Source organism: Anomalospiza imberbis, chromosome 1 (assembly GCF_031753505.1).
Source record: "Anomalospiza imberbis isolate Cuckoo-Finch-1a 21T00152 chromosome 1, ASM3175350v1, whole genome shotgun sequence".
NCBI classification, from domain to species: Eukaryota; Metazoa; Chordata; class Aves; order Passeriformes; family Viduidae; genus Anomalospiza; species Anomalospiza imberbis.
The window spans coordinates 33,304,934-33,377,022 of record NC_089681.1 but is presented as its reverse complement, the minus strand read 5'-3'; the positions used below and the strand labels follow the sequence as shown (position 1 = coordinate 33,377,022).

At 38.0% G+C, this 72,089-nt stretch overlaps 3 protein-coding genes across 4 annotated transcripts; 1 reads left to right on the top strand and 2 right to left on the bottom strand.

Moving 5' to 3' along the window:
• Window positions 1-227: 227 nt before the first annotated feature.
• Window positions 228-14,416, bottom strand: TRAM1 (translocation associated membrane protein 1). The gene is made up of 11 exons (XM_068186952.1): window positions 14,117-14,416; window positions 11,329-11,392; window positions 10,639-10,760; window positions 10,320-10,436; window positions 9,370-9,428; window positions 8,892-8,976; window positions 6,109-6,179; window positions 5,915-6,019; window positions 5,232-5,375; window positions 4,200-4,360; window positions 228-706 (listed from the first exon to the last, which is right to left on the bottom strand). Exons 1-11 carry the CDS (start codon window positions 14,237-14,239, stop codon window positions 633-635), a joined length of 1,125 nt encoding a protein of 374 aa, XP_068043053.1. The 5' UTR covers window positions 14,240-14,416; the 3' UTR covers window positions 228-632.
• A 3,829-nt stretch (window positions 14,417-18,245) lies between these two features.
• On the bottom strand, window positions 18,246-32,428 carry LACTB2 (lactamase beta 2). Of its 2 annotated transcripts, none has more exons than XM_068186931.1 (7): window positions 32,236-32,428; window positions 31,543-31,706; window positions 30,115-30,238; window positions 27,257-27,435; window positions 23,077-23,225; window positions 21,285-21,366; window positions 18,246-18,714 (listed from the first exon to the last, which is right to left on the bottom strand). In XM_068186931.1, the coding sequence occupies exons 1-7, from the start codon at window positions 32,355-32,357 to the stop codon at window positions 18,671-18,673; spliced, it is 864 nt and encodes a 287-aa protein (XP_068043032.1). In that variant the 5' UTR covers window positions 32,358-32,428; the 3' UTR covers window positions 18,246-18,670. The 2 variants fall into 2 exon arrangements, with proteins under 2 accessions (XP_068043032.1, XP_068043040.1); XM_068186939.1 differs by having other exon boundaries at window positions 18,625-18,714; window positions 21,289-21,366.
• Window positions 32,429-37,665: 5,237 nt separating this feature from the next.
• Window positions 37,666-49,683, top strand: XKR9 (XK related 9). Its single transcript, XM_068186916.1, has 3 exons — window positions 37,666-40,539; window positions 47,674-47,897; window positions 49,013-49,683. The coding sequence occupies exons 1-3, from the start codon at window positions 40,265-40,267 to the stop codon at window positions 49,654-49,656; spliced, it is 1,143 nt and encodes a 380-aa protein (XP_068043017.1). The 5' UTR covers window positions 37,666-40,264; the 3' UTR covers window positions 49,657-49,683.
• The last annotated feature ends 22,406 nt before the right edge of the window (window positions 49,684-72,089 follow it).

The following is a 72,089-nucleotide window of genomic DNA, read 5'->3' as shown; positions in this document are numbered from 1 at the left end:
CAAAAAGGTGTTGTGCTCCTTGTAAGAGATTTCTAACCAACAAACAATAAGACTCTGCAACGTTTCCAATTAGTTCATTTTTTTTTTTAATGATATGGGGCAATTCTTAGAGCAGACATTGTGCAGCTACAGTAACTACCAAATAAAGAGGTCTATTGGTGTGGTCTTGGAATCCCAAATTGAAATGTAAATTCGAGTCAAGGTAACTAACCAAAAACTCAAGAGTATCTGAATATGCATACTATGTTTTTACTTCAATTTTGCAATACTTCTTGAGGAACTTGGAAAAAGTGAAGTTGGTAGAACAGTATCACCAAGATTACAAAAACTGGAAGGAAATAATACACTGCAACGGTGATTCTCATTAAGTTATTTCATCACAGTAAATATTTAAAAAAGTGTCAATGTGTTTTAAAAAGTGTTGAATCCTCCCCCCAAATATTTGAAGAGAGATAAACCTTTTTCCTTAGTCAAAATGGTTTTTTAAAAAAAGTTTCTCAAAACAACAGCAATAATCAAAAAACATGAATTGTATTTTCTTTAATCCATAATATCTCTAGTGCTGAAGGGCCATCCATGTAAAAAGCAGATTCTTTGGGGACATTAGTCAATTAACTTAAGAAAACCCAGTTTTACGAGGATTTATCCTTCCTGCTGCGAGGCGAGTCTGCTCCATTTGAGGTCACTGTTCCATTTATTCCATTTTCTAGAAAAAAAGGAAGAAAACACTTTTCAAATACAGCAAGACCTTTATATTTTATTACATTTTTGTGGGTCCTACACAAACAGCTTTTAACTTCTTTTCTGTTGTACCTTCTTTGTTAAACCTCTTAATTATCATTCAGAGCTTAGCAGTATAATGAAGTTTTTTCAAACTGCAATATCTAAACTTTACTACAATAAATTCCAATTTCCTGATGTGGCAAGACACTGAAATCTGTCCATTATATACATCTAGACTGAAAATGAAGACCAGTTATGATATTTTAGAAGACATTCTGTGAAAAAGTAAAGTACAACTTGAAGATGACATGGCTCTGTAAAATTTTGGAGACACAGTATATACAGAGTTCTCTGCTACAAGTCTTAATTATTTATGCCACCTACCTCATAATTCTTGCTAAAATTATTCTCCTTTGCTTATCTTTACAAGCATTCGATAAATAGAGGAAATCCTTTATACACAGATACACTCACATATTTTAAAGCATATACTTTAACATACAAAATCCATTTACTTTATGATGAAGATATTTACATAGATAAGACAGACAGAAGTCAAACACCAGTTCAGATTTGCAACGATTATGTCTATGTGGAAAGAGTTCAAGATCAGGCACCTATCTAAGAACACAAAGGTACTTGAGATTATAGTTTGTGCTTAGATTTAGCTGCTTGTTATTTCTTATTTATACTATAGTCTCATCGGTTTTTTTGGTAGTTTTTTACTAATAAGATATAAAATTGTTAATTTTTGTTATAAAGTTTTTTTAAGGTTAAACTATTTAATTAAGAAATTATACTTAAATTCTTTTCATTTTTAATCTAATAACTAATTAGTCAAAGTGCGCAATGCAGACTTTTTTGTCTAATTACAAAATACCATTTAAACTTAAGAAGAAGAAGGAAGAAGAAGGTAAAGAAGGACTAGCTTATGCTTTGCTTTACAATTCTACCTTGTTCTATATATATATTATTTTATTTTATTTTAAAACGTCAAACTCTAAGTTTTTTACCTTGTGATATTACACTCTTCTAATTAACTACGCACTCATAATCCTAGTGTTATCAATTAATTTTGGAAGCCTTCTCCATAGCTTCAGGTCCAATGTAGTGCTCTCCTGGGAGTTAGAGTGTGTCAGCACAGAAAGTCTAAAATTCTCAGCATCCAGAACTCCAACACTCCCTTTATTCAGTTTCACCACAACCAAGGAAACAGATGTTGCCTGACAGTAACTATATTTATAAAACAGATCTAAAGAGCACAGTGCATAGCCAGCTACAATGCTTACAGCCTAACATCTCTGCTCAGACTCCTATCATGCTGACTTCAAGCAACAGCTGCTGGTTTTTTGGGTGCTTTTAAACAATTATTATATATATATATTTATATATTTTTACAAAGGACTGGGTAAACTTATTTTTTCCATCCACAGAACTGCTGAAGGTCACTAGAGTATGGACAGTCTACAAAAACAGCTGCTGGCCTCCCTCTTTCTCCCATGACACCCAAATGCTCCCATTTATGCAAACAAGCAACAAAAAAATGCAACAATGACAACCACACATGAGCATGAGACCAGACACAGGCCCAAAGAGTCAAAGTCTGTTTGACCACAGATCTGGCTGTAAATGACACCACCATTTTAAGCCTACATAAGGTGGTCTTTGGATATTTCTGAAAATGTTTGAATTATTTTTAAAAAAAGAAACTTACATACAATTAATTAGATCCAAGCCAGCTAACTGAAATAAAATTTTCTTAAACAGTTTAGGTAAAACAACAAAGAACATGAATCAGTACATGGCTGAATATCCCACCTACATCACCAGCAGGATTTTTTACTGTCATTTCTTGCTTTTGGCATAGACTAAAAGTAACACATTCAACCACACACACACAAAAAAAAAGTGTTTTAAAAAGTTCAATTGCATATATTACTCTTTCAAAAACACTGCTTTGCTGCACCCTGTGTAAGTGCTCTGAACAGACAATGTAACAGGAGTATTCAAAACAGAAGAATTTGAATGAACGGAGTTCTTTTATGTTCATTTAAAATAAGGAATAAAATTCTTCAGTGTTCAAGACAGGCATAGTTAAATTATTTTGTGAATTAAACCACAACTCCAATTAACTGACTTTTTCAATATTTGTTTATCACTTGCAAGTCTCCACTGAAGTTGGGTGAAACCCATCAAATTCACTAAATTACATGAATGAAATAGATTAAGAGATTCTAAAAAGCTATTACATTTCTGACTCCATGACCAAGGCAGATATTTTAAAATTATTTGACATAAAATACTTAAATTAAAAAAAAAACCACAACCCATAGTGAGAAGGCCATGAACATGAAGCTCTGATTAAACAGGACACTTATATAGGAAACTACCTTCACTCAATTAAAAAAAAATTCCAACTGAATTTTCAGATGAAAAGAAAAAACCCAACACTACACAAAAGCCAAGCTGTGATAATTTCAAATCATCTAAAGGGAGTGCAGCAGTACTCTAAAACACATAATTTTAATAAAAATAGAAACTTGGGAGAAATAAAAAAAAATTATTGAACTCTCACCACAAATCTCAGCTCTCAGTGCAAATGGTCTTGACACACACTACTTTCAGTATATCAAAAAGTGGAATAGATTGGTAACACATGTTTGGGAGCAAAGAATCATGCTGAAGAAAGCTTTTGAAACAACTTCTGCCATTTCAAAAGGGTGCAGAAGTTATTCAAGGTAGCAGTTAAATACACCGGAGTTGAACTGTTGGTGCAACAGATACACTGAAGTACAGGGAGTTAAATTTTTTTTTTAAAAAGAGTACATAATTTTTTCTCAGAGGAAAGAGCATTCTGTTCGTCTTTCATACCCTTTCCACAAAAAAGGTGTGACATAATTAAAAAGTCAAACCTGGACTCTGCAGTTCATTTCCAAAAGCTTCAACACAGGTTTAGAGTAGTAAGGTGTTATTACCTTTCCTTAAAGAACTACCAATTTCTGGTTTTTGTAAAAACAGTCCAACACAAAACTTTTTATTGGGTGGATCATCAAACTATCTCTTTGCTCTAAACCCTCAGAATTTTGTGGCAATGAAAAAGAAGCTTGAAATCCACAGCAAGAAAATTTAACAAATAAATGTCTAAGAGAAGAGATCTAAAATTGCATCTGTTCCCTTTATATAAGAGAACAAAACATAAGCATGACACATTTCGATCAAGTAATGACATTAAGGATAGTAAAAATATCATGCTGCATGAACTAAAAAAACTGCAGTAATTCCTTAATTTGGGCAGTTAGAAAGCCCAACAATATATAGCGGTTTTTCTTAAAAATCAATTCTTCCCACAGTAATATTCCCCAGTACTGCTTCTCTAGCTGAGTCATCTCACTCCTAAGTTAAACACAAAATGCTTCTTTAGCAACCTGGAGTTGGTTTTGAGAAGTCAAAGGAACAGAAAAACCAAAACTACAAACCTCTTTCTTTTCTGGAGGTTTTTCCTTTAGCTGATACAAACTTCTTTTTCACTGACTGAGGCTGAGAAGAAGAATGCTCTCTCCACCTCCGAAGCTGGAAATTAATGAACTTCCACATCATAAATGCTTGGGTCATGCAGATGGAGGCCAGCACACTGATTCTAGAAACAAATAATAGGTAAAGTTTTATCAATAAGTTTGCCTCATTATTCAAACAGAAAAGAAAAGTACAACACCTCAGGATTTTTTTTTCCACCCACTCCTCCTGGTAACATCCATTTTCTAAGCCAAGAGTTCACTTGCACAGGGCGACACTGGGCTTAAGCACAGATGATCAAAACCAGATAAAGAGTGATAGGGAAATCTCTGCCCATCAAAACTGACAAGTATTAGGTTTCTTTCCTACTATCTTTCTCAGAATTACTCTCATGCTGGTACTGGTAGTACCAGGTGAAAATGGTTTAAGACTGTCTTGCAGCTCAGAGTATCAGTTTTGCAAGGTAATGCTGACATTGTCAAAGTTTCAATAACTTCCTTTTCTGCAGTCATAAGAAGGCCAGGCGGTTGGATCATGCAGCAGCAATAGGAGCCATAATAAAGGCAGAGAAAGAGGCAGTAATCTGCAAATGAGACCAAAGCTGCTCTGGGCACAAATACCTTGACCTCTAAGATAGCAATTGTATTTAGAATTAAATTTACTAACTTTAAAACATTTGAAAGTAGTGTCTGTAATATATTCCTATTAATTCTGTTTGTTTGGTTTTGCCTTTTTTTTTTTTTTGGTTGCTTGGGTTTTTTTTTTAACAAAGAAAAGAAAGGTAACCAGTTACAGATTTCTCAGCTGTAGACTAAATTCAGTCAATTCATTTCACTGTGCCTTAAAAGTTTCTTACATAAGCTATTCCTATTGATCCCATTGGTTGCATGAAAACAATCATTCAGAATTACTGGCATTAGTACCATACCACGTACATTGTGTATTTAACATGGGTTTACAGCACATGCTTAAGAACTGCTCCAGGTTTACTATACCTAACAGCCAGGATATTAAAGTTCCCAGTACTGAAATTCAGCTGCTGATCTTCTGCTCTTGCCAGTCCAAAGCCAAATGTGAGGACTGAGAGAATCAAGGTGAGAAGCCTTCCCAAAACAAAAAGAACTGCCCACAGTGAAAATCTAGAAATAAAAACACCACAAACACTAAATGAACTTCCCATTCGAAACACATGCACTAACAATGCAAATGGTTGCCTTTCACCATGCAAATTTCTTTTAAATGTAAGAACTTACCTAAATACACGATTTTGCACCTATCTTAAATTCATCTTGTATTATGTTATGAAAACTGATTTCAACTCAGAGGAAAGTGCTTTGCAGTACTATTAGAACAAAAGCAAATTTTGAGTTCCTACAGAGCTGGCTATATTAGCAATCTATCCTGTTCCTTTCTCTACAAAATGTAAAAAAACCTCCCACATTAGTATACATTGAGAGATTTTATTTCATTTAATACTGCTATTAGTATTCACTTAAATAGGCTAAAACAAAGTAGAAAGTATACTGATGGTTTAGAAATATAAGTACTAACACTAGTCTGAACAACTGTAGTTGCTTAAGAAACACTGAACTCCCTTGTAATTTTGGTTTCTGGTTAGTTAAATGCAAAAGGCTCTAAGACAGAAATTACAAGAATTTTAAAGATAAAGACTCTTTACCCTTTCTGGTATTTTTCATCACTGAAGTAGAAAAGACGGGATACGTGGAAAAGAAATTCAACGAAGTAATGCAATACCAGAAGAACAAGTCCAAGGTGGGTCAGACTATCAAAACAAATAAAACAAACATTCAGACGTTTTGTTAGATTTTTAAGGCAAAGAATGGAGCCAGCAAAAGTTTACAATTGACTTACTTCAGAAGATAGGCTCCAGCAATATGAAAGAGGTAAAGTCCAATGTAGACAATCTGGCGAAAGATATCTTCCTATTTGGAAGAAAAAAGTGACCATGTGTTATACACAATGTTACACAGTACTGTACTATGTTATCTGTTATTACAAACTATTCCCTAGTCTTGGAAATTCTTCTTGGTGTATCAGCTACCTTAACATGCTCTGGTCTGGCACTGAATCACTCAGCCTGGAACATCTAATTTCACACATAACTTATTGCTCACTTACCAGTCATAGTCAGTATCTTACCTCAAGAAAAGGCATCAAACATGGAAAGATGCTTTAAAAAAGAATCCACTTTTATTTGTTATGACCACTGTGAATATATATAAGTTATTACATTTCTTATTTCGTACGTATTACTGTATCATCAGATCCTACAGTTCCACTTGTTTGCTGCCCATCAAATAGTCTGATTGCTACAGAATAAAATAATAGGCTACAAATCAAAATGAAAGGTTTTCCAAGTGTTGACATCAATTTTAAAAATTCAAGGCCATCCAAAATTCTGGCACACTGTTTCTGGCAGATACAGAGAATATTGTTACTAACCAGTCACGCTAAAGCACATGGTCCCACTTTAAGTCAGGCTTTAGTCAGCCCTATTAAACTGAACACTTCATGGAGATGAAATAATAAAGAGGAAGACACACAGCACATGGAAAGCAGATTGTTCCATCTGTGAACAAAAGAACTCCTGATGTATGCCAGACCACAATAAAAATCTCTTTTGGAGTGGTAGCAGAGTACATTCAGTTGTGCTTAAGAAAACTTCTTTTTGGAAAGATTCTCTAAACTTCAAGCAAGGATCTTTAGCTTTATCTTGTAAAAAGGGCCTAAAATTTTAATCTTACAAGAGCTACACTATATTATTCAATACTCAGTATCACATCCAACAAACCTACAGAATCAAACAATTATGACAACAGCAAACATCACACTCATAATGCACAAAGAGAAAGAAAACAGGTGGAGAAAGACCTACTCTAAATTATCTGAAAGAAAATGGAAAATTGGTTATTTCAGATAAAGACACAGTAAGTACATATGCTCGGTTTCTCCAAGCACAACCAGGACCAGCCTGTAACACTTTAACTTTACAACTGAGATAACATTGAAGCAGCCCATGCTGCCTGCTTAGACAAACTGTCAGAGACTGCAGACCTTGTGGAATAATGCATGAAGTATACATGACTATAGAGGAACCAGAACTGAGAAGTTCTTTTCTTGTTTATGTCAGCAAAACAGATAACTAGGCCTGAGTAAAAGCAGCCAGTTTGTTCAAGAGAAGGAATAAGGCAAGTAAGCCAAGATGGCAGAGATTAAGCTGTGGTTGAAGAAATATCAACTACACTAAAACAAATGAACTATCACTCTTTAAACTTCATGCAGAAGTCAGAGGGCACAATTTCAAGCAGTGACCAAGTAAAACACTACTATTCAACATACAGCACTTAGGCCACTTGTGACAGCTTTCTTGAAGTTATTTTAAGAAAAATCTCCACACTTGGCTATGAAGTCAAATTTGGAAAGTATCATTAGTACAATAAGAGAACATCAGCTGCAGTGCTTCTGCAAAATAGTATTTATACTGCATCTGAGCAGCGAAAAACCAGTGCATTTTGTTACTATTTAACTAAGCCTCTTCTAGGCTCCTGTACAAAGACCTGTGGTTATGCAACACCTATGTTTCATTTTCTTGAATAAAGCAGAACTGGCAACAGAGATGCAACCTAGTCATAGAACAACAACAGTCACAGAAGGCTTTAGGCTCAAAGATACCATTGTAGATCACCTAGTCCAACCTCTGTACCATGGACACCTATCACTTGATCAGGTTGCTCAAAGCCCCATCCAGCCTGACCTTGAACACTTCAAATGAAAATCAATTCACAACTTCTCTGTGTTCCAGTTTCTCACCATCTTCACCATAAAGAATTTCTTCACATCCACTCAACTTTTCAAAACCTTCTAAATCTACTCTAAACTCTTTCAAAAACACTGTTCCTTGTCACTACAGACCCCAATAAAAAGTCTCTCTCCATCTTTCTTATAAGCCCCTTTCAAACAGTGAGAGGCCACAATAAGTTCTCCCTGGAGCCTTCTCTTCTCCAGGTGGAACAACCCCAACTCTCTTAGCCTGCCTTCATGGAAGGGGTGCTCCAGCTCTCTGTTCATCTTCACGTCCCTCCTCTGGACCGCTCAAACCAATCCATACCTTTCTTGTGCTGGGGACCCCAGAGCTGGATGCAGCACTCCAGGGCATTCTCACCAGAGCACAGCAGAGGGGCAGAATCCCTTCCCTCAACCAGCTGGTCACTGCTTGTTACGCAGCCCAGGTGACACCTGTTTTTTTTGGGGTGCAAAGGTACATTGCCAGCTCATGTCCCATTTTCATCCACCCATTTAAATGCTATTTAAATCAAATCCCAGACTTTCATACTCCTTTGATGTATAGAGTTATTCACAGTTTACATTCTACACCTATATCATGATTCATGAAGCAACTGTGATTTCAATTCATACTATCAACTCTGAGAAACAACGAAAAAAAAAAACCCAAGAGTTAAAAAGAAAATCTCACAATCACTTGCTTGAGGGAAAATTCTTTCAGTGGATGAGAAACACTAGTGATTTTTATTTACACAACATATATTTAGCAATTTTACTGCAATTAGAATCTAACTGAAAAGAAAAAAAGCCACCTTGCTCTGGAGTTCCTCCCATTTACGTTTTGAACTTACTTTTTTAGTTTTCTGAAAGTACAGTTCAGGAAAAGCATGAAACCAGTATGCCAACTGTAAGATGTAGAAAAACTTCATTTGAAACCTGTACAATACAGCAAGAATTGAAGAATATTATTTATTATGAACAAACTTAAAACATTTCAAAAGCTTCTAGTGAACTCATTTTATCACTGTCTCTTAAAGAAATAAAAAATACAGATCCTTCCTGCCAGCCAAGTCTAAACTAATATCTTTAATAACAAAATCATTCAGACAAAGCTTGCAAAAATGGAATTCTTAAAGTAATAGTCTACATAAAAAGAATTGTATGCTACAAGTTGTTAAAGAATTGAGCCCACATAAATACACCCAAAACCACATTAGTGACTAATATAGTTTAACAAACTACTTATTCTACACAGATTGTACATGACACACCCTAGGCCTAAAACACTCCCTCCTCTCCCCAAGCAGTCCTCGAAGGAAGAGGCCTTACGGAATCAGAGTGTGCGGATAGTCCCTCCACAGAGAGGTTGGATCTGATATATAGTTCTCCTAAAAAAAAGAAAAGGACAAACCAAAAACCCAAATAAACACTCTAAGATGTTACTTTCTAGTCAGAAATAATGACTGGGTGTACATATATGCATTTATGTATATGCACATGGGTACACACAAAAACATATACATACACAAGTAAAAGCTGCAGATCCATAAATTTTCTTTTTTGAAAACCCCCAAGAAATCACAAATAAACAAAACCAAGCCAAACCAGAAAACAAATCCCCAAAACAAAAGACAGCTGCATGGGCTTAGGAAAATAAAAAGCAACAAAACAAATCAGGCAATTTTTCAAGATAGAACGTCCTTATGAGATGGAAATTATTCCAGGATTACTAGCCACAAGTGTTCTCTTGTAAACTGCTGACAAACTTTGAACTTAACTAAGAGAAATAAAGGTTTTCCAGTTTTTATGTTAAAATAAAGAAAGAAAGAAAAAAAAGGCACAGTCTTCCCTTTCTATGAGCTAAGCTTATATACATCCAGCCACAAAGAGTATGTCACCTAAAAGCACACAGAGACCTGAGGTTGCGGCAATCTGTCATATACCCATTCCCTAGGTTCCAGAATGCTATGTATGGTGTTTTCTAAACATTTATTTTATGTTAACAAAACAACACAAAAAAACCTACAGAGAATTAAATACCACAATAAAGTTAAATGGTTTTATCTTATTCAGTTTGACAGTAAATCTACTCAGGACTGAGCAACAGTAACACTACTTACTTTATACTCAGTTATGATTAAACAGAATCCTTAAACTTGTCCCCACTTTAAAAATAAAGACAGCTAAAACCAGAGAAATAAGCCAAAACCATATTTATCTTCAACATAAGTGAATTTTTTAAAGTCTCACAACAGAAACAGAAGAGAAAGCATACTTACAGAGACAAGAATACTCGTTCCCCAAACACAGGAGAAAAGGTAGAATGCACTAAGTTGCCCAGACTCATTGAACTTGCTATGCTTTGTTTTTGAAAAGTGCATTTTCCTGTTAATTTTCTGAAATGAAAATCCACTGTTATTCATATGCTGCAGTACTTCACATTTATTTGCTAACTGCATTAGAGTACCTAAAAGTTTTAATGTATGTTTTTACAGTTAAAAATTTTAATGCAGAAGTTTACTTCGAAGTTAATAGTCTTAAAGTCTAATTAAAACCCAACAATTATCTTGATGAAAGGGATTAACATTTTGTACTTACATCCAGTACATACTCCTGAATTATAGCATGTATGATTATTGCTACTAGCATGTAAAAGAAAATTGTAGCCAAGTCTTTGATGCCATAGTAATATAGAGAGATTGTTTCTGCAGATTGTTCTTCTGAAAGACAAAGAAAATTAACTGTTAGGCACCAATACAGTTTAATGGTTCATAAGTTTATTTTTCAGAGTGAAACCTTTCAGACAGAAGTAGCTTGTAGTCAGCTGAACAAATAAAAGTCAAATTAAATTGTCACCACGAACTAGGTCACTAGACTGTTTACAGTTACCTTCTCCATCAATTTGACTCTGGAAAGATGCTATAAAACTAAAAACTAAAGTGCACTTAGGAAGCTTACCCAAATACACTAAAAGTGGACAATAAAAATATGTTAAACTATCACCCCACTTTGACAATTAAAAATTATTGCCTGCAAAGCCAGAGTAAGAATTCATGCGAACTATCTACCAGTCAGATGGTGTTTCAGCACTAATGACGAATCCAGCAGAACACTGTCTCTAACTTAATTAGTTAAAAGAGTGTTTTCATAAAAATAAAGTGAAATCCTTGAAAGCTGGTCGTTATCTATTGAAATTGACAAGTTCCCTTCCCATCAGGTCTAGGAAGCATGGAACACTAATAATGTCTGATACACTGTCTTCTAACTAACCTCCTGCAAGATACATACCTGTGGCAGGAATGGTAACATTATACTGAAGTGTAACAAAAATGACGGCTGCTTTTGCTGTAATCTAAAAGAGAAAAAACCAAAAGTGCTGTAAATTCTGATGGAAATAAACTACATTAAACTGAAAACATTTGCCCATAGTTCTGGCACCCTTACCCAGAAAGTTTGTCTCCTCCCAAAAAACTGACCAATTGCCATTATCTCACAACTGCACCTGACTTTCCAAGGGCAGCACACATGGCGTGGTCTCTATAGGTTTGTTTACAGAATACTCAACCTGCCAAATGAAAGATCCTTGAAAATTTTACTTACATACAGCCTTTCCTGCAAATGAAAGCACATGCTACAATTCTGTCTTTAGTCCATACTTATTATTACATTAACACAATGTGTAATATCATGGAGTCCCTAGACTATGATGTATTCAGAGGTGGCTGAGAATAAACTTTATTTAAAAGTACTTTTCTTATTTGACAAAATTTGGAAGTCAGTTATCATATTCATAAATCTGTGGGTGATCCGAAAAATGTGGACAGGGAAGGAAAAAAGGCATAAACAACAGAAAACAATTTCAGGCCAGTGGGATACCAACTCAGTATAATTTCCATTCTTTTGACCCTGGGGATCCTTTGGCAAGAAGCATAAAACAAATTAAATTAAATTTAGCAGTAGTGGTACTACCCCTTCATGATGAGCTTTATGAAAAAACAGAATGAATAAAAACAGTTTGAAGAGAAGATGTTCTCCTAATGGCTTTCTTTGAGGAGTGGGGTGGGGACATTCTAAAATCCCCAGTATATAAGATGGAGTACAAGTTATTATTTGTCAATAAACAGAAGCTTATTTTTTACTATAACACATCTTCACTGAATCCCAACATGAATCAACATGCCCTAAATGAGAGGGAAAAGTAACTGTGTTTCACCATATTCATGATCAGATGGTTTCTCATTGCTGTAAAAAGCCAGCGTCTATGCGGTAATTAATAGGGCTGACAAAAAACCCAAGCTCCCTAAGTAATCCTGGAAGGGTATGTTGAGTGTCTGAAGATAATGACTAGGTTACTACTAGTATTAATTATTCACAGGAAGTGAGATGTTTAAAACCAGTGCTTTGTCAACAAGCTCTAGATTTTCTATGAAATCCTGAATACATGGCAGACTGTTCAGACCATGTAACTTCAGGGAATCCAACTAGTTTGCTCAAATTAGTGAAGTTGCCTTGGGCTCCCTATTCATCAAGGGAGCCCTCAGAGGACAATTCGAAACAGTACTCAATTCTAAACTGCCCTTTGAAGGCTCTGTCAGCTACTCTCAATACTGGAATTGTACAAGTCAGGCAGTGTACACACCTTACCATACCAACATTATCCACAGCAAGTGATTTCCTGTATCTGTATCAAAGCATTAAAGAAATTGCAACATACCACATCTGTACCAACAATGACACATGGCCTTTTTACACTGGGTTAGAAAACACAGTGGATTAAAAAAACCGGAAACAAAAGAATTCAGCACATTCAATCCCTCAAAACCTCTAAACCTACCAGTAACACTGTTAATACAGTAAGCCTGATGTAGGCACAAAAAGAAACAGTTTAGGTTTACCTCTTTGACTTCATTCCCCAGAAAATCACCATGTAACAGTGCTTTGGTGATTTCTGATAGCAAACCCAAAAACAACAGTGTAGCTGGTGTACCCTGTTTTCACTTTCTATCTATCTACTTCCTAACTCCAGTGGCCTTTAGTGCTGAGCTGCACCAACAGCTGGATGAAACCGTCGTGAAAACCAGCCCTATAACAAAAAGGTCCATAAGCCTTAACAAATGCCTGAAATAAATGTCTGAACAAATGCCTAAAATACCAGAAACATTTAGTCAACAGTGTCTTAATTTGATGATCAGCGACCTTAGATCACTGATAACATTTGGCAGTCACACAGGTAAGTTACCTTTCCAGCGCCAAAAGGCACGTTTTAAAGCATCTGCATTCAACATGGGGGCCCAGAGAGCGGAGGTCCTGCAGCAGGGCCGGCCCTCAGGCCGGAGGGAGAGCTCCTCCTCGCCGCATCTCCGAGGCGGGAGGAGGCGGCGGGGGAGCCCAGCCCAGCCGCACGGCGCCAGGAGCCGCCGGCAGCCCCGGGATGCTCCGCGGGCGGGGGCGCGGGCAGGGGGCCCCGAGCGGCGGCCGTAAGGACACGTCACCGCTGCTTTCCTTTCCTTTCCTTTCCCTTCCCTTCCCGCCGCGCCGCCCGCCGGGAGCCGTAGTGCCGGCGGGGCCGCGCACACAAAGACGGGGGGATCGGCTGTCGCGGCCGGGCCTCGCCCCCCGCCCCCTCCCCGCCGTGCCGCGCACTCCTCCCTCCCTCCCCGGCTGCCACGTAACCCCGCCGCCCGCAGGAACTCCCTCCGCCGCGGCGGGCAGCGCGCCGCCTCGCTCCCGGCCCCGCACGGCCTCCCGCCCGCGGCGGCGGGGAAGCGGCGCCCGGCCCTGGCGGTAGCCACGGCTGCGCCTGTCCAAGCCGAGCCGGGGAGAAACGGGGATGCGCTGCGGGGAGGGCGCCCGCAGTGATTCTCGGGCGGGGGGGTGGGCTCCTGTCCCCGCGTACAGCGGGTCGGGCGTGGGCTGGCGGGCAGGTGCGCCGGGAGGCGGCGGCGTTGGCCGGGGGCAGCCCGCACAGCCTCCCGTGCTGCCACGGCACTCCCGCGCCCTGTCTCTCTTCCAGCCTCCGGTGGAGTGGGAGGAAGCGGGAAGAGGACCCCCGGAGGGGGCGTCGGTGCCGCCTCACCTCGAACATGAGCCCCAGCAGGAAGATCATGGCCATGCAGGACACGATGTCCGCATGGTTCTGCACGATGAACTCGTGGCTCAGCACCGGCGGGTTCTTGTTGCTCTTCTTGCGGATCGCCATGGCGGGCCGGGAGCTGGGCGCCGCCGCCGCCGCCTCCCCGCTGCCAGCACAGCTCCTCTGGCCGCGGCCAGGAAGAGGCGGAGGGGAGGAGGCGGCCGCGCAGCCGGGGAATGGCAGCGCCGCCGCTCCGCTTCCCCCGCCCCGCCGCCAGCAGCGCCCCTGCCGGCCGGCGGCGCCTCCGCCCGCGCTCCGCCCGCCGGGGCGGCGAGGCCAGCGCCCGCCAATTCAAACCCACCAACCCGGGACGCGGCGTGGCCGGCGCTCGTCAGCACGGGCGAGCGGAGCGGGGCCGAGCCCTGTCGTGGCACCCGGGCAGCAGTGCTGGCAGTGCCGGCCGGATGCTCGCTGGCGGTAGCCCGAGGCCCGCGCTGTGCATCGGCTCAGCAAAAAACCCCAACTCAGTAACAGAAGGCTCTTGTCAGGTTAAAACGATGAACGAAGAGGTCTGAGAAATGAACGCTGATCCAGGCTGAATTCAGAGGTCCTTAAACCCTGGCAAAAATCGTGCCATCTTTATTTGTTAAAGCTTCTGTTAGGCAGATACTCCCAGTGGATATATGGAAAAGAAATATAAGGAAACTGACTAATTTTTAGCTGAAATTTAGTGTTGTCAGAATGACTTTTGCTGTCGGCAGCTTATGAATGAATACAGGGCAAGAAATTAAGGCGTAACTATTTGGTATTGCTTTGCTTTGCCAGAATTGAGAGTGTGGACCAAATTCATTGTGTGAGCTGTTTTAAAAAGGTTGATTTCTTCCAACTGTATGGAGCAGTGACTCATGGAACAGATTGATCCGTGTAAAACCAGGTTTTCCAACTATGAAACACCTTCATCAGCTGTGTAGATGCTCACATATCTTTTATGAATTTGTAACGAGACAGCTATATTTATTGTCTGGAGATGATCTAGGACACTTAATACAGAAAAAAATCCCTTCACAGATGGATATTTTTTTAAAGTTTAAACAGAAAGAGCATTCATATTTTAATCCCAAGATGTTTTGTATTCTAGAAGTGCCTTAATCCCCTGAGTGTACCAGTATTGTGTAAAAGTAAGCAGGACTTCATTTCAACAATATCAATGTGAAAGTATATTTCTGATTGCATAAGAGTATAGTCATGGATGGAACATACTGTACCTGTGAAATACACTGGGTTGGATTAAAAATTGGACTCCATTTTGCAATATAAGTTTGCATCTATTTCCCATCTCAGACTTAAAAGAAATCAGGTCATCTCATCTTCATAGAACATAACAAACAAGACTTAAGTGGAACAAGACATGCTTTCCTCAAGCTTTAATCAGCAAGTGCCTGGCTAGATACCCTGTCATACAGGCCCTCAGTTTCAGCTCAGCAGTGTGTTTGTCCCCATGTACACTGTAAACTGCTACACTGAAATGGAAAACAAGGCCATCTGTTGCCTCACCTGAAGTTTCCACACCTTCCTTTTATCAGGAGTTTCCTCTTCTGCCACATGAAGTTTCGTATGGCACTTTAGGCAAAGTGGGATGGTCAGCCCTCAGCCTGCTGCTTGCCACGGGGGGCTGGTCTGTTTGCCACATTTCTTTCCAGACATCCATATTTTCCAACACTAGGCTTCAAACTGATCACAATATTTAGGAAGTTCCCTATGATCTGAGTCAGCATCTAGCATCTTATCACAGAAGCCACCACCATGTGTGTGTGTGTGTGTGTGTGTGTGTCCCAAAACCTTCCCAACCAAACCAAATACAGCGTTTCATGTGGCAAGATCATGGAGACTTCGGCAGGAAGCATATTATGACATCTGCAGTAACAAGACACAAACAGCTTTCTATTTGGGAATCTTTCCTGAATTTATGTGTCATCAAGCATGCTTAGAGAGAGAACCAAGAACAGTATTTTAAAACAAATATAAATAAGCAAATCACCAAGGAACAGAATGGAAAACTTCAAAAAAGATGATATCTACCATTGAATATCTAGGTCTTAAATGTAATAAAGGATGTTGCTTTTCAGGACAGGTTCTTGAAAATAGCTAGCAGGAAGGCTGGAAAGATGATTTGTGCTTCCTTCTGTCCCCAGCTGTTTAGAAAGTTTTCCCAGTAACTGGTATTATTAGCCTTTCTAACCTATTAAGACAGAAATAGCCCCCTCCCCTGTTTTTATTTGTAACCTTTAATGCATTCTCAACAGATGAACATATTCATGTGAAAGGGCTAATCCTCCTTTTTGTACATACATGCCATATCTTACATTGTCACCTTTTAAAAATAAACACTGTATTTGACATGATAATCAACAAGCAGCCTTGAGACTTTTTCAAGATGCCACAGCCAAGTATTCTTTATTATATATGCATCTTAGTAACAGTGCAATTTCTGCTCTTAATATTCCAAAGACACCATACACAATCATTTATTACTTGTCTGGTTAAACAGCCTTTTTCCTTGTTTTTTTTTTTTTTTTTTTTTTTTTTTTGAAGATGTCAGGCAGCACAGCACAGAACATGGAGTTTTCTATTTGTATCCTCTTGCTTTCTTCACCACCTGCAAGTTCCAACAATTCTAAAGCCATATCCATGTATTTCAAAATTTATAGTAAAACAGAAGAAAATCATTAAGTGACATTAGATTTCTTCTTTAGCTCAGAAAGGTAATGAGACACCACCTCTTCATATCAGTTTCCTGCTGTCTTAGGTTCTCAGACCACATGACAGCAAACTGTCATTTTACTGATACTTCTGTTTTCTTGAAGCAAAATGACACCATTCAGAGCATATGGATTGTCTTTTTATCTTTTTCAACAAAGCTGTGATAATTATGTTTTTATGCCTAACAGTGGAAAAGGTTAAAAATTAATGGAATTAATAAATTAATGGAATAGCTACAGGAAAACTAATTATTAATGGAAAGAAGTCTAATTGAAAAATGAGTAATTATTCCAAAAGGAATTGAAGAAAAAAAAAAGTTTGTGGGAGGAAGGGATAAAAAGTGTCAGGAAAAATATAAGTAAATAGAAAATACAATAGGAAAGAAACCTAGCAGACCTGAGAAAGGCCTCAAAATGGCACTGTATAAAAAGTTAAAAGTGAGCATGTGTCATGATGTGGCCAAATTTCGGACCAATGAAGCTTGAAAAAGGCATAATTTTTACAGAAAGTAATTATTTCCCTTCTTTGGGAGTCTGCCTACTACTTCAGAACACCATTTCAGTTTTGGGTTGCTGTTCTGGCGAGTATTTTTGTTTTGGATTTTTCTCAGCTGATCAGAACAAATGCCATCAGCTTTGTAAAATAATGTCAATTATTAAGATATGCCTTAAGGACCCAAACATATATGCATGCTTCACAAATGAGGGTACAGGATTGAATGGTCAAAGGTTTTCAAGGTCATGTATTTGTCCTTGATATTTTCAAATATCTCAGATTTGCTTTTGTTTTTTAAGGCTGAGTAATATTATAAGAAATGTATATATCACCAAATGTCTCACACTTTGAATAGTCAAAGTAATGCAAATATTTATGTACTATTCTGCAAGTGGGAGGTTCACAGAGAACTGAACTTGCAGTTTAAATTAATCTCCAAACATAGTTTAATACACTGTACAATATCTTACAAACAAATACAACCTCTTAGTTAAAGTATTTCTACTTTAAGTGGATTAACAGCAAAACTTCATATGGCATGTAACACATATCTCAATTTATACAGTTTTTAATCACATTCTTGCAGAATCTTACAAAGAATTTAAATCTGCTCCAACTCTGTGAATTTTTTGACACTCGTTAGTTAAAATTAATGAATCCTTTTAATGAATTCCAAAGAAATGGTCTTTCCACCAAAAAACCTAAAAGTCTAGAATTACTTTCAGTGTTTGTTAAAACCTATAGCACTGAGCAACCAGAAAGGATGAGCACAGTCAGCTGAATTAGAAAAGGAACATAAACCCCAGTGTTACACCTGTTAGCAAAAATAACTTGGTTTTTTAGAATGAACAGATAACTTATTAGAAAATTACTTTTTGAGAAGCACAAGCAGGTGAAACCAGGTTTAGAGTAACACATTTTCTGGGTTTTTTTACTAGACATTTCTTTTATATATGTGATTTATTAAGTTTATAATATTGCTTTAACATACTATAATATTAAATTTATAAGACCTTGCTATTTGTCTTTTGCCACCAATGATAAAACTCAGCACTTTAGAACAAAGGCAGGATTCAATTCTTCACCCTCATTCCATTTTATTAACTCAATACCCACCAGAGTATTGTAAAATTCCAATACAGTAGAATGTGAAACATCAGTTAACTTACTGTAACATTGCTTTAAGATTGTTACCACCTTTTTTAAAACTGATACAAATTAGATTTTACTTTCCTCATTGTTATGATTTTTCATACAGCAACCATGAAGATTTAAATACATTCCTGAGCAATCTTGCCTAACTTATAAATTGTTTTTCCATCTGAAGTTGGGAGTTTCATCACGTACTGTTAAGAAAAAGACACCAAAATAGTCACAAATCAATATTTCGATTTTGTTTATAAACAATAGATTATCCCAGACTTAACATGTACATGTATATGCATACCTACACATGACATTCATTATTAAATTAATGAAATACTTTCCTTCATGCCAATGTTCAGTTTTAATTGAAAGTGATAAACACCAACTATTTCAAAATGTAACCTAGCCATATAAAGAGTGATTAATAAAAAGGTCTTAATAATCCTCTAATTATTTAAAGTTTGGTATATTAAACTTTATAGATATTAAGAAATCTGAGGTAGCAGAGCGTTTGTTGCATTTTCTGAGATTTATAACCTTTAGATGGAAAAAAGTCTGTGTTCCTAAATTAAGGCTAGCCAAATTATTTTTATCTCTTCATCAACTATGATGTGAAACAATGATGAAATTATTTATATCCAACCATGAGATAAAGCTTACACATGCACACTGTGCCATACTCCTACTTACAAGACATTATTTTTGTTTTAAGTAGCAAAAGCAACATTTTTGTTTGAATTAAGAGGCAGTGTCACTCCCAACTGCAGTCATACAAGTTATGTACTGACAAAATCCGCAACTCCTAGTATTGAGTGGGTAATTAATGATTGCAGCAGGCAACATATGGCCATAATCTGCAGTGAGTAACTCACTTGTAAGGTTGTAATATGCCTGTCACATCCATTATTGATACTGACAAGATGTTCTTTTGGAAAAACATTTTGAGAAAATTAAACAAGACAGTGTTATGTCTACCGCTCAAGTCCTCCATAACGAGAACAAAACTTGAGATGCTGCAAGGTCTCGGAATATGTGGGAAGGGCATCAAAGGATATTAAAATCAAATGAGCAAGTACCATGAGTACACAAGCATTTGTAGGCGATATGCTCAGAATCAACAGAATCAGTCTTCCTCAACAGATGCCCTTAATTTGAACAGAAAAATGGGCAAAGATCACATAATGTTAAGCATTTACCATAGGTCTGGGCCTAAGCTTGTATTTAAAAATTCAGGAACCCCAAGTGTTCCAATAAGATTGCTTCTCACTTTCTCTGTGCCCACAAAATCAAGTTTAAAAAACAAAACAAACTTCAAAGGGCACATCTCATGCTTCCAGGAAAGCAAGATACACATCTGAATCAAGGGCCTCCAACTGGAGTAGGAGATTCCCAAGAATTATTCTGACTAGCATCTCCTCTAGTTATTTAACCTTTCTAATAATTTCAAGTAGTTGATACTTCGTGAACAGATACATGACTGTATCTGCTCTCTCTTCAAAACTAAAATGTGATTTCTGAGAATGAAAAGGGTGGTTTTGAGAAAACAAACCCTTAAGTCAGTAGCTCACTCAACCAAACTATTTCCTGGGCATTCAAGATGCAGACACTCTTGTAGGGAAGACTACCTTTACAGAAAAAGTTAATTTATCTACTATTTGATCTCAACCGAAAATGCTGTTGCTTGAACTACTTTGAGAGTGAAAAGAAGGGATAAAGAGTCAACAGCACCTCATGCCCTTGATGAGTCTCGTGGCACAAAATTGGAGAAATGTATAGATCAAGGATGTATGTTAATAACCAAGAATAGAGATAATATTTAAAAGCAGCTGAAGTAACATGCTGGTAAAGTTTCTATGGTATTCTGTACAAAATAAGCCCAAAGAGAACATTTTCTGAACTTCAGTAATGATTGTATTCTATGTGACTCTAGTCTATTTTCCTTGAATAAAAAGCAGGTTGTTATTACTATTACAAAAATTCAGTCTCAGTTGTTCAGTTAGTATCTAGTACCATTCTATCAGTAAGATAAACAGAGGGTCTGAGTTGAAAAAAATACGCTAATTTCATGTTGTTATTCAGGTTGGTAAATGCTAAAAATCTGCAACAGCTGTAAATTCATGTGATTATTTACTTATAAATAGACAGTCCTGAGTGCAGTTATGTATTGTGCAGGAAGAAATATTTTCCTAAGCTTTGACTGAGTAATGCTTCCATATGCACATGCCATTACAGAAATAGAATACTTCACCTTGTTCATTAAGAGTAAAGGCACAATGTAAAAACAGTAAACTAAATATAGTAGCTCTACTTAGGCACTGTACTAATCAGAAATTATAAAAATTTACACTGCGTGATTTTAACCATCTCTATAACACATACACACAAAATTTAGTAAGGGCACAAACTTAAATGTAAACTCATAAAATGCACATGCATATTTAGGTATGAATTTCTGAAAACACAGGAAGATATAAATGCTGGCATTAGGAATGTATTCTATGGTATGTTTTAAATAAAAATTTAAAGGCATATGCATTGAAGTAATCTGAGCTCTAAGCACCCAAATACTTAGTAAAATATTTTCTAAAAGTTTGTGAATACTGTACAAGCATTCTGTATATTACTCTACTTCAATTTGCATGATGGACAGCTAATGCAAAAAATTGCATTTTTCCCCCCCAGAAAATAATGCACTAAAATAACATGAGAAATAGTGCATAGAATATCAAAATGAAAATGACCCTCCTTCCACCCTTCATCCACAACTTACACACTTTTCCTTCTTTTTCCAGCTTCTTCAAGTGGACTAAGAGGTTATGTTCTGCTGCTGGAAGTAAATTCTCGGGGATTTCCTAAGGGGAGCAAAAAATATGCATTTTATATTTAAATATGCATCAATTATTTTTTCAATATATGGAACTCATGGTTTATTACCACAGATTTTCCTCTTCTGAAACAGTATGGAAACATTCAGTTAGTTATGTAACAACTAACCCTAGGTTAGTAAATCAATTTTACACCAACAACACATTTTTGTTTACTTTGCTCAGTTTTTTGCATTATCCACTTGTATGATGAAAACTTTGGCCAGCACTAAGAAGACTCCTCCTCTGAGCTTGGTCTGCCCTGGGTTGTCAGTGTAGCTGAATATTTTAAAAGACAAATTTATAATGCATTTGTCCACAGATCTCTCACAATCTGTTCTCTTCCATGACAACATTCGCATAAGTTTAAATATCCTGTAGCAATTAGTATCTGTAAATAAGTAAACAATAAAAATATGCAACAGCTTCAGGAGGACAAAATATTTCTTACAATTCTTCAATGCTCATTATGTAAAAAGCAGTAACACCTGTTGCCCAGAAAAGCTGTGGATGCCCCATCCCTAGAAGGGTTCAAGGACAAGGTGGATGGGGCTTTGAGCAACCTGGTCTTGTGGAAGGACATGGCAGGGGGGATAGAAATCGCTGACTTTAAAGTCTCTTCTAAACCATATCATTCTATGATTGTATGATGACTGCTCAAAATCCTCCTCTCCAGCTCTATCATCTAAAGGTAAAGCTCTTTTTTTTCTTTTTGAAAATTAAAAAGTTCTTCAAATAATATGTATGGCAGGAAAAGTCACTAGAAAACTAGTTAAATAAATTGTGAATAAAATTGAGAATACTTTGAAAGCATATACATTTCTTTGTAATAGTACTGGAAAAATTCTTATATAGGCAGGACAAGTGGTTTGTGATTTACAGAAACACGAGAATGGCTCTATACTTAAAACCCAGCTCATCAGGCAGAACTGCAGAAGCTGAATGGCCACAGGTAATGGTACATCAGCAAAATGTTCATGGTGATGTAGGCATTCTTTTGGAAACTGCATATCAGCAGAACCAGGAAAACTGAGCCATGAAACTGTTACAGACCTGTTCACAAGCCACAGCCATTGGCAACTTTGACATCTTCCTCCACAGCAGAGATACTGTATCTCTTATCTCTGCTTGTTAGGTGGGCAAACCCTCACCACAGGGAAAAACTGAAGAGGTTACATGAAGGATGATGAAGTAGCAACAAAGTACTGTTACACCAGTCTAAAGACATATACAAGCCATCCAACATCTGAGCTGCAGTATCTTTCTCTGTCCTGTGGAACTGCAGCCCACCGGTAACCTCCTGCAGACTAATAAATCAAGAACTCAAAGTTTTCAACCATTCTTCAGAAGACTCCAAACACACTTTGGGAAATCCACAATTAACAGTCATGTCATACTTTTCATTTTGAACCAAGCACTACAATTTAATTTTTGCTTAGTCTTATGAAACTGTGCCTAAGACCTGGATAGTTAAATAAGTTTGTCAGAATCACGTGGGCCTCACCTCAATTAAGTGCTTAAACAAGACGATTTAAAGCCACAGTAATAACTGAACCCTGGACAGGTAGAAATATTTTTTATCCCTTTCAAAGAGCCACCATGATTTTCATTCAAAGACCAACACTGTTACATACAAGTTTTATGAACCTAACCTCCATTTTCTTTAGTTTGATCTAAAAACTTTTGATCAACAATTACCTTGTATACCATCTTTACAAGCTCTGAGGATGTATACGATTTCCCAGTATTCTTCTGGAGAACATTTATAATTTGCTGTTCACGTGCAAGTCGGTGAGAAATGTAGTTTTGGATTCTAGTATTTGCATCACGTACTACTGGGCCATGACCTAAAAATCAAAACACATGTACCAGATCACTATTACTTACATTTGTAATTAAGTACACTATTGAATAATTGAAACATTCTTACGTAAACTCTAGTGGACTTAAAACTCATGAGAAAAAGGTTTGAATGTCTGTATTACAGTCTGCATCTGCAAAGCATTAAGATGGAAAGGAAAAACTAGGATATTAAAAGTCTGAACAGGGAAAAGGGCATACTTCAGATGGAATAAGGAAAGCAAGGGAAGACTACTTTAGGCCATTAGAAAAAAGGAAAGGAGTTCATTGCTGAACAGATTTAAAAGATGAGATTCAGATTACTGTATTATCTCCATTTCCCTGTCTTCCTCTCCCCAAAGGATATTGACACTAATGATTTAAACTGATACTGGCCTTTGAACAACAGTGGTTGATGCAAAGGACTCAGGTACTACTGTCCTGTTGGGGCAAACACCAAGGTGACATCTTTAATTGTGACAGGTACTTTTCCAAAACAAATCTTCAAAGCTGATTCACATGCTGTATTTTATGCCTTTAAAAACACTGTTGTGAGTATGATAAGAAAAATGAATAGGAAACAAATAAGAGAGTCAGTCAGAACATGTCAGGGCAGGAAAAATGGAAGGCATAGGGAAAGTTATAGGTGGATCATTTTATGTCTGGCTGGTTAATAAGCAAAACATATTTTTTCCTGGACTGACTGTGGCAGATCAGAAATGTTCAACTTACTTAAAGGTCTTTGAATCACATTATGAAACGCCTTAATTGGTAAAGCACTAACATTTATGAAAAATCAAATACTGTCTCACGGTACATTAAAATTACAGAAAATATTGTTCAGCTATGAGAGCTACATGCATAGAAATTAAACTTATTGTGTTACCTATAGAGGAATTGACTTGCACAAACATTCATCACTTGCTTTTTATAGCAAGGTTTCCTATTTCTTCGCCTGTACAACTCACCTGAAGTAGCAGCAGCAACTTCCAGCTCTGCCCTCTGAGTGCAAACTCTAAGTAATTTATAAAATTAGAAAAGAAACTACTGTAAAAAAACTATAGCTTTCTTTTAGAAGTTATTTGGTATCATCAAAATCAGTTTATTTTGAGGTTCTCTAACTATCAAAAAAATCACCGTATTCTTTACTTGTACTTTTGGGTTTACTGATTAAATGGGTTTTTAATTTTTAAGCTTTTGAAATCAAAGCTTATTTTGCCTGATGACAGGCAGCTTATAGAAAAAGAGTAACTGATTTTTCATGTTTTGAACTAAAGTGTCCAAGGAATCTATCCTTCTGTAAGTCAAAATATTTATACATCTCAGTTTACACACGCCAGCATGTTTGAAATTACTAAGTATACATTGAAACTTACCTTGTTTAAGTAAGTATTATAAATACAAGATATGTAATGTGTAAACATAAAGCAATACTAGCATATACATTTATATTTAATGATTTCAAACATATATAATATGAAGCTATTTTTCCTTACAAAATAAATTAAAAGTATAACAGTATCTCTACTGCTATCATTTATACACCCAAAACCTAAAAAAACTTTTTAGAGAAAACATAGTAAGATATACAAAGCAGAGACTGTAATATCAACTGTCCATTCTCTTACATTCTCTAATGATGGAAGTCTCACTGAAGTAATAAAAATTATGGGTTGCACATGGACTCTCTAGGCATTCTTAAAACCTGTCCCTACTCTTCCAAGTGATTTAATTGACTTAGACTACAAGACCAATGTCAGAACCTGAAATGGAGCCCACATTTTGCAAAGTTAAAGGGACTACATATCCATTACATCATCTGATCCGTAGCTGTTGTGTATCCATATACGTATATTAAAATGATCTCAGAAAGCTTGGAACTAAATCCAGATGTGGAACTTTCCCATCTGTCATTTTTCAGGAACAGCAGTAGAGTTATTTATTTATTAACTATAATAAATGGATTAATATCTGAATAAAGGTAAAATGTTTCTGAGCATATGAAAAGCACTCTCAAAATATGACTGTCTTTCCATGAATTCAGCTTTAATTTCAGACAGATACATATTATTTCCTCATAACACATTATGAAATGTGAGGTTCTCTTTAAATTACAGCACAAAGGACAAAAGTGAGGAAAACAATTGGCTCATGAAATCTTCCACAAATTCCTAATTGCAGTACCATTCTTTTCTCTATTACCAAGGAAAATTGTTTATTATTACAGGATGGGGAGCCCTCTGCTGACTAAAATGCCCTTTTCTTGTCCCAAGGATTCTCATCAAATATTATCTGTAATTAGATATGCTGAGTGTTGTGCCCGAGTCATTCCCAGATTAAATTAAAAAAGAAACATAGAAGGGGAAGGATTGACAAAATTCACCTACTCTCAGGTAGTCAGCAGTCAGTTTGTTTCAAAAATTTGTGCAATTCTGAGGTTACCACATGAGTGCTAAAGCACTGGTGGAGGAAACAGTTCAAGAATTATGAAGACCTAATACTGCAGTACAGAGTGATTGGCTTATATTGGTAAGGCAAACTAATTCTGCTGTAGTTATACCCAACAGTATCACCAATTGTTCTGACTGGGCAATAGCACTTTTTGCACAACTGCATGTACATTCTGTGGTGCATAGATGAATAGTTCCAAACTATCTCAATACGTAGCTATCATCACTGAAAATGCATGATGTCAGACTGGCTTCCTAATTGCAAGTCCAGTAAGACCACAGTTAAAACAGTTGCATTCACTTACAAATAAAAAGCACAGATGTTCAGCCTTGGTGAATGTGTAATCTAGATACAAAACCATTAAGAACAGAGTGAAATACAACAGATAAAATTGATAAACCAAACAGAATTGGACATATATGGGGTTTTGGAAGGCAGAAATTCAGTTAGAGGAACAAACTGCATTTTGCAGGTATTAAGAAAGAAAAAAAGTAAAATATTTGGCTGACATTCTGGAGGCTAAAAAATTATTAGTTTTAACGGTTAGTTAAGTCAGTTAAGTTGGTTTGTTATGTCAGTTAAGTCAATAAATATGACCAAGTCACTATTCTGTCTGCATCAACCTCCACATCTATGGATTATTCAAGAATGTTTTTCTTAAACAGCAATTTTATGCCGAGATCTTAAAGGACACATACTTCAAAAGAAGGCTATTTTAAGAGTGAACACAAGAGAGTAGGCTAAACATAGATGGCTAATGGAAAAAGGCACAACTGAGAATGTAGATACAGTAGCTTGGAATGACAAGTTGAAGATGAAACAGAAAAAGTCAGAAAAAATCCTGAAACGTAGCTCTGAAAAAGCAAATGAGGAGCTTAAACTGTAGTTACATAATGAATTCTTAAAATGTAGTCTTGTCAAACAGACATGTGGTATGTATGAAAAGTAAATGCATTCCCAAGGTTTGAAGGGGAGAGAGAGAGAGAAAAGAACTAAAAGAAATTCATAGACTGAGTGAATAGGCAACTTATTTTTAGAACATTTTTGGCCTCCTAGCTCTTGTTCAAATTAAACCTAAATCATTAACTAAGATTACCATTTTACAGTTCTACAGCTTTCCAAGACAAATTTGTGATTAATCTGTACTGCAAAGGACATGCAACTCTCCCAAAAAACATTACTAGGTTACTCACATTGACAGTGTATTATGTGGGGATGAAAGGGAATGAAAGAACAATTATTATTCTTTTCTTCCAGGATAACATTCAAGGACAGGGATAGAGTAATATAAGAAAATTAAATCTGCTGTACGATTCCAACAGTGAAAGACTTTGGCCCCTGGAGTCTTTGGGCACAGAAAGACAAGACCCACCCTGAAATGGAGAAATTTAAGAAAGGAAAGATACCTATCACTGAAAATGTTCATGTTTTGCAAACCACCATGACAAAGTCAGCTTAGCTTACTGCTTATTAAATTGAATTGTTACATCAGGAATGATGTTTGATTGTAATAATAGTTCTCAAATTCTTAGAGGAGATATTTAAAAATTACACAGTAAAGACAGCAGTTAAAACCAAAACCACTTACCTGGATAAATCAAATCTGGTTTCATTTCTAACAACTTTTTCAATGTTTTCATGTAATCAGACAGGTCTTCTATTACTGTTGTTCCTTCCCCTAAAATACAGTCACCAGAAAATACAGCATTTTCTTCTTCTAGATGTAAAATCATATGATCATCAGTGTGTCCTGGTGTATATAAAACTCTGTTTAAAAAACAAAAAAGCATATGTTTTTCATATATATATATACACTTCATTTTTGAAGCCAGAAAAATTGATGGCAATACACTTGCAAAGCAGCCCATAACAAGAACCAGAAAAAACTGACCAAAAAAGGCTGAAAAGTTGATGTAAACAGGTATCACTTTGCCTAATCCAAATCAATTTTCTTATACCATCCAGAGAACACCAATCATCTCTAGCATGCTTTTACTTACATGACACACTGTAATACAAGTGCATTAAAGGAGCTGACTAGCCATGCAGAATTTCTGTTACAGAGGGCATTATTCTGAAGCTTTAAAAGATAAGATTGACGTGTTATTTCCAGACTGAAACACTTGAAGTTCTTGACATACATGTACTTTGGAAGGAGGGTAAGGATGATAGCTATTCTTTTAAAAATTAACTACAAACTTCTGAACTCGACCCAGATAAAGTTCAGTCTCCAAAAATTTATTTTTCCCTGCAACTCTTTCAGCTGTTCTATGTGCAGGTCATTAAACACCTGCATGGTAAGGATTAAGGACCCACAGGTTGCACAAGCAGTGTATTAGCATGAAGCAAAGGAGCAGTGGGTATGTATACAGTATACGGTAACCTGAGCTGCCAAGGAGCTGCACTGGGGTGTTCTTTCACGATGATTTCTGAAAAGCAGAAGAGTCTTATGCCAAGGCTGATGCAGACTGAAAGTAACACAACTCCAACCAGCACCACTGCTAATATCCATTACAATCTTCTTGTTAATGGCAGATGCATCAAAGCAGTGATCAGGAAGTGACAGAGCTGGTGCCAAGTGTGGTGTACAGAGCAAGACTAAACAGCTCCCAGCCATGCTGAAGCACGGCTGGGAGACCACAAGTGCAGCATCATCTGATGCAATGACTTCCAGCTCCTACTGAATACTGAGCTCAGCAGAAAGCAGCTGAGCCATTGCTTTGTGGAGGCAACATCAAAATCAAGTTGATGGGCTCACCTTTGGGACATGGATCCTTCAGTTCTTGATGAAATTTCACCAGAAAGCCAAACCACTAACATGAAAAAATAGCAGAAAGAGAACGCCACACAGTGTGTGGAGAGGTGCTGCCAGCATGTCTTGCCCCCTCTCTGTGGCACACCTTGAGAACCTGATGGTTGCTAACTAAAATTTAACATGAAGATACTGCTGTTTTGGAACCAGTGGTGGGTCTAGAGTATCCTTGAAGTGGTTACTGAATTAACCCAGGAGAGAATGCCTGCTTTTAACCAACCATAAAGTTTGGCTGCATCACTCCTGTTACAATTCACCCGTAGGGGCTGTGATGTTTGTTATAAATTCTCTTCAGGATCAATAAGGACACCAGACTATGTGTCTGGGAACTCCCATGCTTTCTGGTATAAACTAGCCCACTATTTGGTCTCAGAAGTGTTGGCTAAGAAGCCCTTCACTTTGAGGACACACTTCAACATGCTCCCAATCGTCACAATAAAGTTCTCCCAGGTCTTGGCTACAAGCCCTGTGTTTTTACGACACCCTTCAAGAAGCTCCCAACTCCCACACCAGCACAGCCAGCCTGTTTGAGCCCTCCAGGCACCAGGCTGGGATGGGGGACTAGTGAAGGCACTGTGAATCTGAAGGCGGAAAACGAAGTTGGCTCAGGACCATGCTGTCCCACCTCCAGGGGACTCTCTCTGCCAATCACAACTTCCCTGTCACAAGTCAGAATGTCTGAGACAAAACATGCCTAGGCCTGGTCCTCCACAAACTCCAAAATGTGCTAATCCTTGACTGACTTGGATTGAAATGAAAAAAATTATTTTCCATCTCCAAAGTTTTGTCCAAACACGGGCCACTCAGGGCAGTGAAAGGTCTTCAGTATGCAATATAAGATGCTTTTTACTTCTATTTTTACACTAAAAATAAAATGCTTTTTGACAAAACACATCCCTTTTCTTTTAAAATGTTTTTTTTCCCTTGCAATCAACCAAGTGACATATTCTACAAGTGGGATATAGTTCCCATCTAAAATGAAGAAAACAGGCAAACTTTGTCCTTGTAAGAATAATGCCTTGTTAAAGAAAGGAGTCTGAAAACAGAATGGTCAGACCTTTTTACTGTGTGTGTGCCTCCACGAGGCACAGTAGCTTTCCGTTTCACACTCATTCAGACTGACATTATAGGTAGTATGCATCACGGAAAGAAGTCCTCCAAAACTGGCATCCTACAAGAACCTCATAGGTTCAAGGTCTAAAATGTAACATTTTAAGTATTAAATGTTTTAGAGTCTCCTAGGGAAATATTTTTAAAGGAAAAAGAAAGGCATGCTAATAATCCAGCCAGACTACCATAGACTTCCACAATTTTAATAGTAACTTTTTATGCACGAGTGATAAGAAAGTATGTAAAATCCTATTTGATTTCCCTGGAGAAAGTGTTTTCCTAGGGAAATTGTGTTAATTTCTTTGCTGAGTCTAAAGACTAAATCCAAAGGCTAATATCTGATAATTCTCATTCATAAAAACAATGTCTTTGTATTAACATATCCTGCTGGATCATGATAGGAAGACTACATGCATAAGTGCTGAAAAAGATTAGATGTATGGATTGGCAATCATTAGGAATTAGGATACATGTACAAGTCAGAATTCTGAAGAAAAAAAGAACTTGAAGAAATTCATGGTTACCTGAGTGTAGCTCCCTCTGTCTCTATCACATCTCCATCTTTAAGATAAAAATATTTATGACCTCCTTCTATTGTTTCTTCACAGTGAGGGACACGAGGGAGCTTACATATGCGATATTCTGAGTCTAATATTTAAGGAAAGCAAAGAAAACGATGGTTTGAATTTGTTGCTACTAAAGTAATTCCATAGACAGGTTACTTTTTGAATAAGTACTATTAATTATCACACAGTATGAATACAAAACTAGAAAAAACAAATTCTGTAAATTATTATATTTATATTTGTAGAGCAGCCTTATTCCAGAGTCAAAACCACTAAACAGTGAATACAGCACTCTGTACCAGTGACAAATTTGAAGTTGGAAAAAAAACACAAATGAAATTAATAAAGATCAGTAATATTATATTTTATAAATGTTCCTTCTTGACTCATGAGCCAATTCCCCCAAGTTTTTACAATGCCACTAAGATTTCTGCCCTCACATTTTGCTTTATGATTCACAGAAGCATCACTCAACATTTGTCTAAAATTGGATGAAGACTTTTTGACCTGCTACTTCTCTCAGCTTTTATCTGTCTGAACAGTGGACACAGTGCAAACACCTTGGGTGGAACAGCTATAGATAGCAACTCAGAAAGGCATTCATATCCCTTGCTAGTCTTTACAACCACATTGATAGGCTGGCTAGCCCAAAATCCTCACCAAGACACTGATGTACCCATGTCTCCAAGACACCAATTGTTTTCAGTAGTGCCCAGGCTTCGTTGCAGATAAGCACCTGGCAACTTTACAAAATTAAGCCTGTGACAAAGCTCGTGACAAAGTCCAAAATGTTAAGAATTACCACATTATCCATATCGCTTATTCTCTTCTCAGATACCAACACAGAAATGTCTCTTACTGTTTGTCAACAAGAAACACAGATTTTTAGATCAGACTTTACTTGCACACTGCCCTACTGCTTTTCCCTCATGCTCTGAGGATTATGAATTTGTCAGCAACTACTAATGGGCTCCCGTAAGGAATCCCAAAGTTATGCACATTTCTTTTTCAAAATTCAAGCAATTTGTTTTTACAAAAGTGAAAATAACAATAATTTTTCATTGATGTCCAAGTAAAACAGAAGCAATTTTTCAAGTTTTTCTCACATCTCTTAGTACCATGCTGGTAATAATCTATGTTTTCATTATTTACACATAAGTACAATTCACTACGAAAGTATGCACAGATATCGAAGAAAACCTGTAATATTACAACTATTAAATTCAGATTGTTCATTGCTCTCAATCCATACACTGCAGCAGGATCATAAAATTGCATGTAGTTTATACAGAATAATAATCCAGTTGGTTTGCACAGACGCATTCAGTTAATGTGTTTCTTGCCATGTATTTAACATTTTCAGCAATATCTGAAATCTCTGCCTACCACTTGGAATGCTTTTGCAGATATCAGGTATTCCACCAGTATGATCACGATGCCAGTGTGTCACTAAAATTTCTTGAATGGCGATGTTGAACTCTGACAGTGTCTGCTTTAAACAGCTGATATATTCAGGAATACCTGGCTCTCCAGTGTCAATAAGGACTCTTCTACACACGGACCACAAAAAAGGGAGGGAGAGACACACACCAGAAAATAAAGAGTGTTCATATGACAGCCAAGTAATATTAATAAAACAAGCCAACAGATGGAAATTTAGCAATAATGGATGTCTCCATATCCAGATGCCACCTGACATTCCACTCCTGCAGCATAACAATTTAAAAAGTGGGGTAAGTAATAATGCAGGCCACACGTTTACCACTCTGCGACAAGTGGCAGAAGCCCCCGCTTAGTACCGCGGGGGAGCTGCGCGGCCTGAGGCACACGCCTGCTTCCCTCACTGAATTCCCGGCCTCGGCTCACGGCTCGCCCGGACGAGACTCCGTGTCCCACCCGCCCAAGCCGCCTCCGGGCACTAGCTCCTCAATTTTAACGCTGCTCTTTCCTCTTTTTAGCGCTGACTAAGGGATTTGGGAACTGGCCGGTAGCGGCCTCTCGGGCTGAAGGCAGCACACGGTCCCCAGGCGGGGCCGGGGCAGCGGAGCCTGGTCCCCGTTCTCCGAGCAGGGTGGGTACCTGTGCCCGGAGCCCACCAGGTAGGTGTTGGTGCCCTGCAGGGTCATGGGCCCCGGGTTGCAGCCCAGCACTCGCACCACGCGCGACGAGAGCCGCTCGATGCGCGGCAGCAGCGACACCATCTCTGCAGCGAACGCCCCCGAACACCGGCTCCGCTCCCCTCTCGCCGCCACAGGACGGCAGGCCGGCAGGGCGGAAGCCTCTATGGCCGTGCTCCGCCTCCTGGGGCGCGGCCGCGGCGCCTCCCGCCCGCCTGTGGGGCGGCTCCTTCCGTTCCGCAGCGGGCCGGGCCGGGCCGGGTCTGGTCTGGTCTGGTCTGGTGTGCGGCTGGAAGCCGGCCCTGGCGGTGGGCGGTGTCGTGATCCGGTCAGATAAAATTCTCCTGTGTGGAGGAGGCCAGCTCTCGGTGGAATTCAGTTCTGCGTGCCTCGCTGCTGCCCAGTGAGAGGCATGTCCATGCTCTGCCGGCTTTTTCCAGAGAAATTTGTTGTAAGAGACAAATGCACCTTTTCTGTATCCACAGCGGGTGTAGGAACTGCGTATGCTCCCGCACGGCACATAGGAGCTACCTGGGATTCAGCATTTTAAATAAAATTGGAGAGCTGCTGGACAGTGTCCAGCACAGGGCCACTAAGGTGATGAAGGGACTGGAGCGTCTCTTTTGTGAGGAAAAGCTGAGAGAGCTGGGACTGTCCAGCCTGGGGAAGAACAGGCTCAGGAAAATCTCATCGTGTGTAAAAGCCTGGAAAGAGGATGCCCAGGCTCTGTCACAGGGCAATTGCCTCAGGTCCTGCCATGGTGCCCAGTGCCAGCACCAGAGGCAATGGGCACAAACTGGAACACAGGATGTTCACTCTGAGCATCAGGAAACACTTTTTCACTGTGTGGGTGACTGAGAGCTGGCACAGGGGGCCCGGGGAGGTTGTGGATTTGCATCCTTGGCGATACTCAAAACTCATCTGCACACGGTCCTGGGCATCTAGCTCTAGGTGGCCCTGCTTGAGCTGGGGCTTCAAACATGAACTCCAGTGGTCCCTCCCCAGCTCAGCCATTCTGTGACTTTGTGAAATTGTGTCCCTGTCATCTGAGTAGAAATAATGTGTTTGCAAGCAGCATTCATTGTAGAGCCTGCAAAGTGCTGAGATTTCCCTTTTTGGCTCTGCAGCATCTCTTCTGAAACCCCTGATTAATTGCCTTTCAAGTGACATTATTAAAAAAATAGGGCAGACTTGTTCTCTCCTTAAGCTACATGTAAATGAAGAATAAACATAATTTAACCTGAAATAAAAGCAGGCACTATTACTGTGGGTAACTTTGCTAATATTAGGATTTCAAATATTATCTGATTGTTTTATACTTATATAAAATCTCATATGGTACCTATTATAAGGTGATCATAGCAATACAAAGCCACAGCCAGAAACTGTACCACTGATGCTGATAATCCCTATACTTAGGCCTTCAACCAATTTCCTTGATTTCTCTGAAAAATCTTTACTTATTTGAGATACCCATTTACTTATTTCAGATATAAAACCACTACATTTATTTTTTTTTTATTTTCATGCTCATTAAAGCTTGAACTACAGACAACAGAAGGGATGTTTCAGGTCAAAGGAAAGAAGCTTTTATGTGTGCAGGTATGTTGTTGAAATAATCAAGAAAACCCCATACACAATATTCTCGTCTCTCCCCATATCATTTGCCTGTATGCTCTTTTGTAAGAAACTGTGGCTAGACCTGAATTTACCTAATCCTGAGTTACCCTCTTATGTTATTTTTGTAGCATATTTTTATAGGTATTGGTACATACAACCCATTTTCAGTCTTCAGGTAACGTTTAGTTATTAGAAAAAGCTACTACTTAAATCAAGTTGTATATTTAAATGGTTTTCTATTTTTAAAGAAAATTCTGAATGTTTTGAGAGGGTTTCCAAAATTATATTTTTTTATATGTAATTGATAACTCAGTTAGATGGCATTATTTTTAACATCATAAGACTTTTTTTTTTTTTTTTCACCTCCCAAATTAAGAATTGTTTGGGGAGCTATAGACTTGTTCTCCAGGGAATACTTGTTACTACTCTTGCTGTCCTGTAGTAAAGCATTTCCTAATGTTAGGCAGGAGCTATGAATTTGTTTCATCTGTAGGTGGCAGCAATGATGCCTTTGGAGAACGAAGTACAGGTTCTTTGATCATCTCCATTTCCTGTAAAATCCCAGCTGTTTAAAAAATCTGCTGTTCTTATAATACAGAGGTTAATAGGCATGGAGTGAAAGTCCTGCTATTATGCTCTGATGTGATACAGGAAAAGATTAATGTATACCCTCAAGTTCTTTTGGTTCTCTGTTTTGCATTGTTAAATTTTTGAGGGGAAAAAATGTTCTGAAGCAGGTAAGCTACCAGTAAAAAAACCAAAACCAGCTGAGTTTCCTAAATAATAAATAAATAAAACTAAAATTAGATTGTTGGTGATATACAATGGTTAATTTTGTAACAACTATGAGGTACACAAGATACAGACTGTTACTTCTGAAAATCCAACAAGGTTCTAATTTTTAGCACTCAAGAAATCTTTGAGTAGTGGCACTTGGCTTTTTTTTCACATTTTAAGTGAAAATGTTGACGATGAACACCTCTCCACTGTGGCTGAGTAATGGCTTAATAGAATAGCACAAGCATGTAATTCTGCAATGAATAGTCATAATCAATTGAATAGCAGATAGAAAATGTCTTGAGAGACTTATCTTCATAGCCATTGGCATATGAATATCTTGAGATGATTTCTTACTTGCAGAATTTTCCTTTCTGTTTCATTATATTTTTATTCTTTTTATCTGGTACAGACATAAGTAAAAAGACCTTAAACCAAAAAGAAGTGAAGCAGATTTTGCAGAGAGAAAGGCCATGGGCTGCAAGATTCCTGCATGGAGGGGAAACACTATGTAGAAAATGTAAAAGAGTCAAATCAGCAGGTTTATGGGTGATGATTTGGGGGGATGATGAAGGGCCTGGGACATTTCCATAATAAGGAAAGGCTGAAAGAGCTGGTACTGTCCTGTGGAGAACAGAAGCCTCAGCAATGCCTAGAAATGCTTTAAGGGTCCTTCCTACCACATTTGGAAGCAAATAATATGATATATACCGAGTACCATAGGAGATTTGTCACAATTTACAATTATGCTTGCTTTGATGCCAAGTCTAACCAGAAAACAAATGAATCATCCTGCCAGTAATTTATCTTGTGGGTTGCTTGATTTACACTCCCAGAATCCGGCACACAAATTTTGCCCCTCCCTCTGTGCCATACATTTTGTAATTTTTTTTATTATAATAAAGGTCATAGCAGTGAGTTTGTGATTTGGCTGACTTAATGGTCATTCAAGCACTGCAAGGACTGTTTAGGACTAGGATGTTTCTAAAGTGTAAGGGAGAAGCAGGAAGGCACACAAAAAAAGACAAGGGTTGATATCATGTTCGTTATGAAGACACTGAGGATTATACCGCCTGTCCTAAGAGCTAGAAAAGCTACAGGCTGAGGGTGAGCATCATCCTGTGCAGCACGTCACAGAGGTGGAATCACACCTGTGTTTTCTATCCTGCAGCTGTTTTAAACATGCATAAAAATTTCATGTTGAGTAACAACAGCTCAGCTGGAGCAGACTCTTGCAAACACCCGTAGTTTTACTAGAGGAAAACAATTTTAATCACCTGTCCTTGGCTACGTGCAGTCTCTTCATGCATCATTGCACAGAAGGGATTTTTTTTTTAAGTGCATTGTACTACAGTTTTTAATGATAGCAAAAAATTGTTCTTTTTGTATAAATCTTTGGGATATATACATGGGTGTACAAATAAATGACTGAATATATATATATATATATATATATATATATATATATATAAAATAAGAAAACATATGCATAGAATCCCACACACATACATACACTTGTGTTCCCAGAAGTATCTATTGACTTTTGCACAACAGGTCTAATGAACTAAAGTCTAAATTTGAAAAAGAATACACAGATACAGAAACATACCGGGACAAAGTGGTACTTTTTTTATTTTACTTTGAGAAAGTAAATTGTTAAAATGATTTTATTGAAAAGAAATTTATAATTTGTTAAACTTAGTATTTATTATTAACAGGGACTTCTATACAAAATTTTTAGAATACTATTTTATAATACCATCATTAGAAGGACAGATAGCAAATCATTAACTGTGTCACATGGTTTCCATATGATTTGAGTTTCACTTTGTGCTATATCAGTATGCCCTTTAATTTCCTTGGATTGCAAGTCTTGTAAAGGTGTGGATGGGAAAGCATGAATATGGAAATCTACAGTTTTTGAAGTGAAAAAGACCTCTATCCGTAGCCAGTATTAAGGTAACTGCATCTTAAAATAGAATTTTAAATATGTAGTGAGAACTGAAGCCTTTATAATCCAATTTTATTGTTTCTGTTTTATCACAAAATGATCCTGTATCACAATTGATTCAATATGTTAGTTTTTAGAGGGGGCTTATATTTATGTTGACTGACAGTTTACTCTTCCTGACCCTGTCATGTTAGATATCATGTGTTTAATAAGACTGGGGACAATTTAATTCTGATTGATACAAGACACTATCTCCTGTGGCACTTAATTGAAGCTCACCTGGTACTGAGACCATGGTGATCTTTGGAGTACTATCATGCATAAAATGTAGGGCTGTCAAAGGCTGGGATCTTCAACAGTGATTTCATGTGCATCTGTGAGCAGGTGTTGGTGCTTGGATTTGGAATTAAGACTATGGACATTTGTGATTACAGATTTGTGAGTCTCAGGCAGAATTTTTTTTAGGTTGCCATGAACAAGATATAAACCTAGTGTCTTCTCGTCTGTTCCAAGGCTCTTTCAGGACTGTAATCCTTATTCACAATAATTGTGAGACAGTGAGCAAGCTGTCCTGCTTGATAATGTGTGGCTCTTCATTTATCTCAGCTAACCTGATGGCTTCAAATAGCATCAAGATATTCAGACAGGTCTGCAGACTGTTGACATGACAGTAGTTTGGACAGCAGGCTTGTCAGGAGTAGAAATCCCCTGGCTCAGAATTCTCTTCATGCTGTTATTTCAGAGGAGTCTGCCTGTAAAACTTCCTTTCTCCTATTCCACTTTGTGAAGTGCTCATATACAAAAAGGATAGGGAGGTTGTAAAGAGGGACGAATCCTGTTACCTTTTCTACTCATTTCAGGTGCAAGATCAGAGGCTACTCCTTGCCTCTTGAATGTCTGTTAATGTATTAGTCACTAAATATGAACCTTGGTATCTTGCCTGATATGGCCATAAATTGTCTTCCAAAGGACTTTCTGTTTGAATCTAGTTATTGACTAACCTGTTAATGTTGTGCTTCCTGTAACAGTCAAACAGTGAACTCCCTTGTTTTGTTTTGTGTTTGCTTTTGGTTTTAAATCTGTTCTAAAAACCATAGATACAGCTTGACAAAGTTGGTATTCAAGTTGCAGAATGACATGTTGTTATACGGAGTAAATACTGTTTCCTTTGGAATTTTCTTGAATGAATCCTAGTAATAAACTCTTAAGTTGGTTCATACACAAATTTTCTGACATAAAAAATTCAGAGTCACAAACCATTGGGGTTGGAAGGGACCTCTGAAGACCACCTGATCCAAACCCCCTGCTAAAGCACGCTCTGTAACAGGTTGCAAAGGATTCCATCCGGGCAGGTTTTGAATATCTCCAGAGAAGGAGATTCCACAACGGGGCAGCCTGTTCCAGTGTTTTGTCACCCTCAAAGTAAAGTTTTTTCTCATATTCAGACGGAACTCCCTGTGTTTAAATTTGTGCCCATTGCCCATTGTCCTGTTGCTGGGCATCACTGAAAAGAGTCTGGTCCCATCTTCTTGACACCTGGCATTAAGATATTTGTGTTCATTGATAAAATCCCCTCTCAGTAGTCTCTTCTCCAGCTTGAACAGGACCAGCTCCCTCAGCCTGTCCTCATGAGAGAGATGTTCAAGTCTCCCAAGCATCTTTGTAACCCTCTGCCGGACCCTCTCCGGTAGTTCCTTGTCTTTATTGAACTGGGGATCTCAGAGCTGGACACTGTACCACAGATGCAGCCTCACCAGGGCAGAGTAGAGGGGGAGAATAGCCATCCTTGAACTGCTGGCCACACTGGTCATAGTGCACTCCACAATGCCATTTGCCTTCTTGGCCACACATTGCTGGCTCATGGTTAACTTGTCTTTTTGTGTTTGTAAACACAGAGTTTAATTTATTATGGACTTTGTACTTAAGTCCACTTCCCAGAATCTAACTGTGAATTGGATATAAATTGTGTTAGTGATTTGCAAGAGATTAGTGGTATTTTATTGGAGAGAACAGGAAAGAACAGTGAAAGGATTCCAACTATCTCAGCTGCAAGCTCTCCTGATCTTTCTGACCTCTTCTGGGCCAGGACATGAAACCTAAGTAGGAGATAGAATGAGAGGCTAGAAATAGCTAAGGCCTAGATCCAAAAAAGTAATCCATACACTCATCACCTTTTCAGGCTGTTATGTCCCCCACTTGTCTTCATTAGGAAATTAAGAACTTAAGTTCTCTTTTTTGGGTTTGTACCTAGGTCACAGTGAAGATGAGCCTAGCCAATCCAAGCAAAGAACGGTCACTACCTTTGTTTATGGGTTATTCACCAATTATCTAATTTCATTCCTCTGTGGCAGTGTGCCTGAATGCACAAAATCCAAAGGGACCTGCCTCCACATGCCCTTTCCCTGCTCCAAGTTCCCTGGTGCAGCTGTTCCCCATGTATTGTCTGCAGCTGTTTGGCACTGGCACCAGCCCAGGCTTGGCATGTCCTGCATCCCATCCTTTGCATTTGCTGCCAGCAGCTTTTTTCCTAAGATTTGTAAATGAAGTAAAGGGACTTTGTAATTTTAAGTTTATTGCTTTGCAGAGGTGAATGAGAAAAAGAATGTACTGCCTTATAGCTTTTCTGTTTCACCTGCCAAATACCACAGATCTACAGAGGAAAGACATGTAGGGACTACCCAAGAGGTCACAAGAATCCTTGCAGTGTTGGGCAATGTAAAATGTAGTTCTGACTACAAATTAATTACATTTGCAGTGAGCTATGTGGTTAAATCATCTATGGGTAGCTACATGAAGCTTAGAAAACATTTCTCAAAGAGGTATAGACTGGCCTAGGTCTGGCTCCTTAGAAGCCTCTTTAACAGGAGAGCTGCAATCTTATTCAGCACTTTCCTACTGCACGTGGAAAACCAAGCAGAAATTATAAAAACACTGGACGTATGCACACAAATGCAGTTGGAAACTGCCAAATTATGTTTATTCTGATACCATGGTGTGTGCTCAAGACAAAAGTTTTCTTAACATTTTGTGCTGTGCACAGTAAAGGAGAAGAGTTCAGAAATTAAGAAAGTTCTGGGAAGGAATCAATCTCTTTTCCATAAGCTGCTTTTAAAAACTTGTTTCTTAGTGTTTTGCAACTCTTAGGAATTATCTCAACAGCTGTTTGAGTGGAGAGTCACTGTTTGGGAGAATGGGTGACCTCAGCAGGTTCAGAAATGCAGCTCTCTTGGGCTGATTGTTCACTGGTGTCTTAGCACATTCTGTATTTTATACTTGCCTGTTCAAATGGTCATGAGAATTGCTGTAGGATATTTTAAATGATGAAGGTATTGTTACTACTAATCTTCCTTTTTTCCTTCTTCTTTTTAGGAATCAGTAAAGAAGAACTACTCCATCAATTAAAAAGACAATTTACATTTATCTTTTCCAGAATAGATGTGTATTTTAGAAGTTAATTTAATATTTAAATCAAGAGCACAAAAAATGCAAGTCTTTTTGCCATAATAAAAATGGATAACCCAACTTTCCTTTGTATGAAGCAATATGAGAATATGGAATTGTCAGGAAAAGGATTCCATTGTAGGAAAGCATTTAGATTCCTTTACATTAATGAGGAGAGAATGACAACAGTGGCAGTTTCAACATGATGAAATTTACTAAGCAGAACTTCTTTTTTTTAGTTGGTGGAATGATAATTTATGTAGTTGATATTGGAGTGGACTTCTGGGTAGCTAGTAGATATTTCTGTCAAGGACAATATTCTTGGAGTATATTGATACTGTGTTTTAGAGGTCTTTCATCAATAATAACTCAGATATTTAGTTATGAGTGGTTTAAAAACGACTGGGAAGGTACTGATACTGGGAAGCAGAAATTGGTTTTACTAGTTCATCTCTTTCATTGTGGAATTTTTATAAGGTAAGCACATTTAAACATTTATTTTAAAATGAGAAATGGTGCTTTTGGACAGTTATTAAGAAGTGCTTAGTATCGCTTCAGGGACAAGAGCAATTCTGGCCTTAACAATTGCTGCTCCATGTAAACAAATGGACTTTTGTGGTAAATTTTGTCAGGTTTTGATGGACATGTAGTTCTTCTTCCATATACCTGTAAGTGATGATTTTTATCATTCACAGCCCTGCTCTGTTTGATTAACCAGCCATTAATGAGGCATACCTAATAAAAATGATTGCTTTGAAATGTACTACTGTTATAACTGATAAATATGAGTTTTCAAAGTGATGTTATGCACAGTAAGCATCTGAGACAGCTGAAGAAGTAAAGTTTCAACCTGAGTGTCTAAACATGTGTAGAAAACTCACCAAGATTCAGAAGAGAAATGAATAGCTGAATAGTTAGTAAGGATATTTGCAGGGACTGACTTAATGGTGATAGGAAACTTTGTTTGCTTAGTGGATTACCTTAACTCTAAAGCAATCCACAAAACTCTTGGATTTACCTGAACTCATACCCTTTCCAATGAATATCTCTTACCATGAATTTCTATAATTTTGAATCTTCTTTCCCAGAATTAGCACCATATTCTCTGAGTGGCTTATTATCTAGTAAACATTATTTTGTCCTTTGACAGTGTTGTCAACTTGGTTGCTTGTTCTTTATTGCATAAATGATATTTTCTCCAGTGCTGCTACTTATGCTTGGAAAATTTCCTAGATGTTATGTATAAGTTACAAAGGTCTTTCAGCCACTCCTCACAATTCACCAGTGTGGTAATGCATACTGTAAAGTATCAGCTGGTAACAGCAAGTTGGCATCTGGGCTTGTACCTTTGTGATTAACTATTACATACTTTTATTATATGTATTTTCCTTAGGTGTATCAAGGTATAACTTCCTCCTGTCCTCCCACTTAGTCATCTAATTTATGTAGTTAATTTAGACAATGAGTCTCTCAGGTTTAGCTCTGCAGTAAATGGATAAAAACAGATTTTGTCAAGTCAGGTCAGACTTGTTAAGGTGAGATTCTCTAGAAGGTCATTTGGGGCAGAAACCCATATTCTTCTCTCAAAGAGGAAAATGAGGGCCTAGCCATTAAATAAGATTTGGTCAGTGAACTCTGGAGGCTTGAAATTATAAGATGTGAATAAATCTTATCAAATTGTCATTTTTTTTTTTTTCCTTTCTTTCTTTCTTTCTTCCTCCTTTCATCTCCTTTTACTCCTCCTGCTCCATCTTTGAGCTTATACTCCTAGAATGGTTTGGTTTGGAAGGGACCTTAAAAATCTACTCCTTCCTACCCCCCTGCCATGAGCAAAGATACCTACTTGACCGGGTTGATCAAAGCCCCATCTAACATGGCCTTGAACACTTCCAGGGATGGGGCATCCACTGCTTTTCTGGGAAACCTGTGCATCACCACCCCAACAGGAAAGAGTTTCATCCTGATATCTTTTCTTAACCTCCTGTCTTTCAGCTGGTAGCCATTCCCTCTTGTTGTATCACTCCATGCTCTTGTACAAAGTCATTTTTCAGCTTTCTTCTTTCTAGGCTCCCTTTAGGTACTGGAACTGGTGACGTACAAACTAGTACCCTGGAGGTTTGTATGGTGCACAGAACAATGGGAATCAGTTTGGTTTTGCTAACACACTGTCAATGCTAAGAAATAAATATGAAAATAATATTGCTATATATAGATGTATATACATATATACAATATATATAAAATCAAAAACAAAGGCAAACAAAATTAAAAATATTTCTTATCTAAGAAGGCTTTAGTTTCTTTTGTTGGAAAGGGTGCATACCTGCAATTATATTTCATATGAAATAGTATGCTCTACAAGGAGACAAAATTAAGTTAAAAATGTACATTTTAACTATGCTGACTAAAATTATATTCAGCCTGACCCATTTAAATGGCTCACACAGATGTTTGTAGAATTGAGAACAGCCGTGAGAAAACAGACAACATTAAGACAATAACGCTGTCATAGAATGTGGGGAAATGGGACATTTCCTTAGGGCACCATATGAATTCTGGAGCTGTCTGATGTGTGGCAGTGTGCTTCATCAGCCTAGGATACACCTGTGGGAGACTAAACATTACCAATTCATAACCTTTGCTGTCAGAATAGGTCACATAGGCAGCAGCCACTGTGATACTGGCATCTGCTGTTGTGCTTCTTGATGCTTAAAGGTAGCTCAGAATGCCTTGCAACTTTGAATAAAAGCAGAAGAAAAAGATTTTTTTGCATATTTGTAAAAAATTAATTCTAGATCCATGAGACAGCAGAGTAAATACAAGTGCTTTGCTGAACCTGGGGTTATTTCATTACATATTTCTAAAAGGCAGTGAGAAAAATTCAGAGCTAACATGGGTGATAGGCTGCAGGCTGGGCCCTGTTCTGAAGCAGTACCAGCTGCTGGCAGTGAGTACCAGCTGGCAGCAGTGAGCAGTGAGCAGACCTGTGGGAGATGCACTCTGGAAAAGGAACTCCTCTGCTTAGTGGAGAGCTCTGGGAGGAGGTGAGTAGGCTGAAGAGTATCAGGGACAGAGAGACACACATGCAGAATGCTAGAATCACACGCTGCCTTTCCTGAGACTGCCCCACAGGCAGGCAGGCAGGCTGTGCGAGATGGATGATTCCCTATCCACTCTTCACCTGTCTGAGCACAGTGACTTAAAGCTAAGGGGCAATGGCAACAAGTTCCTGCCCAGTGCAGCAGGTGTGCCTCCCTGTGACTACCCCACCTTCACAGGTGCCCTGGCATAACAGGTATGGGGCTCTGCAAGTGGAACTGAACAATAATAAGGATGTTGAGTCATCTGGCTGGGAGATGTCACTGAGGTTAAGTTACCCTACAATACCCTGTTTCAAACTCTTACTGCTCTCTACAAATGAAAGCAGGCTGTTGTGAAGTGGGGTCCCTTCTATCAATGAACAAGTGACAGGATGAGAGGAAATGGCCCCAACTTGCACTGGGAAAGTTTGGATTGGATATTAGAAAAATTTTCTTCACTGCATTGGAACAGGTGCCCAAGGAAGTGGGTGAGTCTCCATCTCTGGAGATATTTAAAAGACATGTAGATGTGGCATTTAGGGACATGGTTTAGTGGTGTACTTGATAGTGCTAGAGCAGTAGTTGTTCTCAATGATATTAAAAATCTTTTCCAAACGAGATGAATCTGTGATTCTATGTGTTTGGTCACATTTTCTTAATATAAATTTACTGACCTAAGTACTGACTTAGTTGCATTAGTTTCACGAGTTTAATCCAAGTATTTTGATACTTAGAAGGTGAAATTTACCATGCAGCAGAGAGTAATTTTCCTTTGATAAGGATTTATACAATGCTGAAAGCTATGACTGCATGGCCAGAATTTTAATAGGACAATCATTATTGCCAGGCCACTCACACACCCTGCCTATATGAATTTCTAAATGGCACCCAAATATTTATCAGTGTAGTTTGATGAGATGTAGTATAATGCTGGGATTGTGTTACAAAGACAGTGGAAACCAGAGGGGAAGCATGTGATATGGAAAGATTGGCAAGGCCACTTGCTTGTCACATGTGAAGGCTGTGAAGCAACAAAACAAAATAGCTGTCACCCCTGGAATTCACCCCTGTGAATTCCCAGCCAGAGACAAAGCCTTCCTAATTTTACAGGAACAAATTTCATCACTTGTGAAATTATGATAAATATCTAGGAACATCTCAAGAGCAGAGAGACAATGGAGCTGTGTTTCCATGAGTGTTTGTAACAAGTAGGAGCCCTGTCATCTGTGTTCTCCACAAAGCAAAACTACAAATGCTGAACCCCCTTTTTTTTCCTCCTGTCAAAGAGAATGATATTTAGAAACACTAGTAATTCTTTACCATTCACATATGACAATTCCAGTTGCAAAGCAATTGTGGGTTTTTTACTCTGTTGGCTTCCAAGTAGCTTATATACCTTGAAATAATGAAAAACCTATTCTCTTTGATGAATATATAGGGAGAAAATGGTAAACCTGCATTTGTCTGTATTATTGACATAACCATTTCACATTCCATTTAGGATGTACCTCTATCTAAAATACATAACTAATCCAATACTTTTTATAAATGTATTTTTATTACAGTTGTAGTACCTTTTTAAAAGACTTTACAGTTTGTGAATATTGAAGCACAGAATTTCTATAGCAATAGATATATTATAGGAAAATAGATTAGAGGAGTATAGCTATAATAGTTTCAGAGCTGGCACAGGGTTTAACTGAGCTGTGGGCAAGATAAAGGAGAAAATTTAAACCTGACCTATCCTTTAGTATGGACTGAACTTTGCCCTAGGCTGGGAACGTACTTCAGCACTAGGTCTGAAAGTTGGTTATGAGCCCTTCCTAAAAGGTCATATTACATGCCAAAGGGACAGATGAGAATGACAGTATAAATACAAAATACTCATAAAATATGAAAATTTGTCACAGTGAACTTAGAGTAAGTGACATAAGCATGTGGAGCTCAGAGAACGCCACCCTACTTAATACATAATCAAAGAGCAGTAGAAGTATTTGGAGCTTACTAGAAAAAAAATAATGTATTCTATAAAGTGTTCAAAGTCAGAAGTGGACTCACCAAAACCGCTACAACTAGTGATAAATACATAGCAAACCATATTATAACAATATAAACCTAATACACAATGCTCAGAAGGAATGTGCTTTGAAAACTGAAAAGTGATTTCAGGTATGTATCCAGCTGAAATATTTCTTTTAGGACATTTCTTGCCTTGCATGTCACCTGCCATCTCGACTGTGAGCTCTGCAGCTCTAAATTTTTGCAGCTGGCTTCCACTTCTTGCTGCTTGGACAAACACAAGCTTTGGTGGATGAGTCCATGGACAACTAGCAGATCAGTCTACCCAATTGTTTTTTCTTGAAAACATTGCAAACTTTCCAGATTTTTACATCTCAGATGCAAGAACCAGAGGTTTTGGAATACTAATTGTTTTACAAACAGAAAAAAAGCTCTAGATGCCTTGCCAAACAGTTCAGTTCTTTGCTTATGAGTGGTTATTCGGGGAACAATAAGATAAATACACAAAACCATAAAAATAAAAATTAGTTTCCTTTGGGTGTAAATAATGGATCCAGAGCCAGCTCGTGAACTGAGTGGCAGGGATGCAGTCTATGAATCTCTGCAAGGAGAAAAGGAAAGGCTCTTGTGTAACAAAGTTGCTCCGCACCTACTCCTATTGTTGCTTCCATGTTGCAGTTCTCACTTGTATGGTCAAACTGCCTTAACATACCAGGGAATAAGTAATGAATCTTCTAGCATGCCTTTAACCCAGGAACTGACAATCCTGGCTGTCTTGCTTGTGGCTGTGGAAGAGAGCTCTACGCTGCCTTCCCTGTGGTCAGAGGATTTGGTCTTTAACGGTGGTAAAGGTGTTACACTTTTAACCTCTGAAGGAGCCAGGGATTCTTCCTAGCTCCCTTAGTAAGGAGAAGAGTCCTGTGCTCCAGTGCTACATTGGGAGGAAACGACCCTGTGAGATCTGGCTGGCTGATGATCTGATGATCTGCTGCCCTCTGTTCTCTACCTACGGTAAATGGAAGGCACGGGTTTCATCAGACCCGTGGTGTGTGTGATCCTGTGGATGGTTAGGCAATTAGAAATCTGCACTTCAGCATGAATCTTGAAGTTCTCAGATGCTGTCTTAGGGAATTTAAATAGGAGACAAGTTAAGGTGTAGGACCTTGCCTTTCTCAGCTTGTGTATTAGCAGTCTTGTATAACTGTCTAAGATAAGCAAGTGTTGGCCTGTGGTATTCTGCTTAATTTCTCAAGAAAATAGATCCAAATGAATGATGAAACTGTCATAATTTATTTACTGAATTAGTTTCTCTTTTGATGAGGAAAGACTCTAGTGGTCTTTGCAAGGCTAGAAAAATCGGCTGAATGACAGTGAGTTTTCTTTAAAAAGAACTACCTAGGCTGTCCTTGCCTGCTGGTTATAGTCAAAGTGGGTTCATTGGAGAAGAATATTAGAAGCTTAAAACATCTGGGAACTAAACAGACAGAAATAAGTTTGGAAGTGATGTCTGAAGGCTGCTATGGTCAAAATCCTGTTTATGGATGAACACATGGATTTATATACCTATAAAGCCAAGAACTTAGTGTAAATTAAATTCTAACAGTAGATTCCAAGAATTGTTATTAGTCTAGATCTATTTATTACAGAAAAAGAAAGTATATGTCTATGCATAAAAGTCTTCAGTAATAATAATAATAATAATAATAATAATAATAATAATACAGTTAAAATTGCTACACACATATTTTTTTATTCCTATCCCTTTTTTCAACCCATCCCTTATCATCCTATGCATGTGCTTTTCTACACTGTATCCTATCTCTCCACATGTCAGGACCTCTGCTATTATAGCAAGACTAGATTTCTCTATCCTACATCATCATGCATGTAATAAATATCTCATTGATAGGGTATTAACAAGCAGTGTATCTGCCTGTCACTGTTACCTATATAAAACTATGACCATGGCACAAAAATGAAAAAAAAAGAGTAAAACTTATATTTCAGTATTTTCTGAAATATAAGTCTTCTGATTATTTAGGACGTAACAATGTAGCAAGTTTTTTAAAAAGTCAATTTTATGTTTGCAATTCATCAGGTATTATCCTTGGGGCTTATGGATCTATATCCTACTTACATAGATGTGGATGTTCACAGCTGGATATTCATTAATACCCTGAAAAGTATACAAAGAAAGTGAATGAGTATCTCAAAGAGAGATTGAGGAGAGACACTAAGTGAATTTTCAGAAATGCACTAATTTAATGAAATTAGATCCTAACAAAATTAAGTTTGTAATCTTTATTCAGAAAAGTCTCATTCTGTTTCATTAGTTTCATTATTGCATGGTATTGCTGCGCTTAAATTATTCTCTGATATCCCTGATACCAGACAGATATCAGACAGAATTTTACCTGAGTAGAAGAAGGAAAAAGTTGTTATAAGGCTGTATCATTTTATTGAGTTGGTCTTCTAAAAGGTCCTGTCTAATCAAATGTCCTTTTTAAAATAGGTATTGGTTTGCTTTGAAATATGGCTGTCAAGTTGCATTTAAACAAACAAGTAGCAGAGGTGCATCAGAAGCAGATCCTTCCAACTTCATTGAAAAACAAGCTATTGATGCAGTGACTGATATTAACATGCTCAGGGTGTTCAAGACTTTTCTTGAGACCACACCTCAACTTTTTCTTCAGATTTACATCCTCATGGAACATGGCAAAACTCATTTCTATCAGTGTAAGTCTGTCTTTTTCCTTCTGTTGCAAATTGAGTATCTTACCTAAAAATATAACTCATGACTGGATAACATTTTAAACGTACCTTGGAAAACACACGTTCTGCTGTATTATTACTTGGCATTTAATTAGAATTTCTGTCTAGTAAATGGTCCATTTTGCTAAATCAATAAGAAGGAAGATTTCACTATAAAAATGAAAAGTCATATTTAAATACTGTGCATCATAAATATAAAAGTCCTAATATCTAATAAAACCATAATGATGCATCTCTTGAAAATAAGATCTTAAATGCAATTAGCATATAATTTCCAGAGCAGTTTGATATGTGTGGTTTTGATTCTTTTAAAACTGCTAGCTAGGCATTTGGAAGTCAGTAACCTAATTAAAGCAGGCCTGTGAGCTGTCACTACCATCACACATGTTACAGATGAGGGACAGAGTCAAAACTAAATCTAAGGATATGTCAGTATTGTAGAATGCAACATGGTGAAGAGATACTGGTTCAACTCTCAGAAGCAAGACAGCAGCTGTACCATTTCCAGCTCTAAAACTAGCAGAACTAGGCAGGACATTGACTTATTCAGGGTTAGAATTTATCGAACCAAATGGGGATACCTGCATTGATGTCTAGTGTTCCCTCAAAGTCCATGGAGTCAAAATTTACTCATGGAAGAGGATCAGGCAAATCTCATCTAGGGTATGACCATGTGAAGGATCAAGTCTTAGTTATAGATTTCTTAATTTTAGACACAGCAGATTCACATATATTGGTGGCTGAAAATTTTTATGATCTATTTGCAATACTTTGGGAATTTCTAAGTCACCTGTGTATGTACATGGCAGATATGACATGCAACTTAGACAAGGCCATTAAGGACAGGGGCTGGGCAGGATATCATAAGTGTACCAAACAGCATCAGATGCCTAGATTTAAGTAACTAAAGTGAGCCCTAAAATTATGGTGACTTGCTTTGGAGCAGAGAGTAAATATAAAACTGGGTTAAAGAAAGTGTTAGGAAAGCATGACATTTTCTAAAACTTCATTCAGCAATCATAGTGTAAAATAGCGTATCTTTTTCTCTGATGTAACATTTTTCCTTGTGTTTTGTTTAGATGCTGCCATCATGATGTCTTTTTGTGGTATCTCCTTAACAATGGTTGATTATCAGATATCACTACGAAAATCTCTGCCTGACAAAGATGAATTTCGCGTGCTTTCCAAGTTCACATACCTCTTCTATAAATTGCTTACCATCACTTCTTGGATGCTCAGTATTTCATTGATCACTCTACTCAGTGTCAGAATTTCTGTAATTCTGCTGATATTTTTTTGGATCGGTGGCTTCACTTGGACTTTGAAACAGCATACAACATTTTGCAAGTCTAAGAAGATGGAATATCTGTACAGAACTGTAGTTGGAATCATTCTAATTTTTTCATTTTTTAACATAAAGGGAAGAAGAACAAAAGTTTGCATTTCTATTTATTATGCTACTCACACTGTAGTGACTCTAGGTATTTTGTTTGTATATATGTTCTGGAAACCTTCCATTATCAAAGAAATATGTTTTACAATTGTAAGCATCTTAACTGTTTCGAGTCTGGTGTTAGGTATTATTTTTCTTGTTGTTTATTACAGCCATTTTCATCCCAGTACTTATTTCAGACCTCAGGCATATTCAGATGAAGTTGATGGAGTAGCAGGGCAAGAAGTTAGAGTGAAAACTGGTAGATTTCAGAATTTCTTAATGCAATGAACATTACAGTGGTTTTTTTTTTGTTGTTTTCTTTGTTTTGAGGTTTTTTTTGTTTGTTTGTGGGTTTTTTTTTTTTTTTTTGTTTGGTTATTTTTTGTGGCCTTAAAAGCAAATTCTTGCTGGACAGTGTGTTTCTCTGTTATTGCTACTTGTGTATCATCACTGAGGAATACATAGTGGACCAGAGTTTTTGGCTTTGAATAACTATTTGTTTTCCACAATACAAAGATTCTGTAACATGAACATTTATGTGCTGGTGAAAGTAAGTTTGTCAAAGAAACAATTTAATCTATTCATCCAACACAATTCACAGTTTTAGTTTTTTAGCAATGCAAATGTAACATAGGAAAAGCTAGGAGTTAATTAAATGAAATATAGCATTAAACCCACATTCTATTAAATTGTGTTGATTCTGTTAAAAACAAGGCTCTTTTTTTGTATTGTGGGTTTGTTTTTTTTGTTTTGTTTTGTTTTGTTTTGTTTTGTTTTTCTTGCTGGAAGGAAAGAAGAGTGCGTTTAAAATAACTGAGGGCAGTGATCATTCTTCTGCTTCTCCCCATTACTTTAAGAGCTGCAGTCCTTCATGTTAACACTGTACTGCCTTCTCCCTGAACATCCCCTGAAGAAGAATAGCTTCGATTTATGACTCAATCACTGTCTTGCCACAAGGAAATCTGGGGAGATATTTTCAAGCATTTTATCATCTAGGTGTTTTAATGACTTCTTTCTTGTTTTTGTTCTGTTAATCTTTCACACAATCTTCTGTATTTAGGGGTGATGCCAGCTTGTTCTGGGTTATAATAGCAGCCTGAGGGATTTATGGACAGCAACAGAAGTCTTGCATACAAATAAAGAACCATCTTCCATGACACTTTCTTCTCTTTTGGGCTCTAAGATGAAACACTTTAAAGGATGATTTCCACTGAAATATGAGGCTATGCAAAGCAGGCAGTGGTGCAGCATTTTCTGTATCACTGGAGAAAAGAGCAGCAACTGTTCTGATAACTTGCACTCACAGGGGCTGGCAAAAGATAAAACTAGCTGGCCTATCAAGAATTTTTGGCAGAAGGCAGAGTGAAAGCAGACAAAATTTCAGCTTTGTGTTCAAATGCTAAATCAACAATGAAATAAGGTTGATAGCCACAGTTTCTTCAGAAATAAAATCTAAGGGGGAATATTTCAGAGCTGCTGGGTTTTAAATCTGTATTATGAAAACCTGGGGATCTTTCTCTCCCCTCCTTTCTCCTTCCATTAAGTCACATTTACAGTTAGATTGGCCACAGGCAAAGGCAGGGAACTAGGTTTGAGAAAAGAGGCTAGAGATAAGAAAAACTAATAAACTTTGTCAGGAACCAAATCTGTTAATATTTATTGACAACAAATTTCTGTGAAACTCTGGGGGAAGGGCTGAAGCTTCGTTGATTATTAGGTTTCTTAAGAGCTGTGTCTTGTGTCTTTTGTGTCAAGTTCATGGACTGCAGGCTGCTTTTTTCTTGTTACTCTTTCAGCCTTACCAGAGCTCAGGGGAAGTTTCTAAATGTGTTTCTTTCCTGTTCCATGTCCACACTTCTCTTTACCAGGCCAACCACGTACATCTCCTTGATCCTATTCAAGGAAATTAGTTTCTATGTGCATAGTTTGGACTGAACAGTCTGCCTTTCTGAGGCTGCGCGTGAGAAATTGGTGTAGTGAGAAATAGTATACTTCTAAAATCCCTCCTGCTTGGGAGTAACAAAATGTGATCTACAAGTTAAGACAGAAAAGCACAATCCATGAGACAAAGTAATACTAATTTAGTTTTACTAAAATTGGTATAAAAACCAGTACCTTCACTTCTTTTACTTTGGAAGAGAGAGATCCAGATTTGCTAGCCCTGGAACATCTTCTTAGGTAAGGAGAAAAAGCCCAAGGCTTTCATGCACCATGATTGTCCTAAGTTCTGTCTTCTTTATTGCAGAATGTTTATTATTGGTGATGGTGTCCTTGGCAGCAAAGTGCATGCCTGCTTTTATTTTGCTATGGAAAAAATAGAATTGTTAATAGTGAAGACAAACCCTATATGGCTTCCCACAATTTTGCTGTTTGTCAATCTAAGATCCTGAGAAGGGACTAGGATAAGGGATGGTGGAAAATAGAGAATATTATCTCTATCTTGCAGAAAATGACAAAATGTTGTCTAGCTATTTTTTAGAAGATGACCTCAAACTTTATCCATGATCTGAGAAGCAGATCTCTGGGGAAATATGTGATCCTAAGTCCTAGTGTGGGCATTTAAGCCCTGGGGCCTCCAAGTTCTCTGCCTACTGCCAGAAATCTGGAGCCTGAGTTGCTCCTGAGGAAAATTAATTTCTGGTGTAACAAAATAATTTGTCTTGGTGATTTTTTTCTCCTTTCAATGAACTGACAAATTCCAAAGAGAAGTCTTTCATTGCCATCTCTCTGGCCAACTCCTAACACTCATTTTCTCTCGGGAGAAACGTTGAACTTTGTGCTGTCTTCTGTTGTTCTCCTTATGTCTCCTCACTCCCTCTTCTGTGCCCCTAAGAAGAATATTACACTGAAGTTGAGTTGGTAAGAAAGACATCTAGGTGGCTATTTATATCGTTCTAAATCAAATGCACACCAAACCAAATTACTTCAGTTTCAATCCTTATTTTAGGCTTTTAAGTCCTAGCGGATATATATTTAGTCATATCCTTAGCCTGGAAATGGTCCTTTGGGAAATAATTTAGGTTCTTTTCATAAATCATAAAGATCTCCAGTGTCCTTCCACCGATACGTCTCCATTTTGTTGTCATCAGTCCGGGGACATCAAGAGATGGGAATTCCTGGTGGTTTGCTCCCAGTAAATTTTCATCTACAGGGGAATATTATGAGAATAAAAAAAAAATTAACTTTAAATTCGTCTCTTTCTTCTTGACCTTGAGTTCAAGATTTTCACTTGTTTCTCTTCATTTTCACAGCTCTGAAAATGGCTTCTCATTCATCTGGTTGTTCTAACTCAGAAAGCACATGAATTGACTCCAGACACATTTCATATCACCAGTGACCACTTCAGACAAAACAAACAAAGCCCCACTTCACCTGGGTGTAAAGTTCAAACAATAGACTTCATATATATCCTTTCTGCTTCCCAGCTACCCTTAAAATTCAGCTGCCACTCAGTTCATGCATTGTGCTTGACCTTGTCATTGTAATCTAACAGCAAATTGAAAACAAATGGGTTTCTTTTCTTGGTGTTAAGTATGCCCATTACGTCTTACAAAAAGTATTTTAATAAGTTAAATAAAATTAATAAACAATTTCTTCCTGTTTTGACTACTGTCAGAACTGGGTAAGAAGAACAACATCCAACAGAATTGTTTTAATTATCCTACTAATATTCAATGTGCCATTTGATGGCATGGGTGAGCTCACCTGATGTACCACAGATAGTACTGATTTATTAAACCATAATTGGGTTTCCAATAAACATTTGTCAAAATAATGTATTCATTCAAACCAAAGCCTTCTTTATTTATTCATATAAAAGAGCACTTAACTTTCAACAAAGAATTGCCTGCCATCAAAAACACTCCATAAACTGGGGAAATTTATGAAGATACAGTACCAGAGGGTGATCAGTGGAAGACTAAAGTTCACTTTAACCCTTTGAAGAGCTGAGTTCTACCTCTCGCTTGGTACTGGCACTGTACATATTTCTCACTAAAAGCCTCAAGCCCAAACATTAAGCTTTGTATATTTACACATAAAAGTACCATTTCTTTTTTCTACCACTGAGTCTTATATCTAAAAAACTGTTTCAAAACTAACATCTCTTATTTATATTATACAGTATAGAAGCATACACACAGCCCAAAGTTCTTTAGGCTTACCTACATTCTGCCCACAGGTTTCACCACATGTACATTCTTCCAGAAACATGGTAAACTTTGAGAGGTTCAACAACATATCTCATCTGAACCTGAGGTAATAAATGTAATTCATTCCAACTGAAGAATTTTCCTGTTGCACCTCTTTGAACTCTTTATTTCCTTAACACTTTAGTTTAATTTTACATAATTTTAGTAGAAGAATAGCAAAGTAGATGGGCTGTACAATTGATGTCTGAATGGAGCACACCTTGGAGACCACCTTCAACAAAAAATGTTCTTTTGCCTCCAATTGACTAACATATAACAAATAAAGTCACTGAAGGTTCCCACTATACAAGTCTTATGTTTATTAGCTTAGTAAAAGGTAGACCTTGGTGTGATAGGGAGTGTTGCTTCAAAATTAATGTAGCTTGCTAACACCTGTTGAAAATACAAACTGCACTAGCCTTTTTATGACTGTATTTCAGTTTCCATATTTTTAGCATACTTTTTATTTCTGACAGCGAACACAGATGTAAATAACAGACTAGCATGAGGAAGAATAGGAAGATTTCCAAATGCATGTTCATGCCACAGAAACTCTTTTGCTAATCTCAATACAAATATGTCAATATCATTACCATTATCATTACTACTTGTGGCACTGTCAAGGTGAAGGGGATATACTTAGAAGAATATCGCTGTTGCAACTGGAATGCAACAAAAAACTAGTGGTAAAGTTCTGTAATGCTTTGTCTTCTCAGCACTGACAAATGATCTTAAGTATCCCTGATTTAGCACAAGTATTTTTTAATGGGAGTCTAGAAAAGACACAGTTAACTATTTCGGTCTGTAGGCAGTAGGTAAATTGCTGAAAATAAAGTGCTAAATGTTACTGGATGCTTCCTGGCTGCTATGAGGAAGTAAATGACAAAGCTACATGTTTGCAGAAAGGAACAGAGAGGAAGAGACATAGTGGATAGAGAAAGAGGGAGCTGGTATTTTTTCACATAATGTATTCCACACATTCAATCTAACTTTAAGTGTGTTATGCTGTAGTAGAGCAGAAAGAGACCTCAAACATAATTTTATAGTTTGTCCTACAGCAGGATCAATGTACTTGTTTCATTCCTGGCAGATATTTTCTAACAGGTTCTGAAAAATACAATATTCCAGTCAACTAGGTCTACACAGTCTACTCAGTCAGAAGCCTCTTATGTTCAGACTCTCTCCTGAAGTTTCAGCTCCTTGTTGTCCTCTGTGCCTTGCAATGCAGCCTGGTACCCTCTTCTGTGAAGCAGAATTTTACATATGTGAAGATCATGATCATGTTCTCAGATTTCTTGTGCCAAACACAAGAAACCATATAATCATGCTTGCCTTTTCTTCTAACTGACAGTCCTTCCTGCTGCTTTATCTTCCATTTCACCAGGTTCTCCTTCAAGTTCAGGGTCAAAATTGTTATGCAGTACTCTAGCTACTGCTGAATGTATCCAATGGATTATTTCTTGTGTCCACAGGCTATATCCCTATTTTTGTATTGTAAGTAAAGTTTTTATTTTTGTATTGTAAATAAAAATTTAATATTTTATAATGTCTTGAATTTTAATGACTCATGTTCAGTGCACTGTAGAGCAAATATTTCTGTGCAGAAGCATTGTCTTATCTGTTCTTTGTTCTTTGGACGTTTGGTTTCCAATGTAAGATCCAAGTTCAGCTCCTGCCTTCTTTAACGCCTGGCTTCCTTCAGAGATTTGTTTTCAGGAATAGAAAACATCTCTTCAATGGCAAGTATTTATTCAACAAAATTTGTCTGGATACTCACATAAAAGTTTGAGGCACTTCAGAAAAATACCATTAGCTTTTTTATAATTTTTCTGTGCTTATATTTGGGGTTTTCCAAAAACTACATCTTACATGAAGATCTGCATTATTAGTGAACATTGAATTATTTAACTGAGAGAAGAAATGCATTTGTGTGGTTGAAGTTATGCTGTGTGGAGATACCCACTACTGCCATGATGGAGACTGCATGTTGTTGACTGTTTTGTAAGCCTTTGTCATACTGTAAGGTCTTTGTCATACTGTTTAATTGGATGAAAAAGCAGAGTGAGAAGAGAGTATTTTCATAATTTGGACTCTGAAAAATGGAAAATGTACAATGACATAGAAAGATTACATACTACAGGTCTCTTCCATCTGTTTTGGGCTGTATTTTGCTGTCCTATAGACATTCGTAAACTTAGATTTTGAAGAATAGGTTGTAGTCATCTGACAGTTGCTTTTGTCACCACTCCAAAGCAGAAAACAGTACCTCATATAGTTCTGTGCTGCTTTGCCACATGCACGAGTATGTGGCAGAGTTATCTGAGTAGTATTGATACCCTTACTTCTAGGTTGGTATTTACCTCAAACTTCTGACAATTAATTCAAATTGTATGTTAGATTTATAGGGTTCTCTAAAACAAACGGAGAAAAAAGCCACACCCAAAGTACTGCCATCCTGTCTGCCCTGACACCTGTTTAGGATGTGGTAAATGCTCCTTTACAGGCGCCCTTTCCCATTGACTGCAGCAAGAATGTTGACAGGGTGAAGTTTAGTTAGGCAAAACTTTGTTAACTTGGTTCCCAAGTTATGACCTTTTGTATGGTACTATGCGTTAGGTACTGCTTTGGTGCAAATTGCTGATATGACCCTATTTTCTCACTTGAGAAGGAGAGAGGAAGCAATTTATTCTTGGCGAGTTCTCCCTGGGTTCTCTACCATGACTTTGAATGCATCATAACTCATAGTCTGCAGAGCTGAATGGCAGTTACATAAACACAAGGAAAACAGTCTAGGACACACAATATGGCCTAATTCCTTACAAAAAAACTTCTTAAATGACACTACTGGAACTTGCATAAGCTAATGAGTGTGTGCTTTGGCAATCAGTTATCGTAATCAACAGCATTTTTAAAAAGAATAATATAAGCAAAGTTATATTTCAAGTTGAATGTCCATTTCTACTGTGATGTGTTAAGCAGCGGATTTTCATAGAAGAAATAAGCGTGGCGGTTTCAAACAAGAATGACTATTGTGTAGAAAAAATGAATATGAAATTATTATTAGTGATTTGACATCTATAATTATAATCAGACGTGGACAACAATAGCTATCAGTAACTAATTTATTCCTTTCTTTGAAGAGAGAAATGAAACCCTAAAAAGCCTTTTCTCACTTACATTCTCCCAGCCAAAAAAATAATGTTTACATGTATGTATTTAGAAGTATAATTAAAGCAGCTGGGTGTGGCCTTCCTGAATCAGAAAGAAAAACAAAACACAAACCCACAAGGTTTTTTATTTTGGTTTGGGTTTTTCTTGATAATGAGGGATTGTTCATGGGAGAATAGAAGCTAATAACTTGCAGGCCTTGTTATGGGCAATAATTGTTTTTCCCTCACCAAAGTGGGCTGGACCTCTGAGGCTCAGCAGTCACCAAAATACACATGCAAGGTGGGTGGCCCCTTGTTTGCTGGTTAATGGCTACTTACCCTTGTGTGCTTTGAGGAAGGTGCTCAGCTCAACCACTTGGGAAGAAAAAATACTAGGTCTTCCAGCTTTTGTTTATCAATACAATTTTCAAATGGGTAACTGTCAAAGCAAGGATAAATATGCTGCTTAGAAAAGTCCCAATAATATTGTGTTGGTGGCATCTTATGTCAGACAGCCATACAGCTAGCCAAGAATTCTACATGATTTAGGACCTCCATCTGAATTTTTGTTTTAAAAAAGGGCTTTCTCAGCAGTAGATTGGAGAGACTCTGTAGTTACTGATACAGTTTGCTGTAGATAATCTCAGAAAATTGATGAGTGTTGCCCAGGGGAATAAACTGTTCCATTCAATATAGCACCATGCTAAAAAAAAAAAAAAAAAAAGCAAGCCTGTTTCCTCAGTTTTAGAAGACTGGATTCTCCTACTGCCTACTGAGCTCCAGAAGCAAGTTTTCAGCAAGTGTAATGCACCATCACTTAATCCTTTGGCAGTCACAGCACAGCCTGAGAAGTCAAAACATACAACATCGCAAGTCCTTAAGAAATAATTTCAGAGAAGGCTTGCCTGTACCTTGTCCCTCTCACTTCTTCATTTTCTGTGAAGGCTCACCTGGTGCTTTTTGAGCAGCTAGCTCTCCTGCTGCTGTTCATTGAGAAACACACAGTCTATGCATAGGTAGGACAATATGGCAGCAGGATTTTATGTACCACCAGAGTGGAACTGAGGTGTAGGAGAGAGAGAGAAAGACTATGTCAGTCTATTGATCTCCCATTTCATCCACATTACTGCTTCTGTGCACTCATCTTCATTTTCTCAGGTCTTTTCCTACCCCTTCATGCTTTTATGTGATTTCTCCATCCTTTGATGCCTGTGCCAAAGCCACTGCTGCAATTCTGTCCCTTATGTTATGTAAGTAACATAATTTTGTTTGTTTGTTGCTTCTTCTTTTTCTATCCAGCTCTGTCACAATCATGGAACACCTGAGGTTGGAAGGGACCTCTGAAAATCATATAGCCCAACCCTCCTACTGAAGCAGAGAAACCTGGAGGCACCTGGGTGGTTTTGAAAATTCCCAAGATGCAGTCATGATGCAGTTATAGCATTCAGCAATGTTCCTGGATTGGAATTTTTGGGCTGTGAAAACTTGAAAAAACAAATACACCAAGAAAATCTCCCAGATCCTGAAGTAGCATTGTGACTCATGAGCAGGCCACAGTACTTAGCATTTCCAGGTAAAACTAGGAAACATAAGAGGAACCCAATTTCCAGAAAGAGCTGTAATTTTTACAAGGCTTTCAACACCTAGGTATTAATAGAAAAGCCTGATGTAGTCTTCCTCATTTAAATGATTTGTGAGAAATCTCAGCCTACATATTGTTGGTCTATCACACAACCTTTCCTCATACTGCTATTCCCCTAAATTCACACAGAGTGAGGTTGAAACACGTTCCATGTTTGCAAGTGTCCACAGGAGCTGCAGAATGATCATGCTGCAAGGGCAGGAACCTGGAGACCACCTCTAAACTCCTAAATCCCTCTGAAGGGAAGTATTAGTGTACTTCAGTGAGCTGCTTAGTGAGCACCTTGGGCCCAGAGAGTTTTTTACTGTGGATGTGGTGCTGTCTGAGAGTGAATAAAGGCCTCTGGGCTTCAGCCAAAGTATTCCCACAATGTGTATGGTCTGGTTTTGGTCAGACAGTCCAGGACTCCAGAGCCACTGACCTCTCTTCTTTTTAACTTAACTCTGTGTTCCTATGGCCTGGTTTATATATGTCGGTATAACCTGCATTTATTATGTCCTAAGTGTTTTACCTTCATACTCTAGGCAATGTAGTTGACTGCAAAAAGAGTACCTCTGCCAATGTTGTCTTCTGGTGTAACAGAACAAATGTGACACCAACAAAAATAGCATAACGCAACACAAAATATTAATATATATATATAATGAAAACAGATGGTTGTTGCTGTGCTGGGAGGGGCAGTATTGTATAAGCCACAGTAAGTGTAGGGGCTGCTTTTCATTCTCCTAATCCTTCCTTGACATCCTTGGTCTGTTGCCTGCCAACTAATCTCCCTCATGCATAAACTATTAACCAGCAGTTCTAGCATTAATCGTGCAGTTGATTGTCTTTATCTAGGCACTATTTTCATCTGAAAACAGTTTACATTAGAAACACATTCTTAGCAGAATTGCTAAAAAAGACTTTGTAGTTTTTCAAATAGGCATCAGGGCATTGGTATGGTGATTTCCTTGCATGGTAATAATGTCAGAAGTTAGGTTTGTGAAGAAAGCATTCTCCATTTCTGAGATTTAATTCTCTAAGTGTTTAATAAAGAAAGGAATGTAACAGAGGGACAAAAATAATTTCAGATACTAAATTTTTTTAGCAACTTTTTGTATGACTCCATTCTCTCTCTACTCCCCCTCTAACTGTCAGGGTTTTCTTTTTCTCTTGGCTTACAAAGATGGGAGGTTAATAGTGCCAGCAGTAGAATTTCTGTTTTTATCCACAGAAATTTACAACACAGGTAATGACCTGTTTTCAACCCACCCTGTCCTATCAAGTCATGCTGTTCATTTAAGTGGTGTCTGCCTAAAAAAGGTCAGGTAGCAGAAACTTGAACATTAAATTTTTAAAGAAAAGTTGCTATGAGGAGAAAGTGGCGTCAGTGTCACTTATGTCAGTTAGAGTGTGAGATAAGGAATGATTAGCTTTCTTGTTTTGATTCTGTAGTTAAATTGTTTCAGTTCCCCTAGACAAGAAGCTCAGTGGACCTTGCAAACTACCAGAGAAGTTCTAGTGAGGTACTTAACTCATGGGCTTAAACACATCTGCAGCTAAGCAGTGAAGGTTAGCTACATAAACATGGGTTGAGGGCTTGGATTTACCTGAAGAATTATAATTACTCTAGGATTATTCAGCAGCCTCTGGATTATTAGAGAAATCTTTCAATCCCCTATTACCCAAGACTTGGTCTAACAGATCAAGGGTTGAACAGATGTTTGATTGAATGGGATAATAATTTAAATAGGCCTGACCTCTCTTTGAGCTGGAAAAGCTGCTGTTGAACTCCAAACTGAGATAAAATTTTTGTTTCTCAATGCTTTTATGCAGGACTTGTTTTTGCAGCAGTACTGCACCATTCTACAATTTCACAATGTATTGACCTCAAATATTGAATGCGGTTCTTGTTTCCCCATCTCAGGAAAAGAATGATTACAAAAGATTCTATAGACAAGGACAATCAAAGCTACTTCACAACTTTCACAGAAAAGGAAAAGTTGTATCAAAATTCTTTCAACTAGAGTGAACTGAAAGATGACATATTACAGGTCTACAAAATTAGCAAAGAAAAGGAAATAATAATTTACTATTCACTTGCTGGTAGTGATATAAGAATGGAGCATCAAATGAAAGAGATATGCGTCTTCTGAAACAAAAGGAAACACACATATGCTATGAAAGCCATAGATATAGCAGATGTTAAGAGATTATGTGGGCTTACTCAGCCACTGTGGGGATGGGCATGAGGGGTGGGGAACAAACAAACAAAAACCTAGAGAATACAAATTATTTGAGAGCTACTAAATGTAGGCACATTTTTATTAAAAACTTGTCCCAACACTTCACCACAAGTCTAAAAGATGCTTACCTGCAGTCCATTGCAAATACTGGGCATGCAGGAACAGGACCTGGAGGTGAAGCTCTAGTACTGGTAGTGAGTTTTCCACATAATGAGGTGACTGAAATTTGTCATTACAGAATCACAGAATGCATAAGGTTGGAAAGGACCACAGTCGGTTGTCTGGTCCAACCTTCCTCCCTGCTCAAGCAGGGTCATCCTAGAACACAAGGTACGGGATCATGTCCAGATGTTTCTTGAATATTTCCAGTGAAGGAGACTCCACAACCTCTCTGGGCAATCTGTTCCAGTGAACTTCCTGTGCATCAATTTCTTCCCATTACCTCTTGTCCTATTGCTTGGCACCACCAAGAGGGGCCTGGATCCAGCCTCTCAACACCCTCCCTTCAGATACTTGTGTACATTAATGAAGTTCCCTCTCAGTCTTCTCTTCTTGAGACTGAACAGGCCCATCCCTTGCAGCCTTTCCTCATAAGAGAGATGCTCCAGTCCCTTCATTGTCTTTGTAGGCCTTCACTGGACCATCTCCAGGAGCTCCATGTTCCTCTAGTACTGGGAAGCCCAGAACTGAACAGAGCGCTTCTCATACAGCCTCACCAGGACTGAGTAGAGGAGCAGGATCACCTCCCTCAATCTGCTGGGAATGCTCTTCCTAACATAGAGAAGGATTCTGTTGGCCTTTTTGGCCACAAAGGCCACACTCACTGCTGGCTTTTGGACATCTTGCTGTCTGCCAGTGCATCAGCTTGTTTTTCACCAGGACCCCTGGGTCCTTCTCTGCAGAGCTGCTTCCCAGCACATCAGACTGTGCTGGTGCAGGGGGCTGTTATTCCCTGGGTGCAGGGCGCTGCATTTGCCGTTGTTGAATTTCAGATGGCTCTTTGCCTGTCTCTCCACACTCTCCAGGTCTTTTTGAAGGGCTGCACAGCTCCCTGGGGTGTTGGCCACTCCTCCCAGTTTTGTGTGGTCAGGTAATGTGCTGAAGAGGCATCTTCTCCTTCAGCCTAGTCATTGATGAGTAAGTGAAACAATACTGGGCCCGATATTCAACTTTGGAGCACAACACTAGTGACAGACCTCCAACTAGATGCTGTGACACTGATTATGAACCCCTGGAATCTGCCATTCAGGCAGTTCTTCAGAATCTATGGAATGTTGTCAGTATTGCCGTGTGACAGGAAACTACATATTCAAAGATCCACATTGTAATAAGCATCCGTTAAGGGTACATCCATTAGCTACATTAAAGACAGATGAGTAACCACCTACCAGTGTAAAAATGACAAAACATAAACCAAATGGGAAACACGGTGATTTGTATGTTTCAGTTCCAATCACTGAATCTAACTTTCTTGGTATCTTAGTAGGGAGACAAAAATTAAAGAGAGCTGCAAATTAAAAATGATGAATACTCTTGCTCTCCTTAGAAAACAGGACATGAAGAGGGTCCTGCTTCTGAGTTTTAACTGATAGTCTCTGACAAGCTAAAATGATGATTTAGGGCCAAAGTCCAGCCAGCGACACCAGTCAGGAGCAAAACATAGGCTATTGCCCGGGTCAGATGTCCATGCAGGAGCTACACTTAAGAATAGAGTTGGAGAAAAAGATTCCTACCACACAGACCTGGTATCTATTCAGAAAAACCCACAGCCAAACTTAAATGGGCTCCTGATGCCATGGGCAGAAGGTGTGTGTGTCCCAGGTGAGGCTGCTCAGGGCAATGGAAGCCAGTTTGTGCAGCCAGGGCCCTGACAGAGTCTAGGAAAACATCCAGCATGAGTAAGCTAAGCCAATGTGTTTGGTTTGACAGCCTCCGCTTTGTACAGGAAGTCAAACGGAGGTTTCTCAGTCTCACTGACTAATCCCTGCCCATCTTATAATATTTATATGCTCAAAACAAGCAGGCACTCTTTTAAACTTAAAAAAGGGTCAAGTTTTGTCCTGTCCTCCTGACCTCAAGTTTTAAGGTCAGTAATAAAATTCCAATTGATTTCAGTTGGGTAAAGACTTTACCTCACTGTTTCTTTTCCTGAGCTGCTGTTTTCAAGTCCAACATGGTAATAAAAATAATTAGAGGAAATGCCACAGACTCTCTTTTTCCAAGCCTTTTCTGGAAATCACGGACATCCCTCCTATATGAGTGCATTTTATACTCCTTACTTTGACCCTTGTGTCAGGCTAATGCCTTTCTGACTAAGAGTCAGATAAACCTGCTCCAAAGTGCATCAATATCACTCCCTTTTGGCCAGAGGTCTGGGTCAGTGATGCGTGCTTGAAATATGCCTTTCCTCCTGACCTGCTGTTGGAAAAGTGTTGTGCTACTGTAGGGCTTGCTGCTCTGAGTTAGAGACAACCTAACAGATGAATCAGAAGTGAAGTCCTTCCCAGGGTAATTCTTTATGCCCAAATTGTTTAACCATTTTCACAGTAAATTTTACTGCCAATACTTTTACCCCACATGTTTCTGGAAATGGATGAATGAAGATATTGTTAGTGTCTTCTTGTTGTAGACCCAGGGATTTCTGTTTGCTTATTTTTGCTTGAGAAGAAAAAATATTTTAAAAATATTTTTAAAAGTTTGTTCACAAACTGGGTCAGTGTGACTAGTAACATGCCAAGAGTTTAAACACATGAAATGCTTAAGTTAATGCTTTCAGTGTTTTTCTTCTCTGAGGGTCCTCATTGTTCAGTGTTTGGCAAACAACTTTTCCTAAGATTATATTCTTCTCCTCTCTCAGTGAGTTTACTAAGGCAGTCAGAAGTATGTGGACATCCATCTTTTAGCTAGGAGCTATGGAAATGACACAATGCATGGGTTTTAGGTGTCTACCTAAACTTACCAGTACACTAGCATATGCACACTAGCTGTCTAGTCCACAAACTTATAACTCCACAGGAAGCTCTTCAACTCACTGTCCAGTACAGATGGGATTCCCTTACCTAATCATGTACGTCTACTGACATTTTTCATGCTCCAGGATATTTCACCTGGCTACCATTTGCTGCTCTTGAAGGGCAAAGATTTTCTGTCGGTCTTGGGCCCAGCCTCCCTTGATTCTGTCCCAAGTATCCTAGAGCATCTCAAACAGCTCTCAACATCTGTCTTCAGGAGAGTGAATGCCTCTTTTGTTTATTTATTTTAGGATAAAGTGAAATTCTCTCCTGGCTTCATTGACTGTATTGGCTGGGTCTCCATTGATTGCTCTGAAAGTTTAGGATGACCTTTGCTCAAAGTTGACCTTGGCTCAAAGTAGAATGTGGTGACTTTCTGTCTGAAACCTACTCCTTGTGCCTCTAAATAAAAGCTCCTGATTCTTCAGGATTACAATTAGTATTTCTCATCCTACCCTGGTTTAAAGAATTATTATTTATTTGGGTCAGGTTGCCCTTTAATCACGGCATGTAATGGTGCTGGTGTTCTCACATGAGGCCTTAAAGGGGATTTAAGATGTGGAAGAACTTGTACTAACAAAACACAACAGAGATCAATTTAATATTTTGTGACTTTTCCTTTAAAACAAACTTACTTATCCAGGAGGTTTTGTTCATCTGTTTGGCAACTTGCTCAATAGCAGCCTTTGGAAGACCTGTTGTGCCACTGCCAGAAGTTAGTATTTTTTTGCTAATTGGGATTTTCTGTAAATTCAATCATTACCTTTACTTATAAATGGCAAAAATGTCTTTGAGCCTTAATTTTGCTGAAAAGCCTTATGATATTACCTTATGACATATATTATTTAAAATTTATACAGTATTTTGCAGTGCCTGCATAGTAGCAGCCTCATGTTAATAGATATTATTACTCCTTTGAAGGTATAACTCTGTCAGTGTATTGCTCTGTATAGTTTATTTGTACTAATTTATGAAGTGCTGAAGAATTAATAATAGTTATACAATTTCTGTAGGTATCATCTGGTGTTCAGCTCTGAACTCTTGAGAAATTAATGATTTGGGGTAGAACAAATGAAAAATTCTCCTGCTTTCCACTGAGAAGACATGAATCATGGCCATAAAAGGGACACATAACTACATTAGTAATCTCTTCCATAGATTACCTAAAACTCAGTGAATTACAAACTAGATTTATATTTATATGCTCACTTATTACTCTACAGATAAACAGAGCTTTGCAATCTTCCAAAGAAGACATCAGCTTTTAGGTTTTTATCTTTATTTTGTTTTTCCCTTACAGAGAAGGGTTGACATATAGGCAGAAAGACTCCGTTGTATACGTATTTGAGATGAGAATTCTATATTTTTTTAAAAAATGCATGCTACTGCACTTCATGGTTTGGAAATACATGCCCTTCATGGTTTGGAAAATGACATATGATATCACATCAAAGATCTCACAGCAATGCATGTACCCAGGGGACAGAGTCTAAGCTATGGTGTGTAAACTTAATTTGATCATTTCCTGACTTGGCTGATGCTCACTAATTCACTTTCTCATGATGTTAATATTTAGAGAGAGCATGTGTAAACATAGACTATATTTCATTCAATTTTTGTTTTACTTATTTTCTATTCTAGTGCATCTGTTTCTACTGGAATCATTCTGTCATAATTGATTAATGTTAAAAAAATTAAATACCTTATTTTATTTAAGAAAAAATATTCCATTAAGAAATCTAATCTCTGCTTATACCCTGAAAGCTTACTAAAGCATTCCAATAACTGCATGAAAGGTGCTTGTTTGCATGCATTTGGGGGAGGCAGCAGTGGGCGTATTTGCAGATATCAGCTCCTGTGGTAGCCTTTTGGTAGTCTTTTAAACCTGAAATCGATTTGACTTCCAAGTAAAGACAGGCACTGTTCATTGCTGTTGGTGCTGTATGACACCTGGAATATTTAGAATGTTTTTTACCAGTTTTATTCCATTTCTGCCTGTACAGCAATGAGCCAGTCAGAACTACTCCAACCATTTTAATGCTGCACTAACTATTGGAAAGGGTATTGCATGCTCTCTGCTCCCATCTCAAGATCCAGGGAGGAATTTCTAGAAGAAATGAAAGTTCAGGCTTCATTTTCTACCTGTTTTTGTCTGCTTTCTCTGCTTCCTTTTTTTGACACAAGTCTAATCCTACTTGAGCTTTATGCCAACTGTCTGATAGAGGATATTAGACTTTCCTATAGTTTTATGAGTAAAAGTTTTGCAGTTGTTTTCCTAGGCAATTTGTAGGACCAGCTGGAGTGAGTGGGAGATGCACACCTAGCACCCAAACAAGGCTTGTATTATTCCTTATACAAGAACTGGAATAGCCCTCTGATGTCACTGGAGTTCAGCCTCTTGAGCAAAACCTGGTCTTTTGGTGGCCAAGTTAGCCCTTTGATGGTACATGTAGTTTCTTCTTAGCTTCTTATAGAATTCACTTTCAAGCTCATGACAGCAAATTCTAACCCTAATATTTTTTATTAGAGCTTTTGACAGGAGCTGTGAAGAACTAATATCAAAAGCTGTGATTCAGATGGTAAGGGTTTGTTCTTGAGCGTGGTTGAGTTGGAAGAGCAAAGCACAAGGGAAAGTTTTTCTTTTGGGTAGTAGCATGGGTGAGTCCCTCCCTAGTACTCAGCCTCTTCTACCTTTCAAACTGATGTTCTCTCTTAACTCCATACATAAGCATGTGCTTTGCTAAGTTGAGCAATGGATTTAAATGCTCAGTGGCATTGCAGTCTAAAAGAGCAACTTAGCTTCTATATGCATTAAAAAAGTTGAGCAATGGATTTAAATGCTCAGTGGCATTGCAGTCTAAAAGAGCAACTTAGCTTCTATATGCATTAAAAAAGTTGAGCAATGGATTTAAATGCTCAGTGGCATTGCAGTCTAAAAGAGCAACTTAGCTTCTATATGCATTAAAAAAGTTGAGCAATGGATTTAAATGCTCAGTGGCATTGCAGTCTAAAAGAGCAATTTAGCTTCTATATGCATGAAAAAAAAAAGGTTTGATTTTTTTCAAAGCAGAAATGGTTAACTGGAAAAACACAGCCCAGCACCACAGGCTCTCTATTTGCGCAAGGGCTTTAATGACCCCCAACTTTTAAAAATTTGTCAGACATAAAAGCAGTACTAATCCGATTAGTAACTGTGATTGAGCAAATCTACTGTAAAAATGGACCGTGCCCTGTTTTGAACATGATACGATGCTGGTCATTTGAGAACTGCCACTGTGAAACATAAAAGTCTCTTTGATGGAATATTTATTTCATGAGTTGGAAAAAAGGGATAATATAGTATTGTTTGTTTTCAAAAATCACTTGTAAAATTTTATTAGCCAAGAAGCCAATATTCAAAACAATGAAGAAAAGATGTGCTGTTCAGTAAGAAAGAGATGAAAGCTCATCAGAGTCCTAGGAAATCAAGTGGTTAGGTCCAAGAATTGCTCACTCTAATTCTTTTTACTGCAGCACCCCATAGGAATAAAAAGAAGACAAGCATTTTGGAAAACAGCATTTGCTAAGTTGAAAAAGTCAGCACTCTTTTGTGTGGCCTTGGAAACTCTCATTGAGCTTTCTATCTGCCCTGCAGAATATTTCTGCATGTCACTTTGGCAGACATAGCTACTAATTTTAAAGCAGAGAAGTGTCTTCATTCCTTGGGGCTCACATGCACTGCAATTAGTCTTATTACAAAATGCCAAAAAATCTCTGGCAGCTAAAATAAAGTCAGGGAAATGTCCACACCACTGATGAATGAGTTCCTTGAAAAGAAGTAGGGGTGGGCATCAACCACAGCATTTGGATCTTGATCCAGGTCTGGAAAACCTGAGGACTGTGCTTTGGCTTGTCCCATTTTATACATATATACACATATATATATATGGAGATCAGCATATCCTGATTTCATTAACTGTTTATTTTAAGTACATGCATATGTACACACACATTTTACAGTTGTTACCCACACTTCAAATAGAACAATAAATAATATTGCATATGTTACATCTCATATTGCATTTACCTACATTTAGAATATTTAATTTCTGGTCAGTGTCTAAGAGGTTGTCTTGAGTCAGGAATGCTTAACCAGTCTCTCTTGCTCCAACACTAATGTTCTATTTACCTAATTAAATGTTAGCTCAAGCTGTTTGCTTGTCAGAACATGCCAGCTATTGAAAGGAAAAAAAAACTACTTTCCTAAGCCAGAATATGCATTTTTCAGACGTGAGATCTAATTTACCAACCCAGCTGAAAAGCTTTTAATTTTTTAAAAGAAAGATGAATTCAGCTTGTAATGAAGGGTTTTCATTTTGTTCGCCAAAATGAAAAAAATTTATCATCTTTAGGATATATGGAAATCTGAGTTTATCCTGCAACAAGTCTCTTTCTTCATGTTCAGTTTGTCTGCATTTTTGTACAGAGGAAACATTTTAGACTGTATGCACAAGAAACTACCAGGACATTGTTCCTGCCTGCAAGATCTTGCCATAAACCAATTTGCTTCTGGATCCAGGCAGCTATTGAGCACTTGTGGGAGAAATCCCAGGTGCAAAGTCCTGACATTTTGGTTGGGGCAGAAGGGGAAGTCCTGAGCACTGGCAGTGTTAACAAATGAGGCTTTAAACTCTGGCTGTGGGACAGCCCTCTACAATGACTTTTGCTGAACACTTGCTGTTAAACCTGCATTTCTTTGAAGAAAGTTCCTGAATTTAAAACTGGTTGAACATTTTTGGTTGATGCCCTTGTAGTAAATATAGATAAATGAATATTTCCCCTCCGTAAGCTGTGCTCTGTTCATTGAGGAGAAAGAAAAATAAGTGTTTTCAACCATTATAACCTCTGATTCAAGCTCTTCATAGTTGTATGTACATACATGTGTTTTAATATGAATAGATGCATGCTTATATTTTAAAGATCTTTCCATAGACCATGACTCTTATAAAAACAGGTCTGTGAAAATTAAATAGGAGGCTAAAGAATACTTAATCTAGGCTGGGGTTAGATTTCTGGAGTGAAAAGATCAGTATTCTTTGCTCCAGCCCCAACAACCTACATCTGTGCCATACTTATTTACCAACAGTTCAACAGGTGCAAACTCTAAAAACAAATCACCAAAATGGCTTATTATGATAGTTTTCATCAACAGATCCTGCTGTAATAGAGGCACTGTAGAGAGGTTCAGCTTATGAATATGAAGTAAGGTACAAAGCAATTTCCTATGCTTGAAAAAATGGGCCACCAAAAGGAAGATGAGTGCCTGGAAGGGTTGGCACACTTCTCCTCAAGACCACAAATAAAGGTCTAGCACAGTTACTTTCTTTTGAGTATTGCATGACTCACTCTGTACAAAAACCCCAGAGGTAACTGTGACCACAGCACACACCTATTATGATTCTAAAATGAAACTTTGGTCTTCAGAGAGTTAATTTATGACGTAAATTCTCTATAAAGCAATTACATACATGCAGAAGGACAAGGAGTAATAAATATATAATATTTTAGTGCACAGTAACTACAGCAGATACAAGGATGGAAATATGAAGGACACAGCAAAATAGTCCTGGTGATTTCTGATCCCTATGAAACATTATATCGTAAACAAAACGGGGCACAAATCAGGACTGTTAAAACACAATATGGATTTTTTTCACCAAAATTTTACTTCCTCACACAAACTGAACTTGATCCACTGTTTTCTTATACTTTCAGCATACTCTATTCCAGTATATTTCAAAATCAAACTATTTGCTAGAAAAGGGTCTGTTTGTATTGAAACACAGGAATTGCATATTTTCATCCTTCTGAACTGAAAAATCACAAATGTACGGTGTCCCAGGATGCTTGCTAGGGATAATGTTTTGTGTACAACAAGCGATAAACAACTCTTTGTTTCATTTCCAAACAGTTTTATAGAGCTCATTTACAATCTCATAAACTTCATTCTATCCTGAGGCCTTTCTGCAGATCTTCATTTACACACGCACAAATTGAGCACTTAAGAGGTTTACTTTAGTTTGATAGTGATCTATTAGGACTGATTACATACATATAAAAATTTGGTCTCCAGTACAAATATTCTTTCACATAAACGAAGCATCACCTCATTTCACTGGGGTCTCATTTCTGGAAGGGCTATCAAGTTCATAACATTACTCCAGAGCAAAGTGACTTACTCTTGTAACATGGTGTTTTGGAGCTCTTTCAAAGATACAGAGCACCAGGTCTTCAGCATTTTTGTGGAAGATCCTTCTTAACAGAGGCTATAGTTGAAATCAGGTGAGATTTTATGTGTATGTATATGGTCTTATATGAGGTATATATATGTGCATACGTGAAGTGGAGGGGAACAGAGTTAAAAGGACAGTATTAGTAGTGGAGACTTACACTATCCTTGTCATTTAGAAAGGGCATTCAGCTTGTCACTGGTTATTATCTAAGCTCCTTTGTTTTCAAGTTGTAAAATATCTCAGATAGCAATTCCTGATCCCTTGCCCACATTCTTTTCTTTCAAATTCCTTCCTAGGCTTCTGCCGTACAAAATGTTATGCATCTTTCTAACCTTCCACATGCAGCAAATGGCAATCCCTCTGGCAGGACCCCAGATTTATGACAGTGGTTTGGAAGGTGCCCTGCACAGAGCTGTGAGGGAGTGGTTGTGATTGCTTCCACAGCACAGCTATTCCCCAGCAGGATGAGTTGGGCTGGGGAGAGTAACTGGGAATGAATAGATTAAGGACAATTCAGGTTTCTGCCTTACACCAGCATCTGAAGTTGTCCAGCAGAGGCAGCAAGGAGGAGGTAAGAGGAATATGCCCAGTAGGAATAAGTATATCCCAGACACTGCATCTGCTACCACGGCTTGTGCTGTCACACAGAAAAAGGCTGTTATGATGGTGGTGGCTTAAATTGGCTGGAAGGAATCTGAAGGAGCAGGGAAATTTACTGGGGAAGTGAAGAAGTGCTGCAAGCAAGAAAGGAGAATGACTTCAGGAAAATCTTTCTCACCTGAAAAATACAACAAATATCACTTTATCACTGAAATTCTCTGTGATGAGTGTCCCAAAACTATTCTTCAGCAAAGGAACAAAAGTAAAGTCTGGTCACCTGTCAGTGCCCTGGCACACTTGACAATTCTATCAACCAAACAATGAAAATATTAAGCTCTCTTTAAACTGTTCCTGACTTATTTAATATAGACTGACAGTGCAATATTAGCAACATATGTAATACCAAATATGATTAATGCTATGTTCCATCCTCTCAAGTGAAAACACAAATGAGCATGTTAACCATTTTTCTCATCCCTTTGTGACTGTTAGCAGAGCAGATCCCACTGAATGGTTTTCCTCTGCAGAGTCCAACAGACCAGCTAAAACTGGAAAGACTGGAGAAAATACAAAATATTTTTAGATTTTTATGCCAAATCCAGAATATATTTAATGCCCTAACAAACTTTTTAGACAAGCTTTTTGCACAGAATTTATTTCAGGTATGCTACTGTACATTTCTGGTGCTGCAAGGAATCCACAAAATTATTTCCTGATTGTGTGAGTCCATGGATAGGTGATCATGTGTGATTCATAACCAGCACAGATAATTATGGTTAAGAATATGGAGCCAAAAGAAAAAAAAAAAAAAAAAAAGGAAGGGTAATTAAAAAATCTTATCTAGATTCACTTATCTTTTTCTTCTGATGGACTTTATTTCAGGCAGGCATTCTGAGAGAAGGCTGCAATGGTCACCTGGTCACCTGTCAAAAAAATATATGATTCTTTGTTAACTGTTTAACTGAGATCTGTAATATCCTCACATGTAACATCAAGGAGGACTGAGTCAGTCCCTGCATTTAGTTTGTTCCCACACTTGAACACCTGTAGAAAAGAAAGCTGTAGTTCACTGCTGCCAAAGGAGTGACATGGGTACAGACAACAACAGGGCTCCACTGCAGATAAATATGTGGTTGTTGAGGCCCAATGCTGAGGCCCAACATTGCTTTCTGATGAATATACAGTGGTCATTAGCTCTAAATACACTAAGTGTCTTCTTATTTCTGAGACTATTTACAAGAGCATGTAGTGACAGGACATATGGTGAATGGCTTCCAACTGGAAGATGGCAGGTTTAGATTAGATGTCAAAAAAAATTCTTTACTGTGAGGGTGGTGAGACACTGAAACAGGTTGCCCAGAGAAGCTGTGGATGCCCCATCCCCGGAAGTGTTCAAGACTTGGTTGGATGGGGCCCTGGGCAACTTTTTAATGGATGGTGCTCCTGCCCATGGCATGGGGTTTGCAACTAGATGATCTCTATGGTCCCTTTTAACCAAAATGTTTATGATTCTTATATACTGAAATCTAAGCTAGTTGATCACCAGTTCAAGCGCAAGAAAGCCTTTCTTGTGGCATTCTTTTTGCTGGAGAATAATGTCAGAAGAAGTAGGGAATCTTTTTATATTTTCTT

Excerpts from the sequence above, each read along its gene's own strand:
- LACTB2 (XM_068186939.1), bottom strand. The coding sequence starts at position 32,357 with ATGGTGTCGCTGCTGCCGCGCATCGAGCGGCTCTCGTCGCGCGTGGTG. Across the intron at positions 21,367-23,076 it reads TTGTAAAGATGGTATACAAG|GAAATCCCCGAGAATTTACT; the intron begins GTAATTGTTGAT and ends TGCTCCCCTTAG. Across the intron at positions 18,715-21,288 it reads AGCTGGAAAAAGAAGGAAAA|TACGTGATGAAACTCCCAAC; the intron begins GTGTGTAAGTTG and ends TTTTCTTAACAG.
- TRAM1 (XM_068186952.1), bottom strand. The coding sequence starts at position 14,239 with ATGGCGATCCGCAAGAAGAGCAACAAGAACCCGCCGGTGCTGAGCCAC. Across the intron at positions 4,361-5,231 it reads TTTAATATCCTGGCTGTTAG|AATCAGTGTGCTGGCCTCCA; the intron begins GTATAGTAAACC and ends ATTTGTTTCTAG. Across the intron at positions 707-4,199 it reads AACCTCCAGAAAAGAAAGAG|AAAATGGAATAAATGGAACA; the intron begins GTTTGTAGTTTT and ends CTTTTTTTCTAG.
- XKR9 (XM_068186916.1), top strand. The coding sequence starts at position 40,265 with ATGATGAAATTTACTAAGCAGAACTTCTTTTTTTTAGTTGGTGGAATG. Across the intron at positions 40,540-47,673 it reads CATTGTGGAATTTTTATAAG|GTATTGGTTTGCTTTGAAAT; the intron begins GTAAGCACATTT and ends TTTTTAAAATAG. Across the intron at positions 47,898-49,012 it reads CAAAACTCATTTCTATCAGT|ATGCTGCCATCATGATGTCT; the intron begins GTAAGTCTGTCT and ends TGTTTTGTTTAG.